Source organism: Pelmatolapia mariae, linkage group LG12, assembly GCF_036321145.2.
Source record: "Pelmatolapia mariae isolate MD_Pm_ZW linkage group LG12, Pm_UMD_F_2, whole genome shotgun sequence".
Classification (NCBI taxonomy): Eukaryota; Metazoa; Chordata; class Actinopteri; order Cichliformes; family Cichlidae; genus Pelmatolapia; species Pelmatolapia mariae.
The window spans coordinates 24,592,751-24,664,839 of record NC_086237.1 but is presented as its reverse complement, the minus strand read 5'-3'; the positions used below and the strand labels follow the sequence as shown (position 1 = coordinate 24,664,839).

The 72,089-nt window shown below is 41.0% G+C and overlaps 1 protein-coding gene and 2 pseudogenes across 1 annotated transcript; all 3 read right to left on the bottom strand.

Annotated features, from left to right (window-relative positions):
• Positions 1 to 3,100: 3,100 nt before the first annotated feature.
• On the bottom strand, positions 3,101 to 4,718 carry LOC134638292 (beta-1,3-galactosyl-O-glycosyl-glycoprotein beta-1,6-N-acetylglucosaminyltransferase-like). The gene is made up of 4 exons (XM_063488806.1): positions 4,411 to 4,718; positions 4,220 to 4,313; positions 3,710 to 4,114; positions 3,101 to 3,586 (listed from the first exon to the last, which is right to left on the bottom strand). Exons 1-4 carry the CDS (start codon positions 4,716 to 4,718, stop codon positions 3,101 to 3,103), a joined length of 1,293 nt encoding a protein of 430 aa, XP_063344876.1.
• Positions 4,719 to 17,914: 13,196 nt separating this feature from the next.
• LOC134638290 (beta-1,3-galactosyl-O-glycosyl-glycoprotein beta-1,6-N-acetylglucosaminyltransferase 3-like) lies at positions 17,915 to 54,847 on the bottom strand (annotated as a pseudogene).
• Positions 54,848 to 56,726: 1,879 nt separating this feature from the next.
• Positions 56,727 to 58,060, bottom strand: LOC134638289 (beta-1,3-galactosyl-O-glycosyl-glycoprotein beta-1,6-N-acetylglucosaminyltransferase-like; annotated as a pseudogene).
• Between the last annotated feature and the right edge of the window lie 14,029 nt (positions 58,061 to 72,089).

Here is a 72,089-nt window from a genome sequence, read left to right as displayed (position 1 = left end):
TCAATAATAACAAATGATTAAATACAAAGTCATCTATAATGCCACCCACCCATTTTTATTTCTACTGCCACACAAGAATAACCTCTTCCTGTTAATAAAAATGGGAGCATAGAACCCAATAGCTTGGGTGCTTGGTCAATAGTAGAGATGCAGTTTTGACAGAGGAGTGGGGCATAATTCCGGTGCAGCCTGAAAGAAAAGCATCCTAATCTATTTCATTTTCCACAGTGTCAAAACGTTACTAGAAACCTACAGATGTCTGGTATAATATGTAATTTTTGACCGAAAATGTGTTTAAGCATTAAGTGGTCCTTGGGACAGTGATCTTTCAAAACAGGGACCATTGTAATGGCAGAATGCCTTACAGTGCTATAAAGACGCTAATGAACCTCTCACAGTCCCTGCTGGTGTCTTACCACCGCTGCACCATTGAGAGTGTCCTGACAGGGTGTCCTTGTATGGTACGGGAGAAGTTCTGCAGCTGATAGGAAGGCTGTGCATCGAATTCTAGAAACTGCACAAGGCATCACCAACTCCCACCTACCAGCCATGAGTGACATCTTCACGTCTCGCTATTTGTAGAAGTCATGTAATGTCCTCAAAGACCCTTTCCATCCGGCCTTCAACCTTTTTGAACTCTTATCTTCTGGTAAGTGATAAAGATCCATAAAAAGTCACACCAATTGATTCCTGAACAGTTTTCGCCATACAGGCATGTCCACACTGAGCACTGAACTCAAAAACCACTAAATACAAGACTGTTTTAATGTGAATATTTATTATGTTATTATTTATCTATTTATTGTGTGTAATTTTTATCAATTCATCTTCTTATTATTACTTCTGCATACTCTTATTACCTCATAGATACTCTTGATTTACCAGTGGATCCATGTTTCTACCATCACCTGTGGTCATGAGCTCTAGGTAATAACCGAAAGAATGGTCTAAGGAGCTTGGAAAGAAAAGCGTCTAGACTTCTTTAAGTTGCTTGAAGACGTTTCACCTCTCATTCGAGAAGCTTCTTCAGTTCTAGGGTCAAATGGTGGAGAGTCCCAGATTTAAGCTCTGTGGTAGTAACCCACCGAGGGGGACAATGGACCCCCTAATGATCCTCTACCTAATCACATATGCCAAGGTGTGAAAATGGGTGTGGGCCACAATCAGCCAAGGTTTCAGGTGAGCTCATTGCGAAACCTAGCCCCACCCTATCATGTGATTTCCTGAGGTCAGATGACCCAGGGTGTGAGTGGGCATTAAGGCGTCTGGGAAGGGATCTCAAAACTGGATTATAGATGGCAGACAGTTGGTGTCGCAAACCACCGCCTCTGTTTAAAGATGGTCGCTCACAGTGGACATAAATGGCTTCTTTTACTCCTCTTTCAAACCATCTGTTCTCTCTGTCCAAAATGTGAACATTGGCATCCTCGAAAGAGTGACCTTTGTCCTTTAGATGCAGATGGACCGCCGAGTCTTGTCCCGTGGAGGTGGCTCTTCTATGTTGTGCCATACGTTTGTGAAGTGGCTGTTTGGTCTCTCCAATGTAGAGGTCTGGGCATTCCTCGCTGCACTGTACAGCATACACTACATTGTTAAGTTTGTGTTTAGGAGTTTTGTCTTTGGGATGAACCAGTTTCTGTCTGAGTGTGTTGCTGGGTCTAAAGTATACTGGGATGTCGTACTTGGAGAAGACTCTCCTGAGTTTTTCTGATACACCGGCTGCATAGGGGATGACAGGGGGTGGTGGGAGTCAAAGATGAGGTACTGGTCCGTGTGTGTGGGCTTCCGGTAAACTTCAATGTTGAGGTTCCCATTCTCTTCAATGCGCACGGTGCAGTCCAGGAAAGGCAAACAGTTATCCTTTGTGTCTTTCCTGGTGAACTTGATGTTTTTATCCACAGCATTAATGTGAGCAGTGAAGGATTCCACTTCTTGTGTTCTGGGACTTTCCACCATTTGACCCTAGAACTGAAGAAGCTTCTCGGATGAGAGGTGAAACGTCTTCAAGCAACTTAAAGAAGTCCAGACGCTTTTCTTTCCAAGCTCCTTAGACTACGATGACCTGGATGACTGAGAGCCTTCACAGACATAAACCGAAAGAATGAGATTGCGGATACAAATGTTGGAAATTGGCTTACTTCAAAGGGGAGCTGGCTTCTTCCTGTCTCCCAAGACAGGGTGAGGAGTTAAGTCATCCTAGAATGGCTCGTAGTAGAGCCACTATTCCTCCACATCCAAAGGAGCCAGCTGAGGTTATTTGAGCACCTGACAAGGATGTCTGATCTGCGCCTCTAGCGTGAGGTTTTTCCAGCATGTCCCAGGAAGAAGGCCCAGGAGAAGACCCAGGACACGCTGAAGAGATTACTCTCTCAACTGGCCTGAGTGCCTCGGTTTTCCCCCAGATTTTGTTAAAACCTGTCTTGCCTGGCAGCTTTTGCAATCAAATTTATGATTTAAATTTCAAACATATAGGCTTTTGCAAGGTGAGGTCTATAAATTCTCAATAGACTCCTCTTGTTCATGTGTGTATTTTATTTATGAATTTCTATTAGTGCTATTTCTGCTATTACAGTGTATGTGTAATATGACAATGTTTAAGATGACATGCAGGAGAGACAAAAAAGAAGGAAAAGAAAGGAACAGGGGAGAAAATAGACAAAAATATAAAAGGATGAAAAGTGTGATGGATTGTCAACTGCTGCATATTTAAGGAAAAAAAACATACAGCACCTGAAACAGAAAAAAAAATGAAAAAGCACAGATACACAAATCGACAACTTTTCGTGGTATGTGTAAGTGTTTTTGTATGTATCTTTGTTACAAAATGTACTTGATAATGTGGGCGGGAAATTAGAATAACAACCCCCAGGAGCCAGCAGCCGACGGAGATATGGGCAGCCAACCCCATTTATCCTCATCTCAGGAAAGCGCTGACACCACATTTAAAGCAAAGGACATGAAGAAACTGTTGTACATTCCTAAAATCTCCACAACACTTATAACACATCTATGACGATCATGACCCAACACTACCCAAGAATATGTTATTAATTTATTATCTATTAGTATTGTCTTTCTTTATAATTAATTAACTCTCCACCTAAACTAACTCTATCAGTGCCTTGTGTCTCAGATATTTCTCCAAGCAGTAGATAGCAATGAGATCTCTGTCTGCATCAAACTTATTGGCGAAAAGGTGATGCTGTTCAATCAACCACTGCAGGTCTCCAGCACCATACACACATATGGATCTGACATGATGGCCTTTACATTCTGGGTATACTGCTTGCAGAGAACCCTCTGACCCCTCGTGCCAATGCCACTTCACCATCCGTGCAATTGCATTCATGTCTGTCATGTCAAATTTACGGTTGGGCCATGTTGAGCCAGGAACACCAGGTATTCGTTGTATTGTTGCCCACAGAAACTCATCAGGACTGTAGGTGTCTTTGGCCCACTCAATGAGGGCCTGTATTCGCTTGTCTTCCAACACACTGCGAACGTAACCTCGGTTGACCACAATGTAGGCATTTCCTGAAAGTATGGGCAGATTGAAGGGAGCTGGATCCTTTGTTTTTCCTGTTCGCTGCGACAATTGAAGAATTAATATGATGGTAAGTAAGTCTGAAATAATGTCTTTTCTTACAATAGCAAAGTAAATTGATCAATAGCTACATGATACATTATAAAAAATATCCAAAATATGTACCTGCATTTGTCCATCTACTACTTCGTGAACATTTGTCACCCTTCCCTTCTTTCCTTGAGACATTTCCTCCGACTCCAAACTGTTACCTCCTTTCAGTGAACGCAAAGCTTGCACAATTTCTAAGTTAGTTTTTAGAGGGAAATCCTGACCACAGAGGTTGATGAAGTATTTCCATGTCGTACTGGTGTTATAGAGATCAGCCATACAGTTAAGATCAGCCTGTACACGTGTCCATCCAGCGTAGACCACATTCACAGCCTTGCTGACCATGAACACATTTGGGAAACAGGAAGTAATGGCATTGATTGCAATAAAGACTGAGGGCGGTGATTTTTTGTCCACATGGACACAATAAATATTTTGAGGTGCATAGATAGCTCGCAGTAGTCGCTCAAAGATATGAACCTATGAATAAAAAGAATTGAATTGAATGTATCAATTAGTAATTTAAACATTTTTTCCACCTACTGCTGAGCTTTTCAGTAAACTTTGAATATAGAAAATACATACCTTGTGATGGACAACCATAGAGTAAGCTAGTGGAAAGTCCTCTTCTTCCTCGCTTAATGGGAAAGTTATATATTTCCTCCTTATCTTGAATTCACTGTAAATTCAACATTTTGAAGAGGCAATGTTGCTTTTAAGGTCCATATATTTAAATCATTACTAAGCACCTGAAACCTGTGATTTAATGCACAAACCTGCAGTCTTTGGTTGCATTGATATAATACTCATCAGGGATCTGAGTACTTTTCTGGAAGTCTTTGGTGATGGTCAGTAATTTGGCTTGCTGTATTTCATCCTCCTCTCCCAGCAGGATTGCTGAGCAGTTGCAAACTTTCTCTGGGCTCTCATCATCATCGGTATACTCTAGCCATTGATACCTGAGGTTGTAGGCAGCACTTCTGCCTGTTTTCAATTGACTAAGTAGGAAAAGCATCCATAGTGATCCCAGTACAGCAATGAACTGCAATAATCGTAGCCGCCAGCCTCGTTTTGGAAACCACATTATTTACAGTAATCAAATCTCAAATATAATTAAATTAAAGTGTGTGAGAGCTGCTAAAATGTCTGACAGACACTTCTGGCACCATAAAATAATAATGAGAATAATATTTAATAATGTGTAAACAAGTTTACTTTCACGAAGGTATGCTGGTTAGTCTGTCCATTACTGCACCTGGAACATGAGAGAATATGAGGGTAGTAGGAAAGAAACATATATGTTTGTTTTGTTTTCTTTTGTTGCTTTTTTAAATGCACCTGTAATTTTATAGTTTTGGCCATTTTAAAACATTTTAAAGTAGTAACAAGAGTAAGAAATTAGCAATCGCTAACTTTTTTTTAGCTGTAGCATCCCTATCAAATTCAAACCAACATAAAGCAATAAGTAAATCAAAATATGTGAAAGAGCACTTCTAACACTTTATGCAAGGTCGATATTTTTTCTCTTTGATCTGAAATCCCCTTCTGCCAACTCTGCCTTCTAAAATTTTAAGAACTTTAGAAAAAAATAATGACATGCTGAACTGAAATATCAGGCAACACCATGTATGTGGGAATCTCTGTAGTTTTAACACCATAAAACTGTCTAGACTCATTTGTCCTATCAGTGCACAGAAAACTAGACAACTATCTTACACTTACACTTGTGCACGTTCTCTTTACATTCTCTTTATATCTGTAATGCTGAACTTTGTTTGCCTGCTTGAACATTTGTGTCGTAATAGAAATTCATAGTCATTTGTTGACCCTTTTTTGGGTTTTTGAACAAAAAATAGGAAAGACACTACCTGTCTGGAGTACTATCTACAACACATCTGCTGTTGTTGTTTAACTACATTCCATTCACTATTACCTAGCACTTCATGTACTGTAAGCACAAATGGGGCAACTGAAGATTTAGATTCATTAAAAACAAAGGCCAAGTCAGTTTTTCTTTCTAGCCCTTTTAAAGTATTTTTCTTTTATGGATAAAAGTATCATTTTCCTTCATTCACAAGATTTTTTCTTTAGTATAAGCCTGTTAAACTTCTAAAATCTATTTTATTTTAAATCTGTGAACTAACATTTAACATTTCTGTGTATTTAATCTGCCACTGCAGCAAAACATAAAAATCTGGAGTTCAGAACAAGGACCAACATAAAACTTTAAATTCAATAGATTTTTTAAGGCAGCATGCACAATAAGACAGCAGGAATTTGTGAAAATGAAGCAAAATGTTCTTTTTTTAAAATAAAAATATTCTATGAGGTAATTGAATTACACTACAAACAGGCATAAATCATGAAATGATGTTTGAACTTACCTGGGGTCTTGGCACAATAAATCTATTTTTCTGTTATTCAGTTTCTGTTGTTTCCTTGTGTGCTTTGACATTCCTTTAAGCTTTCTGGCAAATGTAACCTGCAGGGCACGTTTTCATCAATTAAGTAGGTGAGGCATTAACAAACTGAAGACATCCTGTCAGCATTTTTCAGAGTAAAAACATCTTTTCAACTGACACATTTATTTTACACTTGATGATTTGTAGCCCTTACAAGAGTTTGTTAAATATATATATATACCAAACAGATCTTGGTAAGAGCAAATAGAAATATATTTAGGAGAGAACAGGCAAGTATAGTGTTATTTCCCTGTAGACCTGACCTTGGGAGTGAAACCCATCTAGCCAGCAGGATAATACTTCTAATAGAAATGAAATGCTTTTATTCTGAAAGATAAGTTGATGTTCCAGATAGTTCTCCTCTCACCACATAATGCCACTGTTTCCACACAGCAAACGGACCTGAAAACAGTGTAAAAGAATCACATGACTCTAAACTATTTCTATTATAAATATGAAGGGAATTTCATATATTATATACATACATTTCTGATCCATTCATCAATAAATCCACTTCATTTAAAACAGCTTTTTTTTATCCATCCATCCATCCATCCATTTTCTTCTGCTTATCCGGGGCCGGGTCGCAGGGGCAGCAGCCCAAGCAGAGAAGCCCATATCTCCCTCTTCCCAGCCACCTCCTCCAGCTTATCTGGGGGAACACCAAGGCGTTCCCAGGCCAGCTGAGAGATATAATCTATCCAGCGTGTCCTGGGTCTGCCCCAGGGCCTCCTCCTGGTGGGACATGCCCAGAAAACCTCACCCAGCAGGGCTCTAGACTAACTTTTTGACATGGGCGCACCGGTGCGCCTAACTTTAAAAATTTAGGCGTACCGGCACAAAAGTTAGGCGCACTCAAATTTTTCAACTGCATCGCTTAACACCGCAGTTTTACATGTGCACTTTCTTTGGGGGGGAAGTCCATACAGACAATATTCATTTCTAAATTATTAACTAACAAACTTGTGCTTAAAGTGCTTTGTCAATATTGTAGAAAATGTTAAACTTAATCATCATCTTGGCTCCTCTGATGACCTGTTTGCTGCTGCATGCTGCTGAAAGGCAGTGGGGAGAGGGGACACTTGGGCAGTGCATTTATCACAGCATATAATGTGTTTTCTGGATACACTGCTGCTTTTTCAGCATTCAAAGATTGATGGCTTTGTGTCAGAGCTGGCTATGAATTTCAGATGGATCAGGCCTTAACTTAACAAAAAAAGTTATCAATAGTTTTTTTCATCTTTTCTTATTACCCACAGCTACATCAACTTCTGTCAGGCCTAGGCTGATCACTAGGGCTGGGTATCATCACTGATTTCTATAATCCATTCAATTCCGGTTCTCAAAGACCTGATTCGATTCAATTTAGCCTCAGACAGTCAGAAATATTATAATTCTGATCATTTATCAGTACTGATACATGTGAGACTTCATCAGAATTCTGAACATCACAGCAGATGTCTTTGTGTGAAAGTAACTGAGAATAAAACAGAAAAACATGAAGGAGATTTTCCTGGCCTGGCTTTTTATAGCAGATGACCTTAAAAATATTCTGCAATTTTGCATAATTTTAAGAAGTTTACATTTCTTCAGTATTGAACAGCAGAAACTAGGCTTTCTTGTCCGAGGTCATTTAAGTGAAAAAAAGAAAAAGACAGCGGCCGACAGCGCTGTAAACAACGGTAGACTGGTGGGTAATAAGCGAATGAATAATGCAGAAAACAGAGATTTGAGACGGGAAACTGTTCTTGAAGTACAGCGAGAGGGAGAGAGAGAGAGCTGTGCATGAAGTGTGATTTTTATCGTGATGGAAGCAAAACAGCAAAAGTCAGAGGGAATTCATGACGACATTGATCAAATGTGAAGCGTAGTTTGCTGCTTCTTTGGCTGCTGGCTCGGCGAATTTTGGTTGGAGAGACAAAACCTGCAGCTCAGAATCAGCGCAAAAACGACGGAAACACAGCGCGGACGGTGGGCTCGGTGAGCTCCGACAGCGTGTCCGTCTACGGGCCGTCGGGTGAGAAAGCCGAGAAAGACAAAGCTGATTCTGATGCGTCGGGTCCGCTCTGTGTTTACGTCTTTGTGTGGAATCCGTTAATGAATTGATATCGCCTTATTCAAGCTACTCACCTCTCTCTTCTACCTGCACTTCCAACTGGACCACGGCCAATCAGAGAGGTCCCGCCCCTGACCATCTCTGATTGGTTTAGTCCACGATAGGGCATAATGTGTGTCTGTTGTTGACCACACGGAGAGTTGCAGAGATTTTTCTTTTTTTTTTTGTTACCCAAAAATATTTCGCACCGGTGCGACCAAATATTTTTTTTTAGTCGCACCACTGAAAAATTTGGTCGCATTTGCGACCAAATTGGTCGCACTCTAGAGCCCTGCCCAGGAGGCGCCCAGGGGGCATCCTTGTCAGATGCCCGAACCACCTCTGCTGGCTCCTTTCGATGTGGAGGAGCAGCGGCTCTACTCTGAGCCCCTCCCGAATGGCCAAACTTCTCACCCTATGTCTAAGGGAGAGGCCAGCCACCCTTCGGAGGAAATCTATTTCCGCCACTTGTATCCGTGATCTCGTTCTTTCGGTCACTACCCACAGCTCGTGGCCATAGGTGAGGGTAGGGACGTAGATCGACTGGTAAATTGAGAGCTTCGCTTTTACGCTCAGCTCTCTCTTCACCACAACAGACCGGTACAGCATCCGCATCACTGCAGCCGCTGCACCAATCCGTCTGTCAATCTCCCGCTCCCTTCTCCCATCACTCGTGAACAAGACTCCGAGATACTTAAACTCCTCCACTTGGGGCAGGGTCTCGTCCCTGACCTGAGTGGGCACTCCACCCTTTTCCGGCTGAGGACCATGGCCTCAGATTTGGAGGTGCTGATTCTCATTCCCACCGCTTCACACTCTGCTGCGAACTGTTTCAAGGCGAGCTGGAGGCCATCACCTGATGAAACCAACAGGACCACATCATCTGCGAAAAGCAGAGATGAGATCCTGAGACCACCGAAGTGAAAGCCCTCCGCCACTTGGCTACGCCTAGAAATTCTGTCCATAAAAATTATGAACAGAATCAGTGACAAAGGGCAGCCCTGGCGGAGCCCATCACCCACCAGGAATGAGTCCGACTTATTGCCGGCTATGCGGACCAAGGTCGTATAAGAACTGTATGGCCCGTAGCAATGGGCCAGACACCCCATACTCCCGGAGCAACCCCCACAGGACCCCCCTGAGGGACACGGTCGAATGCCTTCTCCAAGTCCACAAAACACATGTAGACTGGTTGGGCAAACTCCCATGCGCCCTCGAGTATCCTTGAGAGGATAAAGAGCTGGTCCAGTGTTCCACAGCCAGGACGAAAACCGCATTGTTCCTCCTGTATCTGAGGTTCGACTAACGGACGAATTCTCCTCTCCAGCACCCTGGCATAGACTTTCCCAGAGGCTGAGGAGTGTGATTCCCCTGTAGTTGGAACACACCCTCCGGTCCCCTTAAAGATGGGGACCACCACCCCGGTCTGCCAGTCCAGGGGTACTGCCCCTGATCCCCCACGCAACATTGCAGAGACGTGTCAACCAAGACAGCCCTACAACATCCAGAGCCTTCAGGAACTCGGGGCGGACCTCGTCCGTTTTTAATTCAAAATCTTTTTATTGAGTAATTGTGGATACAGTTTACAAAGAAAAAAAAAGAAGAGGGAAAAACACAAAAACTGTTGAATACAAAACAGAACTTCTCATGTTAGAACATTGTTTTCCTCTCTTTTTTTTACCAAACAAGCAACAAAAAAAAAAAAAAAAAAAAGAGAAAAAATACAAAAACAAAAAAACCCCAACAAAATAACAAAAGCTACAACCTGGGAGGGATTATAATATTAACTAACTAACCCTTTCCTTAAGAACCGCACAGAAGTTAGCTGCAACATCACTGAGCTTCACGTTTCCATTAACACAGACAGACATCAGACCTCTATGAAAAAGCAAATCCGTTAGTCAGCTGGAACATCCTTAAGTTGAAGTTTAGAGAAGTTTTTGAGAAAGAGACCCCAAATATTATCAAATGTGCCCTTTTGGTTCTGGATGGAGCAGTGGATCTTTTCCAGACTGAGACACAACATGAGATCAGCAAGCCACTGAACATGGGAGGGCAGGTCAGCAGCCTTCCACCTCATCAAAATGGTACGCCTAGCCAGGAAGGAACTAAAAGACAGCACCCTACGCTTTGCTCTGGGAATATGCTTATCATCCTCTCCCACTGTACCAAAGAGAGCAAGTAGGGGAGTTTGAGAGTTAGTTTCAGGCCGGTAGCCTTGTTCAAAGTGCAGAAAACCTCCTCCCAAAAATTTGCCAGGGCAGGTCCAAAACATGTGGGTTAGATTGGCATCATCAGACCCACACCTGTTACAGCGAGGGTCTAAACTGGGATAAAGCTTAGCTAATTTGGATTTAGATAAGTGTGCCCTGTGGACTACATTGAATTGTAATAGTGAATGATGGGCGCAGAGTGATGCAGAATCTACCAGAGAAAGGACTTAGTCCCAGACATCATCTGATATAGATATACCCAACTTCTTCTCCCATGTGGACTTGAGGCCTACAATGGGAGCTGGGGTTACACTGCAGTTTCTTATAGATGCGAGACATTACACCTTTGCCTGATAGTTGCAAGGAGCTTGTCCAGTAAGTTAGCAGCTGGAGCTTCTGGAAAACTGTAGAGGTGGGATTGCAAAAAACGTCTGAGTTGTAGATATCTAAAAAAGTGAGTTTTGGGAAGACTGTATTTTTCTGACAGTTGATTAAATGATGCTAGTTTATTGTGTATAAAGAGATATTCAAAGTAAATAATACCTGCTCTAAACCAGACGTGGAACAAGTTGTCCAAAGTTGGTGGGAGGAATAGGTGGTTTGAAAGGATGGGGCTTTGAAGTGAAAAATTATTAAGACTGAAATGTCTCCTGAACTGCGCCCACACCCTGAGGGAGTGCTGAAGTATCGGATTAGATGTAAAGTTGTCAATGGATAAAGGAAGAGAAGAACCCAGAAAGGAGGCAAGAGAAATACCCTGAATTGAGTCTAATTCCATTGCCAGCCAGCTGGTGGGGCCCACGTCCTCCCCAGACTTTAACCCGTAGGTCAGGGACCGAATATTGGCAGCCCAATAGTAAAAGCAGAAGTTGGGGAGTGCCAGACCCCCTTCAGTCTTAGGTTTCTGTAAATGCGCCTTAGCTACTTGAGGTCGTTTACCCTTCTAAATATAAGAGGAGATTTTAGAATCTAGAGTTGTAAAGAAAGACTTGGGGATGAAGACTGGTAAAGATTGAAATAAGTATAAAAATTTAGGAAGGATATTCATTTTAATTGAATTAATTCGTCCGACCAGAGTTGTGTTCAGGGGTGACCACTGTAGAAGGCTTTGTTTGACATTCTTCAATAGTGTAAAAAAGTTGGCTTTGAGAGTTGTTTATACTTTCTTGTAATTGTAATACCCAGGTAGGTGAACTGCTCTTTGACCACTTTAAAGGGGAAACGCCACAAATCTATTTGAAACGCTTCTTCATTTAAAGTTCACTCTTGGACAGATTTAATATATAACCAGAGACTTGACTGAATCGCGTGAGTAGTGACAATATAGACGGTAGGGAAGTATGTGGATTTAAAATAAAAAGTAATAAATCGTCAGCATAGAGAGAGACTTTGTGTTCAGTTTGACCTCTTTGTATACCCTGAACAAGTTTACTGCTATGAAAAAGCATTACTAAGGGTTCAATATCTAGATCAAATAACAACAGGCTAAGCGGGCAACCCTGTCGTGTGCCTCATTTAAGTTGGAATGCTTTTGATTTCTGGCTATTAGTGCAAACAGACGCAACAGGGGACAAGTATAGGTACTTGATCCATGAGATGAAATTGGGACCGAACCCAAATCTTTCCAGCACAGCAAATAAATAGTTCCATTCTACACGGTCAAATGCTTTTCGGCATCAAGGGAAAGAACACATTCTGGAGTGTCATTGGATGGCGTGTGCAGGATATTAAGAAGGCGTCGGATGTTGAAAAAGGGGTGGCGTCCTTTAACAAAGCCAGACTGATCTTCAGATATGACTGCTGGCAGGACCCTTTCCAACCTATGGGCCAGCGCTTTAGCTAGGATCTTAAAGTTAACATTCAAAAGCAAAATTGGCCTGTATGACGTACATTCAGTTGGATCTTTCCCCATTTTTGCAATTAAAGTTATGGAAGCATCGTACCAGGAAGTTGGCAGTTTGCCCTGTGTGAATGATTCAGATAGAACCAAGTGGAGTAGAGGTACGAGCTTTGGGGCAAATGATTTGAAAAATTAAACCAAAAAGCCGTCTGGGCCAGGGGACTTCCCTGACTGTAAGGAGAAAATTGCAGCGCTAATCTCTTCTTTGGAAAATGGTGCATCAAACATCTCTCTGTGGGTGTCTGCCAGCCCAGGAAAATCCAAGCTTTCAAGAAAATTTGTGATAAGTGAGTGGTCAGTGTGAGATTCAGAGGAATAAAGCTTCAGATAATATTCCCTGAACACATCATTGATTCTGGCACGATCAGTAACGAGCCCGTCATCTGAGTTAATGGCGGTTATACACTGACGTGGCTTTAGACCCCTTATTTGGTTAGCTAGGAGTTTGCCCGATTTCCCCCCATGCACAAAAAATGTACTCCTACTCTTTAAGAGTTGCCTTTTAAATGCATATAGACACTGAGGGTTTTTTGGGAGGAGCCGTGCCGCTCTCTGGCAGGAAGCACCATGCCCTCCTGTGTTTTAAATGCACTTTAGAACAGCACGCAGCAACACTACATATGAGCGGGCGGAGGGGGGTTTGGGGTCTTCACTCACCCCCGTTCTGTTAACCGTCGGGGCTGGGGGGCTGGGAGGAGGTGCTGGCCGTTGGATTGGGGTCTGAGATGCGGGGCCTCCCTGCTACTGCAGATAAGGAGGCGGTCTGCTTTCCTCCACCCCAGAGAGAAGGGTTACATCTCCTGGGTCCGGGTACGGTTTGCCCCTCTGGGGGCAGGGGTACCCGGTCCTGGGATATAGAGTATGTTTGGGGAGTGTGAATGTGTGTACAGTGTCTATTTGTGTCTGTCTCCACGTCTGGTGAGTGCCGAGTATTTGTTTGTGTATATGGGGGTGGGAATGCACGTTTGTGTCTGCGTGCGCCTGTTCGTCTGTGTCTATATGTCAGCTTGGGTCTTAGACTCCACCTCTCTGGGAACATCTCAGGCTCTCCGAGGTATGGAGACCTATCTCCCCTCACCACACTCCCTGCCAGTGGCTGATGCCCTCAGACGTTGGTGTATTGGTGGTTCTTGGTGTCTGGGACTGGGCGCTCATGTATGTACCGACTCACTCCTGGTGGCCGATTGGCGGGGCCTGGCGCCTGGGGGGTGGGGTGCCCTCAGGCCCGGTTCTCTCTGGTACAGCTGTCTGCCGGCAGAGCCCGCGGGCACGTCACTGCAATCCCCTCTGGCCTCTGCTCCGTGGCTGCTGGGCTCTCCTCAGCTCTTCCCAGGAGGGTGGCACGGTTGCCCCCCTGGTGGTCCTCCTTGGGTCCTTGTATTCTGGGGCCTCTGGATGTCTGGGGCCTGGATCTCCTCCATAACTGCTTCATGCCCTGGGGGACGGGGCTATGGCTCCCCACACTCCCTAGCAGATCGTTACATGGAGAAACCTTTTGAATACAAGCGTGCTGATGCACACAGGTGTACACGGGTGTTCACAGACACAAACTACACCTTTCTTGGCTGCTACCTCAAAGCACATTGTGCGCTGTCGATCTTGTGTACTGCACAATAACATGTAATATTTAGTATCTACTGATATCTACTGTTAGCTAGTTTATTGCGATGGTGTTGTATTCATTATGTTGCTCTTTTTTGTTTTCTCTTCTGTTTTTTCTTATCTCCATACAGGTTAGTGATGTGTCGGTCGCGAACGAAATGGCTCTTAGAGCCGGATCTTTGACGTGAACGACGTGAGCCGGCTCCTTATCGCGAGCCGTGGGTTTTTTTTTTCCTTTCTCTCGCCCTCTCTCTCGCACTTTTTTCCGCTTCACTCCGCATGCGAGCCTTGTGCTTTGCGCTGGGAAGAGGGGGGAGGGGCGGTAGATACACTCTCAGTAGCACAGGAACAGAGCCGGAGGGAGAGACAGAGAAAGGGAGCCAGGTACAACAACGTCACATTAGAAAGGTATAGTAATCATCCACAACTATTTTCAGTTGCAGGTGATAAAGGACTCAGAAGGTTTATTCATGCAGGCCCATATGACAGAGAATATGCATGTTCTTTTTGTTTTCATATTGTAATTTATATTTAATTGTGTTGTGGTTTGCAGTGTTTTGTGTTGTTTCATTTTAAATTTGTTTAAAAGGAAAAAGCTGAAAATTTAAATAGTTAAAAGTTGAACTGTGACTAGTTGGTTTTTGTATTATATGATTTATTTATTACATTTTATGTGGAGTGAATAAATAAAAGTATATTTACGGTGGCCCCTAGAGACAAAGCACGTACAAACTCCAAAACACGTAAAAACTCAGAAGCACGTAAAAACTCCAAAACACGTACAAAACACAACAGAAGTGCTCCAGGATGCTAGGCGCAGTGTTGAGCTTTTGTTACCTAGTGGCTACACAAGCCAGCAAGTACCAACGACCGGATTTGGTGTGTGGTAGTAACAGGCAAATGAACATATTTTTTTTTTAATTATTTGAATATATATGAGTAATTCCTTTTGTGCATAATTTTATATTATTGTTAATAATAAATTAATTAAAGCAACAAAACAACCTGAAGAGCCGGTTGGGAGCCGAAAGAGCCAGCTCTTTTTAGTGAGCCGAGCCGAAAGAGCCGGTTCTCTAAAAAGAGCCGGAAATCCCATCACTAATACAGGTGATCCAAGTGTTTTGTTTGTTTTTCTTTTTTTTTCTTCCCCCCTTTCTCTGTCACTGCCCGGCGGCACGAAGTAACTGAGATGGACACAAGCGCAGGAACCAAACCGGAAACGAGACGGCAAGTGAACAAAGGATTTATTTCACCCATAAGTAAACAAAACAAAAACAAAACTACGCCACCACACTAGTGGCGCGCAGAAAAACCCGAGGTAACTTAAATGGCCTTGACAACCCTAGGATGCTGCAGAGCAACAGAGGCAGAGGGAGCTGAGCTAGGTAGTGGCCGGGGCACTGTAATGAGAGGAGAGCACAGTCAACGTGGTCCAGCAGATAAACAGCAATCCTCCACAGTTTGAACTGAGTTGTCTTACTTGGTCTCAGGTGGAGGAGACAGAGAGGGCAGATGGCCCGGACGTGGTCGTGACGTGGGGAGGCAGGCAGGTGTGTAGTGGCCCAGTTGGCCACGTCGTGTCAGCAGCAGGTGGCCCAGGTCCAGGACAGCAGGAATGAGGGAGGCGAGACCTCCACTCCAGGAGCCACCTCTGGAAACAAGAAGAGCAGGTAGAACGTCACACGGGTTTTGGACAGAGATAAACACACTCCACTAGACTGACATGGGATTGCAGATACTCAGGCGAGGAATGGTTGAGAGCGCAGGTCTAATATGCTGCTGGAATAATTGCCCACAGGTGGTCAGCCAGGGAGGAGCAACCATTCTCCGCCCGAAGAGGAGGAGCCACTGTGGAGGCCTGCAGGTACCCACCCAGACCATGACATTCTCACCATCTCTTCTCCCCTCTATTTTTCTTTCTCTCCCTCTCTTTCTTTCATTCTTTCTCCCTGCCCTATCCCCCAGTCATGTCTGTCCCATCTGTAACAACCGAAAATCAAATCAAATAAATACATAATTATAATAAAGGTCAATCAAATGGACCAATATGGCAAGGCCATGATGATCCAGTTGGTAAAGTAAATCCGCTTGGTATCTTTCTTGGCCTTCAGACAACAATTCTGATGGCTAAAGATCCAAACGGGACAGGCAAAAAAAAAAAAGAAAAAAAAAGTTGCCTCTCCACAGCATGAGTTGAAGGAAGTTCAAATTTGGTTTGGAGTTCAAAACGTTTCTTGTAAACCTCAGAGTCCTTATTGTGTGCATAGTGATGGTCCAAGTCTTTTATTTTATCGGCTAATTCTTGCCTTTCTTTTAAGTTTACCCTCTTCATATTAGCTGTATATGAAATGATCTGTCCTCGGAGATAGGCCTTCATTGAGTCCCAAACTAAAAAGCTAGAAATATTCGGGGAAAGGTTGGTGTCTAAAAAGAGTTTAATTTGGTTATTTATAAATTCCAGAAAGGTATTATCAGATAGTAGTGTGGGGTTAAAACGCCAACTCCTGTCTGTTCTAGGTAAGTCGGGCATAGACAAAGTCACAATTAAAGGGGCATGGTCTGATATAACTATGGCACAGTATTCACAGGCACATGCAATACTAGTCAAGTAATTATCTAAGAAAAAGTAGTCTATCCTAGAAAAAAATGTGATGGACGTTAGAGAAAAAAGAATACTCCCTGTCGGTTGGATGCAGATGTCGCCAAATATCCCTAAACCCATATGTAGAAAAAGAGGAATGAATATGCCAGGCTGACTTACTCAGACAGGCCGGTTTTAATGAGGATCGATCCAAAACAGGGTCCAACCAGCAGTTTAAATCTCCACAAGTATCAAAGAGTACGAGCCTAGGTCTGGTAAATTAGAAAAAGTGTGTTCGAAAAACTTGGGATCATCTCTGTTAGGAGCATATGCATTGACCAAAACTACCTCTGTGTTATACAACCTCCTTGAAACAATGACAAAACGACCGTGCCGATCTAATGAGGATGGATACTCCTCTGGCCTTGGCCTCAAAACAGGAATGGAACTGCTGCCCCACCCACCGAGACATAAGCCGTGAGTTATCCGAACCTCTGACATGGGTTTCTTGTAAAAAAGACAATGGAGGCATTTTCTTGCTTAATTTGTGCCAAAACCTTTCTTCTCTTAATGGGATGGTTTAAACCTTTAACTTTCCAGCTGAGCAGATTTAAGGGACTAATCATGTAAGATTATAGGAAGATAATGAAGGGATGTATAAACAGTCTGTCATACCTGGGTGAGAGAAAAGTATGGGAGAAGCCCAGAACAGAATATGGAATAACACCCCATGCGAGTTCTGTGGGTTTAAAAAAGAGACCCTCTAACAACACACACACAAAAATCACCTGAACCCCCCTCCCTCTCCCTGACCAAAGGACAGCTACTGGAGAACACAACAGCAAGCTCCCCCATACAACATGCATTTAGAACATCCCTCTGACGCGTCTCCCCTATAATGAGCTCTTTTGTCTAAAACCTGTGGAAGAGTAGAATCACTGGTCGTGGTCAGTCGCCTGGTTTCGGCTTCAGGGCTAAGGTATGGCGAGATCTGTCAATTTCTGGAGGCGGTGGCAGTATATCACCGCCAAAGATTTCACAGAGGGCAGCGGCAAAAAAGTCAGTTGGGCGGCCGCTTTTCGTGGATTCTGCTAAGCCAAGTATTCGTAGGTTTTTCCGACGGCTGCTGCCTTCTAGGTCGATGACTGGCGGCCAGTTTGGAGTTAGCCCCTGGAAGGTTACCATATGCTTCTTCGAGCTGTTTGATCCGCTGACCCGCATCTTCCGCTGCCAGCTTGAGCGAAGACAAACGCTGGCCATGTTCATCCACAGCTAGGCGAACTTGATCAAACTTTGCCTCCAGCCGAGTGAAGGAAGACTTAATTTCAGCCTTGAGTTCTGCTGCTAGCTCCTCTTTTTGTTGGGTTAACAGCCCAGCAATGGCGTCTACCATTAGGTCAGAAGATGAGTCGTCTTTTTTACCTGCCTTATTCTTCGAAGTCGATTTTGAAGCCATAAGAGTGCGCCGTGGGGGGATACAGGTATGTGCCTAACTGGTGGTTTAAGAAAGGTTAGGAAAGTAAAGTTTAAAAAAGGAATTGAGCGGAGCCAAGCAACTATGTCAAGTACATAGTTATACAAGTACAACACGCAGTGAAATGTGTCCTGACACGCTCCTCAACTGTGCAAAAATGACTGTTGGGACTGTTGGGATGATCTCCTCTACCAGCATGCTAACGAAGCTTACTGCTACATCCGTAAATACATTTCACTGTGTGTTATACTTGTATAACTATGCATGTGACAAATAAAGAACCTTGAACCTTGAACCCTTGAACCTTAAACTTGTTGATGTCGACTGCGCATGCTCTGAACATGTCCCAGTCTACGTCGTTGAGCGCGTCCTGTAGTGTATCTTCTGATTGGGCAGACCAGTGTTTCACCTCCCTCGTGGTTAATTAATCCCTCTGTATGTTTTGTTTAACTTACATACAACTGGGCTCGTCGGGCACTCTTTTTGGCTGCTGTGGTTATTATTATATTTAAATGCTTTCATCTCTCATTTCTAGTCGGTGACAACTCGTACTTTTCTATTCTTTTTTCTCCCTCCCTCACGCTCACAGACACATAACGGGTATGACAGTCCATTCTCCCTGCAGCACGGACTACACTGCCCATGAGGCTACATTCTTTAGGGCTATGCCTGTAACACTCTGCCTATTGCCCTCATATTAAATAATTATTTGAATAATAATTTTTAAAGATATTTCTTCATGTCATTATGCGGGTCACAAGTAGGGGTGACATGGGCCGCGAGATTGAGACCCAGGCATTATTTAGGCATTATTTTTTTTTAAGTAACTGTATTCTGAATATCACCTTTTTAAACTGTAACTGTAACGAAATACAGCCGCACATACATCACACCACAATCATCCACCAACCCCTGAATCCCTGTGTTTTACCAGGCGGGTGTGATTGCGGATGCCGTGCAGGTGTGTCTGCACGGCACCGCCGACCACACCTCACCACAACTGTATATATGGCATATTTGTTGCTGACCTGTGATACAAAAACCAGAGTTTTAATCTAACTTCTCATCCATCAAACTAAATACAGCAATACCACATATATGTTTACATTGTGAAAATCAGTATGACGTCAGCACTGAGTAAACAGTCTATAACTAAGTGTCACCTACCAGTCCTCTTTAGTTTAGGTAATGTTAAGTAATGTTTTCTAAACACCACATTTTCTCAGAGATAGACTGTTCCCCCAACCTCTGATTAGTCTGTTGAGGTAGTATTTCTCTCTTTATGAAAGTAACACATGTTGACTGACCCATGACAGTGACCCATGATCATTTTCCTTTAAATCTTTTATTGTAATGTGGATTTGTTCCATTCATTTCTTTTTCTTCTTATCTCCCCTCTCAGGTCAGAAAATAAAAGTAAAAGCTTTTGTAGTAAATAGCTATTGATCAAAGTAAATTGATCAATAGCTACATGATACATTATAAAAAAATATCCAAAAGGAGTACCTGAATTTGTCCATCTACTGCTTGATAAGCATTTGTCACCCTTCCCTTCTTTCCATGAGGCATTTCCTCCGACTCCATACTGTTACCTCCTTTTAGTGAATGCAAAGCTTGCACAATTTCCAAGTTCGTTTTTAGAGGGAAATCGTGACCACAGAGGTTGATGAAGTATTTCCATGTTGTACTGGTGTTATAGACATCAGCCATGCAGTTAAGATCAGCCTGAACACGTGTCCATCCAGTGTAGACCACATTCACAGCCTTGCTGAACATGAACACATTTGGGAAACAGGAAGTAATGGCATTGATTGCAATAAAGACTGAGACCGGTGATTTTTTGTCTACATGGACACAATAAATATTTTGAGGTGCATAGACAGCTCGCAGTAGCCCTTCAAAGTTCTGCACCTATGGATACAAACAATCTAATTTGCTTCCTAAATGTTTTTGCTGAAACTGTTTAAATGAAGATTTTCACGGTTATTTAACAAATTATCAAAACTAAAGTACCAATGTTCTGGTATTTTGGTAATTTTCTGGTAAAAAAGTTTTTTCGAAATATTTAGCTCACACCATGCTCCCTGTATGATATTGTTAGAGTGGATTGTTAAATGTTTGTCATTTTTATGCTTGCCATCCATTTCTACATTGTTTTAACTGTGGGATGAAAGCAATTCCACAGTCCCCCTCCTCAGATTCTTGAGTTTTTGGGTGAGGGGCTGTAGGTTTGATTACAGATACATCCTATCTGGAGGATCTACTTCTTTTGATCTAAGCTTCCTGAGTTTATGACCCTTTGATCAGCAACACACACACACACACACACACACACACATTCCTACTTACATATAGAAGTTCACACATATACATACAATGCGGGGGGCGTTGCTTTGCTGTGTTTTGTGTGAACTGTCTCTCAATAAAAGCCAGCGAGAGGAGGCCATCAGGGGGTCATTTTCGTGCTGGACACAGATGAGGCCTCCCTTGCGCAAGTAATCGATCGAACGCTGTTGCCTTGTTTTCTTTCATGATGAATAAGTCTCTAGAACTAGCGGGGTTTGTGGGAACAGACCCAACATTTATTTGGTCCTTCGAGCCGGATCCCAACACATCGCCTCCACCGCGAGGAGAGGGAGAGGACGCCACCGCAGTCTGCTAGCAGCCATCGTCTGGGACGATTGACGAAAGCCCTGGTACTTTGCTTTGTTCCAGGCCGGACAGTTTGCGCCTGAACTCCCCACGGGATGGATGGCGATTGACGGGAACCAGAGACTCTTCCCATGAACGGAAACAAAACGAACAGTGAGTACAGAAGGCCTTAGAGAGCGGCTACGTGCCCGTGCGTTAAAGCAGGTACGTGAGTGCGCAAGCTGTGCGTGTAGACGCAAGCTACCTGGCTTCTCCGCCAGTGTTTTAGTTTTTGTTTTATCTTTTTGATTTATTTAAGGAGGTTTAAAGAGGTTTCTCCACCGAATAGAAGGAGGGTAAGGACGGTTTCTCCACCGAAAGGAGGATAGAGCTCTATAAAGATAAAAAAAGGTTCTCCGCAGTTAAGGGCGTTGAGTGTATGGTTTCTCCACCAATGGTAAGGAGGAAAGAGCTCGCTGCGGTAAGGGGGATTATAGGCCTAAAAAGAGTGTGAATGAGCGTATATGTGTGTGAGTGCCAGTAAGTGAACGCAGCAGCACAGAAGTTAACCTAAGCGGTGTTAATGGAATTCGGTGACCTGTTGTGTACACGTAGCCTGGGTTTTGGTGTAAGTCGCGTTGCCAGTTGCAAACTTAAAAGAAGTCTGCCTTGAAAGAGGATGAAATACAGTGCAAAGTTTTTATTGGGCAGAACGTGGTGTGTGGATCGTTGAAGAATGAAGTGAAATTGTGCGCTAAGCAGAAGTGAGTGTGAGCGTGTCTGACGTCATGGTGTGTGTGAAGGTATCCAGCTGGGGCAGACATGATTCTGCAGGTCACCTGCCCAGCGGACAAAGAAATAAAATAGTTGTGTGGTAAATGATAGCACGAAGAGTGTTTGGTGTTTCTCAGCCTGAAACAGCTGTAATGTACTTTCTGTTTTTAAGAGAGAGAGAGATGTGTGTTGTTTTAAGCAGTGATGAGAATAATGAAAATGTGATGAGTGGAACACAAAAACATACAGGAAATGCATCAACCATACTAACCCTACATGCATATACACAATAAATGATAGTCATGAGGACCAGACAGCATCTTAAGCATGAGATTCTGTTTGTCATCTTGTCCAAGTCACTAGTAAGATGAAAGTGATACATAGACTAGTGGACTGAATATTATAGGAGGACAGATGGTTGCATCATAGACGAAAACAGAATGCTGATGAGGGGTCTTAAATGAGTGAGCTGAGTGAGCTGATTGTGAGTTTCTGGTGTGTGAAGAAGTTTTACCATGGCACACATTTGGATACATGAGAAGAAACTTATTATGTGCTGAGACAACAGGGTTATGCTGTATGTTGTGTGTGGCTGATTGGATGAATGTTTGAGATTGATCTAGTTGTTGATTTGTCTTTTGTTACTAAGTTGAGCCTGCCAAATGGGTTGTTACAATTTATCCCCCTGGCATGAAGAACATGTGTCATGACTTAACAAGGCCTTTCTTTCCTTTGCTTTCCTTTATTTTCTTTCCTTTCTTTTTATTTTGTTACTTTCATGGTGCACTGAAAGTTTCGTTTGATGATCTCTGTTTAAGCAGATATGCACGATTAGAACAGAAGCGCTATACGACTCGTCGTCAAGAAAACTGTTGCAAAAGTGAGGTTCTCCAAAAATTAAAATGGGCTCAGGAGAAAGCCACTTATTTGGGACGATCAGAAAACAAGTCCCTGGGAACTGACTGACTTAACACCATTGTGTGAAGTTAACCCCCACCTGACAAAGGTGTGGACGTATCTCTGTGTGTGTCTTCTGTTGCAGGAACAAAAGGAGACCACAAGAGGAAACTTGGGTCACATGACTATGTGAACTCTGCAAATTTAACCTTTTTTACTTTAAATTTTTCCTGTGTCTGTGAATTCACCATGAGTGTGTTATTAACTACTTTGTGTTGCTCACAGAGATTACTGTGAGAAAGAGTGTATACACCTGCGCAGCGCTAACATTTACTTCTTTTTACAGCAGAGTGTTAACTTTATGACCTTTTTACAGCATCTCTGGAATCTGGATGGCCGGCACCTGACCACCAGGATTGTTTATGTGTGTTGTTAATGTTTGTTTTTTCTAAGAGTGCATGTAGAGGATTCAGCAGAAAACAGACAAGTGACATGAGAAAACAAATAAGAGATGCAGTGTTTATGGAATAGTTTAATATGGGCTCATTAGCTGGCCACTATTGAGCTCATAGTAAGTGAAGTGACATTGCTTAAGGAAAGTCACCGATTAAATTGTGGAATAAATTGGGATGATTCATGATTTGGGACAAATTATGATAATAATAATAGTGATTTAATGACTGGACAAAACCTGCACATGATATTTGTCTTTTATGCTGAATACCTTATTACTCTCATGATCTATAGTTGGTTGAAAATGTGAAGTTTGATTTAAAGACTTTGTCTTCCAGGATACAGGCTCCAGGTGGAGCTGGGAGTTAAACAAGCTAAACATTTAATTGCCGACTAATGTTTTACACAGGGTTACAGGTTGGAGTGAAGCTGCTCCAAGGGACAAACCCTGGAGATTGTTTTAGGGAGACTGTGCAACATTCTTGTACATGTCTCGTTGGGGAGTTGACACATGGCAGAAGCCATGTGGCGAGAGGAGTGTCATTTTAATTTTGCAGATGTCGTGAGGTGCCATGACGAGAAGGAGTGACTGAGAGGATCGTCCATAAGATGGAAGCTGAGGCCTGGAGAGAGTCTTCAGGAGGCTCGGAGATCAGCACAGAGAGCTGTGCTACTGAGCTTCCAGGAGATCGTCATGAGGAGACTTTTGCGCAGCAGCAAAATCTTAAATAAGATGAAAGACTTTCGATGTTGACGTTGAGGAAGACAACTAAGGTGTACGACGTGCTCTGCCTTTAAAATCTTCAGCAGCGTTGGAATCGTGAGAACCTGAGGGGGCGTGCCAAGCTCCAAAAAGTGACAGCGCAGAGGAGGTCCAGCGATGGACTTGTGGTTCTGTGAACAGCACAAATGCCAGGTGACTGTGAAATAACTAACAGCACTTTTTCCACAAGTGAAGCCAGTAACTTCCTATCCTAACAGATTAGCTCCAGTTGCTTGTGCTTTACCTCCATGCGTGAGATCAATATGTGCAGCAGCTTAAGCTGTGCAATGTTTCAGGATATAGTTTTTCACCTTTTTGACACTGTTAGTTCCACACGAGGTAGATGTCTACTAATGCAGACTAAAATTACATTTCTGTCACCTACAAGACGCTTGTCTTTAATGTTACTGTTACGTCAACCCTTTTTGCCAACAAAAGAAGAGGGCGCTTCTCATGAGTGTGGACAGCACGTAGAGAAGGAGTGTAAGCCAGGGATGACTTAATAGATGTGCTACTTGTTGAGGGAAAGGTTTGGTTTGTTGATGGTTTGAGTTTTACAACGGCAGAGGGATAGGCTAAAACAGGTTTTACTGTAGAAGATAGTGAGAAAGTTATCTGTGCAGGACAACTAACAGGTTCTATGTCTGCTGAAGCAGCAGAGATAGTAGCTTTAACGGAAGCGTGTAAAGCTGCAGAGAACCAAGATGTGACAATATACACTGATAGCCAGTATGCATTTGCTACAGTACATTTCTTTGTAGTACAGTGGGTGAGACGAGGTGTGACAGCCTCTACAGGGAAACCTGTAGAACACGCCAAACTTTTGCAAAATCTGCTGAAGGCAGAGTTATTATCCAGTAGAATTGCCGTTTGTAAATGTGCAGCACACATGTGAGGGAAAGATCCAGTTGCATTAGGGAATGCTTTTGCAGATAGGATAGCAAGAGAGGCATCTTTAGGAGCACATGGTGTTAACATTTTAGCAATGCAACACCAACAGACGTTGCCTATTATGCGAGGTGCACTGGCAGCCATGCAGGGCCACTCACCTACTGCAGGAAAACAGTTGTGACTTATAGAAGGAGCGAGCTTGCAGGATGGTGTTTGTTATCTGTGTGATGAACCAATACTACCTTAGAATTTGTATAAGACTGTTGCTATTTTGCGCCATGGGCTTTGCCATGTCGCAACAGGAGGGAGATGATGACAGCAATAGTTTATACTTTAAGATTAAATACCTGAGCATATTAGCAGATTAGATGCTTTAAATGTTAAAAAATAAAGAAGTCTTGAGAACAAATGATCTGCCAGATGATTCTGTTTCTCCGCAGGAGCAGAGTCTGAAGTCTGGAGATTGGATGTTGATAAGGCCATGGAGAGGAAGTGCTGGTCCAGTCCATGGTGGAAAGGTTCCTATCGGATGCTGCTGACGACGACCACAGCAGTGAAGATCGCAGAAAGGAACACTTGGATACATCAAGCGCACTGCAAGAAGGTAACACACTTCCTGGCCGACTCTGGGTGATGGTGAAAAGGCCAGCGGTACAAAGGGGGGAGTATATCTCTAGGACCTCTCATCTCAATCCTGGTGAAGAAACCAACGGATCCTGAACCCAACTTAGAATGGCTGGGAATGTGCTGTTCGCCTTCTTGTGCCTGTGGACCCAGAGTGGGATGACAGGAGCGCACTGGGACAGAGCAAACCACACCCAGTACCCGCATGGGGTTTTCAACCAACTACTGGTGGCAGTTTGGGAACACAACCGCTCACATAAAGAACGAGACCAATGGTTATGCTTGTGATGCCACTAGCTACACATTCTTCTGGACTGTGGCCATATAGCATCACTGAGAGCGAGACAGTTTGTTTGGTTGCCTTAACAACACATCCAGGAGTAAACGTGGAACACTGCCAACTTTTCAACTTCTGAACCTGAATGGACGGTTGATTCACCAGTAGCTGGGAGGGTGAACTGCTCTGGTAAGACAGACCTGCTAGTCTGACTCAAAGTGTCTGACTCGCAGCAGGACATTGAAAAGCTAAATGAACTGGAAACAGGCCAATTGCCTATGTGTATGAAGGGCAATGGATTAGTCCAAGTTGGAGATTTATCATGGAATTTGTGCAACATCACGTATTCTTTGTGTCCTCTGCAAGAAGGATGTAAACAGAGAAGCTTTTGTCTACATTTACATGAACTGAGTTACATGAACACTTCGCTAAGCTGGTTGAGGCTTTGAGCCAAGAAGATCAAAACACCTTGATCCAATTTCCTTTACAAAGCTTTTTCTGTGGTGACAACAGGACAGGAGAAGAGTTGTAAATGCAGATAATTTACTAGTTGACTCTAACCCCCACAGGATGCCTACAGTGAGAAGATTTGGGGGGTTGATAGGAGTCATAAAGAAGGGTGTTGACCAGGCTACAGCTTTGAAGTTAGCTGAGAGCCACATGGACAAACGATAAAGTCAACTGATGTGTTTGAATGTCTATGTCTGTATACAGTTGTATTGTAGTGACATATGATTTTTTGAGAATGTTGATTATTCTTGTTTGACTGTTACATTCAGTTGTTTACTTGCAGGAATACATAATGAATCGCACGACAGGAGTAGATGCACCACAAGGCTGGATAGTTTGGTTAATGTCTGGTCCTTGGTGGCATCTTCTTTTGAAAATATTAATTCCTGTTTTTGGACTGTTGACATTTGATTTGCTTATGTATAGGATGAATTTTACCGTGTATAAGATCAATGCGAACTAAGATGATTCCTAATACATTTGTTAATTATGTACTTTTACAACAATATGAATTGACTGAAATGAATGACATGACAAAAGTCTGTGTATAAATGACGCCTGCGCTGAAATTGTCAAGCAAGAGGTGCTAGGCTAAGAATATACTACACAGGAATAATTTGGAGCATAAAAATCACAAAACAGGAGGGAATGTTAGAGTGGATTGTTAAATGTTTGTCATTTTTATGCTTGCCATCCATTTCTACATTGTTTTAACTGTGGGATGAAAGCAATTCCACAGTCCCCCTCCTCAGATTCTTGAGTTTTTGGGTGAGGGGCTGTAGGTTTGATTACAGATACATCCTATCTGGAGGATCTACTTCTTTTGATCTAAGCTTCCTGAGTTTATGACCCTTTGATCAGCAACACACACACACACACACACACACACACACACACACACACACACACACACACACACACACACACACACACACACATTCCTACTTACATATAGAAGTTCACACATATACATACAATGCGGGGGGCGTTGCTTTGCTGTGTTTTGTGTGAACTGTCTCTCAATAAAAGCCAGCGAGAGGAGGCCATCAGGGGGTCATTTTCGTGCTGGACACAGATGAGGCCTCCCTTGCGCAAGTAATCGATCGAACGCTGTTGCCTTGTTTTCTTTCATGATGAATAAGTCTCTAGAACTAGCGGGGTTTGTGGGAACAGACCCAACAGATATACTGTAAATTTAATCAATTAGGACGTTACGTATTTAGACCTACTGCTAAGCGTTGCAGTAAATTATAGAACATACATACCTTGTGATGTACAACCATAGAGTAAGCCTGAGGAAACACCTCTTCTTCCTTGCTTAATGGGAATGTTATGCATTTCCTGGTTATTTTGAATTTCCTGTAAATTCACAGTTTTGAAGACACAATGTTGGTTTTAAAATCCATATCTGTAAATCGTGATTAAGAGTTGAGTAATTACTAAAACCTGTGATTTAAAACTACAAACCTGCAGTCTTGGGTTGCATTGATCTAATACTCATCAGCCTACCCTACCCTACTCTTCTGGAGGTTTTTGCTGATGGTCAGTAATTTGGCTTTCTGCAATTCTTCCTTCACTCCCTGCAGGATTGCTGAGCAGTTGCAAACTTTCTCTGGGCTCTCATCATCATTAGTATACTCTAGCCATTGATACCTGAGGATGCAGGCAGCACTTCTGCCTGTTTTCAGTTGCCTAAGTTGTGAAAGCATCCATACCAATCCCAGTACAGCAATGAAATGCAATAACCATAGCTGCCAGCCTTGTTTTGGAAACTGCATTTTTTACAGTAATGGGAGAATCTCAAGTACAACAATATTAAAGTGTGTGAGAGCTGCTAAAAAGTTTTATATATAATTTGTTACTCCACCCTAAACCAAGAGATGATAAGAGGATAGTAGGGAAACACGCATACATATGTATGGAATATTTCAAAAAGAAATTTAAGTATAGGCCTGTGAAACTTCTTAAACCTATTTTTTTTAAAGTACTTTCACGTGTAAATCTGTGTACTAATCTGTGAACTAAAATCTGAAATTCAGAACAAGAACCAACATAAAACTTTAAATTCAGTAGTTTTAGGCAACATACAAAATAGGACCACAGCAATTCATGTTACCTAAAAATGAAACAAACGCCTCTGTTTTTAAATGAAACATTCTATTAGGTTAAAATAATCTAATTTAGTTATTCTATTATTTGCTTTGGCATTCCTTTTAAGGTTTCTGACACATCAAACCTGTAGGGCATGTTTTAGTCCTTCAGTTAAACTGGTTATGGAAAAGTGAACTGAAGACATTGTGTAAGCTGCAACCACCAAATACCTGCAGAGGGTGAGGCAAGTTCCTAGTCAGCTAAATGGAAAGAAGAAGGTTCAGAAAATCAAAATCAACATCAGATAACCCGTTGGACAACAGCCCACTGACATCTTATGCCTTCAGCCCCATCCTTAAAACCTTCTCCCTCACAGAGAGAATTATGACCTTGTTTTCTGCTTGGCCGTCACCTTAGAGTTTACATCCCTGATAAGCAAAAGGAGTCTCACTGTCTGTTTAACGTCTCCCATTGTAATGGCCCCACTGTCTCTTTTTTGTAGGTGTGATAAAGCATGAGGCCCATTTGTAGTGCACATGCATACAACTAAGTGAGAAAGTGATATAACTATTACTAATGACACAGTTAAAATATGTGATCAATACATGAGAAAAGAAATCTGCCACCACAGCAAGTACCTAGAAGTCATCCAAATGGAAAAATCTGGGAAATCAACATCAGAAAACCCGCTAGAATAGTAGACCACTGACATCAAGACAAGGAAGCTCCTGACCATGCAAATCCAGCACCCTGAGGAACAAGCTCTAAGTACAAGATCCATAGAGGCAGGGATCTGCCACACCAGGCAAGACCCCAGGTGCAAGCTGTGTAAAGATGCCCCTGAGATAATCCAGCACATAACAGCAGGTAGCAGTATGCTAGCAGGCAGGGTATACATGGAACACCATAGCCAAGTGTATACAGGAACATCTGTGCTTAGTATGGCCTGGAAGTCCCGAGGTCAAAATGGGAAATGCCTCTTAGGGTGTTGGAGAATGACCCAGCCAAAAGCCCGTGGGACTTCCCCATACAGACGGATATAGTGGTGATGGCTACCCAACCAGACATAGTAGTGATGGATAAACAGAGGAAGACGGCTGTAGTGATATATGTAGCTAACCGAGAGATAGCAACAGCAGGAAGAAAGAACATGAGAAGCTGGAGAAATACCAAGGGCTGAGAGTAGAACTCAAGAAAATGTGGAGGGTGAACGCAACAGTGATCCTAGGGGTAATCAGACCTCTTGGTGTAGTAACCCCCAAGCTAGGCAAGAGGCTCCAGCAGATTCATGGAACAACATCAGAGATCTCTTTCCAGAAGAACGCAGTCCTAGGAACAGCATAGATACTACACAGGACCACCCGCAAGGGCAATAGGGGATGCAGAGAGAGAGATCTACAGGGTGGGCCATTTATATGGATACACCGTAATAACATGGGAATGGTCGGTGATATTAAAGTCCTGTTTGTGGCACATTAGTATATGTGAGGGGGCAAACTCCTCAAGATGCGTGGTGACCATGGTGGCCATTTAGAAGTCGGCCATCTTGGATACAACTTTTGTTTTTCCAATAGGAAGAGGGCCATGTGACACATCAAACTTATTGGTAATGTCACAAGAAAAACAATGGTGTGCTTGGTTTCAACGTAACTTTATTCTTTCATGAGTTATTTACAAGTTTCTCTTTGTTCACAGCCATTGACATGTCCAAAAGGTTAACACGTGAGGAGCGGATCGAAATTGTGTTGATATCTGGTGAACGCAGTAACTGGGTCATCGCAGCAGATTTCAATGCAAGACACCCTACGAGACCACCCATCTCCCATGCTACAGTTAGCAAACTGCTTGCTAAGTTTCATGAAACTGGTTCAGTGTTGGATTTGCCAAAATGTGGACGCAAGAAAACTGTCACTAATGAAGAAACATCAGTGGCTGTCCTAGCTTCATTCAGCAAGAGCCCACAGCGTAGCACTCGCCGCATGTCACTGGAGAGTGGCATTAGTCGAACATCCCTTCGGCAGATATTAGCTACTCACAAATGGCACCCTTACAAACTCCAGCCACTGCAGCATCTCAACGAGGATGACCCAGATCGGCGCACAGAATTTGCAGAATGGGCAAAACAAAAATTGGAACAGGACCCTCAGTTCACGGAGAAGATTTTGTTCAGTGATGAGGCAAACTTTTATGTGAATGGTGAAGTTAACAAACAAAACCACCGCTATTGGTCTGACACTAACCCACATTGGATGGATCCCTTCAAGACTGTTGGAACAACAAAAGTGATGGTTTGGTGTGGTATATGGGGTACAACAATAGTGGGTCCATTCTTCATCAATGGAAACCTCAAGGCCACTGGATATTTGAAATTGCTACATGATGATGATGTGTCCCGCTTTATGCACTGAAGCTGGCACGTTCCCTGAGTTTTTCCAGCAAGATGGTACACCACCACATTATGGGTGCCAGGTCCGAGCATTCCTAGATGAACAGTTTCCTGGAAAGTGGATTGGTCGTCGTGGGCCAGTTGAATGGCCCCCAAGGTCTCCCGATCTGACCGCCTTAGACTTTTATCTTTGGGGTCATCTGAAGGCAATTGTCTATAGTGTGAAGATACGAGATGTGCAGCACCTGAAACTACGGATACTGGATGCCTGTGCTGGCATTTCTCCTGCGGTGTTGCTATCAGTGTGTGAAGAGTGGGAGAAGAGGGTTGCATTGACAATCCAACACAATGGGCAGCGCATTGGACACATTTTATAAGTGGTCAGAAACTTGTAAGTAACTCACGAAAGAATAAAGTTACGTTGAAACCAAGCACACCATTGTTTTTCTTGTGACATTACCAATAAGTTTGATGTGTCACATGGCCCTCTTCCTATTGAAAAAACAAAAGTTGTATCCAAGATGGCCGACTTCTAAATGGCCACCATGGTCACCACCCATCTTGAGGAGTTTGCCCCCTCACATATACTAATGTGCCACAAACAGGACTTTAATATCACCAACCATTCCCATTTTATTACGGTGTATCCATATAAATGGCCCACCCTGTATATATCTCTATTCTGTATATCACAGCACAGAGCATACGAACAAAAATACTAAATGAAATATATTTCAGCATTTGTTTTTCCATTATGTATATTTTATTAATAATTAAATTTCATTATCTGCATCTTTACCACACATTCGACTAAGTGTACAGACTGTAGGTACAGTGAATGCTTAAATTACACACATGTGCCTGTATTTGTATAGCGTTTTACTTAGTCCCTAAGGACCCCAAAGCGCTTTACACTACATTCAGTCATCCACCCATTCACACACACATTCACATACTGGTGATGGCAAGCTACATTGTAGCTACAGCTGCCCTGGGGCGCACTGACAGAGTCGAGGCTGCCGGACACTGGCGCCACCGGGCCCTCTGACCACCACCAGTAGGCAACGGGTGAAGTGTCTTGCCCAAGGACACAACGACTGAGACTGTCCGAGCCGGGCTCGAACCGGCAACCTTCCGATTACAAGACGAACTGCCAACTTTTGAGCCATGATCGCCCCCAGAAATAATGTGTGATATTAAAGGTAATTAATATTAATTACATAGCAAAGAAACGTATCAACTGCTTCAAATTGGGGTTTTTTGGCATTTTTCAGCTTTATTTGATAGACTCAGTGAAGAAAGGACAGGAAAGCAGGGGCAGGGAGAGAAGAGGGAAAAAATGTGGCAAAGGGCCACATGCTGCTCTCAGCCTTATGGCATGCGCACTGAGCTAAACTGGTGCCTGGCTTCAAGTTGTTTAACAGCAGTACTGAATCTCTGTAGAAAGCTCTACCAACTTCTCGATCTCGATCTTTCTTCCTTTTAAAAGGAAGTATTGCCTTTCCACTGCCAAGCAGAGATGGGCATTAATGCATTACAAGTAACGCGTTACTGTAATCCAATTACTTTTTTCAAGTAACGAGTAAAGTAAGGGATTACTATTGCAAAAAAGGTAATTAGTTTACTAAGCAAGCTGCGTTGCTGCGTTACTAAACCGTGATTTTGTTTGCGAGGGTGTCTCATGACAATGACGTAAGCGAGTGCGACGTTTGTGGCAACAGCTGTGTGCAAATCAAAAATGGATAATATAATGAGTGCGGGAGAGAGTATGACCGTGCAGCTTTTGAAGCGTGGAAGTACTGACCTTACTTTGACTTTGATTCCGTAAAAAGTGACAAAAACATTAGCGTCCACTGTTCACTGCGTGGGAAGAAAACTTCTTTTTACAGCGAAAAAACCCCTAAACTTCCGAGCAAGCACTGAGTATGCTGCCACGGGAATGTAGAATTCACAGAAAAACTCCCGGATCCTTCCACTGACATGACTGCTGCGGCACACCTGCACCAGGGCAAATCATGTTTTCAAAAAGTAACTAAGTAATTAATTACTTTAAAAAAAAATAAGTAATCAGTAAAGTAACGGGATTACTTTTGGGGGGAAGTAATCAGTAATTAGTTACTGATTACTTTTTCCAAGTAACTTGGCACTTGGCAGCAGTGTTGGTCAAGTGCTTGGTGCTATATAAATACAGTTCTCAAAAAAATTAAGGGAACACTAAAAACAACACAATGTAACTCACAATCACACTTCTTTGAAATCAAACTGTCCACTTAGGAAGTAACACTGATTGACAATCAATTTCACATGCTGTTTTGCAAATAGCATGGAATACACAACAGGCAGAAATTATAGGCAATTAGCAAGACATCCCTAATAAAGGAGTGGTTCTGCAGGTGGTGACCACAGACCACTTCTCAGTATCTATGCTTTCTGTCTGATATTTTAATCACTTTTGAATGCTGGTGGTGATTTCACTAGTGGTAGCATGAGACAGAGTCTACAACCCACACAAGTGGCTCAGGTAGTGCAGCTCATCCAGGATGGCACATTAATGCGAGCTGTGGCAAGTATGTTTGCTGTGTCTGTCAGCGTAGTGTTCAGAGCATGGAGGCGCTACCAGGATACAGGCCAGTACATCAGGAGACGTGGGAGAGGGCAACAAAACAGCAGAGATGGAGATGCTGTGGAGAACATTCTGCTGCCTGCAACATCCTCCAACATGACCGGTTTGGCAGTGGTTTAGTAATGGTGTGGGGTGACATTTCTGCCCTCCATGTGCTCGCCAGAGGTAGCCTGACTGCCATTAGGTACAGAGATGAGCTCCTCAACCCCCTTGTGAGACCATATGCTGGTGCAGTTGGCCCTGGGTTCCTCCTAATGCAAGACGGTGCTAGACCTCATGTGGTTGGAGTGTGTCAGCAGTTCCTGCAAGACGAAGGCATTGATGCTATGGATTGGGCCGCCCATTCCCCATACCTGAATCCAATTGAGCACATCTGGCACTTCATGTCTTGCTCCATCCACCAACACCACATTGCATGACAGACTGTCCAGGAGTTGGTGGATGTTTTAGTCCAGGTCTGCGAGGACATCCCTCAGGAGACCATCTGCCACCTCATCAAGAGCATGCCTAGGTGTTGTAGGGTGATCATACAGGCACGTGGAGGCCGCACACACTACTGAGCCTCATTTTGACTTGTTTTAAGGACATGGCATCAAAGTTGGATCAGCCTGTAGTGTGTTTTTTACAGTAATGGGAGAATCTCAAGTACAATAATATTAAAATGTGAGAGAGCTGCTAAAAATGTTCTATATTTATTTTATGGTAACCTCTGGCACCATAAAATAATAATGATTAATGTTTTATGATATGTAGACAATTTCCTTTCATGGAGTTATGCTGATCAGTACATCTGTTACTGCACCTGGAACCAAGAGATGACATGAGGACAGTAGCGAAAAAACATGATTACATATATATGGAATATTTCAAAAAGAAATTTAAGTATAGGCCCGTGAAACTTCTTGATCATTGTAATAATAAAAACTAAAATTAGTATTTTTTTTATTAATAAAAAATACAATTTAATGAAGTAAGTCATATGTTACAACACATTAGTACCATGCAAGCCACTAACAACGATGTACAAATAAATAAAGATGATACTGTCTAACTTTTCAAAGACAAAGAGGTTTTAATACATGCTGAAACAATGAAATAACATGATAAATTCATGTTTTCTACTCATTTACATGTATAAAGACAAATACTTTATGTATACTGAATGTTGATTAGTCAGTGGGATCATGTTGGAAGTGTTGCGTTAGCCATGGGTTTACCTACAGTGACATAATTTAATTTTAAAATATTTCAATAAATGTCTATCATGAGTCTTTATCATGATGTAAATATCTTTACATCATGAGAAAGACGTGTGGCACGCAGAACGTGCTACACGTCTTTTTACCTCTTTTTTTCCCCCTCTTACTAATTACCTCTTCACTTACAAATGTGTTGTCCCTTCGTGTGTCTAATAAAGTGTACACGAGCTGCTTTTTAGATGGACTCTGGGCAGTAGATACCCACACAGGAACAATCATGGACTTACTACCTGATTGACCCACCTTTGTGACATTCAGAGCTGTGGCTGCCATAGTATGATTTTCTGGGGTTAGATTGACGTTTGTAGAGCTCTGAGGTCTTTAATTTGCCATGTGATTCTCATTGTGCAAACAAGTGGGGTGTTGTCCTTTGCTGTCATGTGTAGGCTGTGTGCAGGCAGGATAGAAGGAATGATGGATCCAAAAGTGCAGACTGAAAACAAAGATTTATTACTGAGTGACAAAAACAGAAAACTGGTCAAACTGGATAGGCGGGCAGAACACGCATGGGATGATGGTAGATCACAACACAGACAAAGGAAAACACAGGGCTTAAATACAGAGAGGGAGCAATCAGTGAATGAGAGACAGAAGGGAAACACAGCTGGGGCCAATCAGGGCTAACGAGACAGAGGAAGCAAAACCTGATACAATAACCTGAGACATGGACTTCAAAGTAAAACAGGACACATAACACAGAGACACGGACTTGACAAGGGGATACAGCAGACAGGAGAGACAGAGCAACTAAGGACAGAAACCAGAACACAGAACACTAACAAAGAAACCAAAAGACTAGTAATGATAAATAATATCAAAATCAAAGTTCAATAATAATGCAAAACTGAAAGCTCTGGGTCGATGACACTGGCACCCTAGCATTTGCATGTGTCACATGTGTGGCGATGACGACAGTCTCTGGCATTGTGGCCCACCTTTAAGCACCTGTAGTTTATTGTCCTTCACAAATGTTCATTTGTGGTCTAGTGACTTTTCTGAGAAGCTTGGGCACTTTGACAACTGATGCCTTTCATCTTTGCAGAACTTGTAGGCCACCTTTAACCTTGTGTCATTTGACGTTTTTTCTCCTTGTACTGTGGGAATAAAACTGACGCTTTTCTTTCCAAGCTCCTTAGGTTACCTTTTAAAAGGTGGTCAGGCTGAGTCCACCGGTGCACACTCGGAGGTTCAGCTCTCCATTTCACTGCAGAGTCCCTTCATTCTTCACATATCCGTGTTGAAAAGAGTGTAAATCCTGACGCTGGCCTTTGGGCAAGCACACACACTTCTTAGCAGTGCAAAGCTATGAGCCCAAACAGCAATATATCAAGACAGCCCAAACAGCAAAAATCCAAGCAGCCAGCCTGTGTCTGTCCAACCAATCCTTAAATTGCGGCGCATGGGAAATTTGCATTCCTTTGGGATTTTGGAAATGAGATAGCTAATCCAATAGTTAATGTGTTAGCTATCCCAGTTAATCCCAAAACTAATCAATTTGTTAATATAATAGCTAATCTGTGAGCTAACAGGAAAGGGAAATGGATTTTCATATGAGGAGTGGAATTGCCATTTTCACTGTCACCACTTTGTTGTATTGATTTTTTTCTTAAGGAAGTACAGGAGAACGTCTGTTGTTTAAAATGTTTAATTCACTTCAGCAGTTGAAATTACAAGTTAAAGCGCTGGACCTCGATGTGAAATCAGCAGTCTGCTTCGCAAAAAGGATGACTCTCAGAGTGAGTGATACAGACTATGAAAAAAACAAGTATTATTATGACTATCTTTCTTCTGAGAAGCGACGTGGCGGTCCTGGCGTCTCCCTGTTGATCTTCTCTTCTTTCCGTTCACGTCTGACCTTGTCTCATATGTGCTCCTCTTTCTGGAAAAGGCAGGAAAAAACACCTCCCTCACCTAGCCTTGATTATTAATATTATCTAGCAATTCTAAGCCTGTTATTTTCTACTTATATTCCAAGTTCGGGACATTCTGTTTGGACTCGCTCGGCTCAGAAAATAACATCCTGACTTTAATCAGTTATTATATGTTAGCATGTTTACAAAACCCTCTGCACTTCTACATGTCAATCACGATAATTCAATTCAGTCATAGTGCTGAATTGAAGCTTTTGACCCCTATTACATGGAGTGCCAACTCTTTAATTAGCACATAGCAATGTGTATGCAAAAAATCATTAAAAAACAGCTTTGTTTCATAATTTTATTCTTAACAATGTCAAAAAAAATCTTTGATTTTTGAATCTATTTACTTATTTCTCTCTCTTTTTTTTTTAAAAATCGTGTATTAAAAAAGATTTATAAAATCAGATTTTTAGTTTGGAATTCAAAAATGGTTTGTGAAATCTTTATTGACAGTTTCATTCTTTTTTTGTGAAATTCATTTTTGATTATTTATTAAGGGATAATAATTCATTTTTGAAATATCAATTTTAAAATAGTGTTTTTGTTTAAATTAAATTATTAAATAATAATTTACTTTAATAATGTTTGAATAAATAAAATAATTCAAAAATAAATTCGTAAATGAATTTACAAATGCATATTTTACCTTTCAATTCATTATTTAAGCACACAATTATGTATTTCAATGCGTGTGACTCTTGTGGTCCTCCATAGCCAAGTGCTTGGTGCTATATACAGTAAATACATAAATAACATTTAACTGAGTTGAACAGAATATCTTTAAACTGTACACATTTCCTGTTTATATCTATGCAAGCCACAGGAGGAAAGAGTTCAGAAAACATTTGGTTAAGTTAATGTAATAAGGTAGGTTAAGCTTTATGTTTGGGGCCATAGAGTTGCTGGAAATTGAATCATTTTCCCTGCCTGCTGTTTCCACAATCAATTTCTCTGTAAAACTAAACTTTTGCAGTTTTTTACCTTTGGGTTATGAAACTATCACCATGTTATGCTGGATTAGCAATGGTAGTCTGCTTATATATTAATGTAGTTTTTTTAATTTGAAATAATCATTTAAATACGAGCTAAAAAGCAAGAAAACTACTAGTTAACGATCAAATGGAACAAAAGAGAAGAAGAACTTTAAAACAATCCCAAAGGTTTGGTTTGACCTTTGTCCTAGATATTATTTAACATTGTATGTCATAAGTTGATAAACACTTAATAAATATAAATGATAACATGAGACATAATAATAATGATCATGATAATATTAATATTCACCAACATCTTCACAAATGAAAGTAAAAAAAGGCTAACTAAATTTTTAATTTGGAATCAAAAAATGTCCATGGTTTCCCACTTACAGGTAGGAGGTCAGTCAACTTCATCTCACCAAAGAACCAGCACAACACTTAAAAGCAGTCTGTGAAACTTCTTAAATCTATTTTTTTCCCAGTTGTTTTTTATGTGAACCTGTGAACAAATATTTAAGATCTCTGTGTTTTTTATCTATAAATTTGGTAGCTGCTACTGCAGCAAAATATGAAAATCTGGAATCTAAAACAGGAACCACCTTTTACTGGCTTAATTGAAAGAAAAAGTGATCATCTCTTATCTGGGATGTTTCATGCTCTGGCATTTCTTTTATGCTATCTGATGCATCAAACCAGCAGGACAACTTCTTAGTCCTTCAGTTAAACTGATAAGCAATGGTATCTCTTTTAAAAGACAGATTTGTTTCATACTTCAGGATTTGTAGCCATCACAAGAATGTGTTAAGCAAATATATACCAAAGTGGTCTTACAGCAAACAGAAATGCATTTAACGTACTCAGGCAATTACAGTGTTATTTCCCCACATCCTTGACACCAAGAGTAAAACTTATCTAGCCGGCATTAGTGATGGGATTTCTGGCTCTTTTTAGAGAACCGGATCTTTCGGCTCGGCTCACTAAAAAGAGCCGGCTCTTTCGGCTCCCAACCGGCTCTTCAGGTTGTTTTGTTGCTTTAATTAATTTATTATTAACAACACTATAAAATTATGCACGAAAGGAATTACTAATGTAAAAAAAAGAGGTTTTATTTATATATGTTTATATATAAATATATACAGTGGCCCCTAGAGACAAAGCACGTACAAACTCCAAAAAGTACGTACAAATTCCAAAGGATGTACAAACTCCAAAACACATTTCTAGCATTAACTGAACTTCCAAAACAGAACTACCTAGATCACTTAAATTACACAATTGAAAGTAGAGCTGGGCGATAGAACGATAACGATATGTATTGCGAAATAACTTTTTCTCGATAGAAAAATTTAACTATTGCGATAGGCCTCATCTCTCTTGTCCTCTTAAAAAAAAAAAAAGAACAGCCAATCCACATTAAGTAGCGCAGAGCCTAACCAATCACAGCCGCAGCGTCACGTCACGTGACTTGTTACGTACAGCACAAGTGCCAAGGCGCACATGTGTATTTGTTTTTGCAGCCGGGCCGCCCGGGTAATGAAGGAAATGAGTTTGCCGACTAGAGAAAAATCAACCGAGAGCGTGAGCGAAGGTTACCGAAGAAAAAACCGATGATGGTTCCAATGCCGGAGAGATTGTCGAACGGAAGGGCCATAGAAGTTCCGTAGTGTGAAGGTATTTCGGCTATTTCAAGTCTGACAAAAAACAGAGTAGCGTGCACTGTAAATTGTGCCGAAAGCAAGTCTGGAAATACAATAAACCGGTGCATGCTCAATCTCTGGCTGAAAGCGCTAATTCGTCATTCGGCTTTTGTCAGACTAAAGTAACTGTTAAAACTGTTTGAAAAGCTAAGCTATACAACAAGGAGAGATTGAGAATTTCCTTTTAGTTCTCAGTTTATTTGATATTGACAAAAGTTAGTCAATTTTGTCTGTTCTTCTGTAAAACTAAGATTTATTTTTAGAATTAAAATTTTGTTTCTAAGTGGAATTGACAATTTAGTAGTCTGTTTTGTTTGTTCTATTTTGAAACTTAAACGCTTTAGCGGCTGCATTTTGTGTAGTTTGCAATATTTGCCTTTATTTATCTGAAACTGAAGTCTCATGTTCCTTAAGTACATCTACCCTGTTAAACTTATTATGGGAAATAAATATTTAAATTAAAACAAGCTGCTAATTATTTCACATTTTACTTGTGAGCAACGGCACATTTAAATCTTACAAATATAGTTATTTGGCTTATATCGTGATATATATCGTTATCGCCAGAAATGAAAAAAACATATCGTGATATGAAAAAATCTTATATCGCCCAGCTCTAATTGAAAGCATATGTGTATTGTTTGTGTATTTATACACAAGCACTCATATATATTCAAATAATTTTTAAAAAAGTGTTCATTTACCTGTTACTACCACACACCAAATCCAGTCGTTGGTAATTCCTGGCTTGTGTAGCCACTAGGTAACAAAAGCTCAACACTGCCCCTAGCATCCTGGAGCACTTCTGTTGTGTTTTGTACGTGTTTTGGAGTTTGTACGTGCTTCTGAGTTTGTAGTGCTATGGAGTTTGTACGTGTTTTGGAGTTTGTACGTGTTTTGGAGTTCGTACATGTTTTGGAGCCTGTACGTGCTGTCTCTAGGGGCCACCGTAAATATACTTTTATTTATTCACTCCACATAAAATGTAATAAATAAATCATATAATACAAAGACCAACTATTTACATTTCAACTTTTAACTATTTAAATTTTCAGCTTTTTCCGAGAGAGAGGGTGAGAGAAAGAAAAAAAAAAAACACGACTCCCAATAAGGAGCTGGCTCACCTCGTTCACTTCAAAGATCCGGCTCTAAGAGCCGTTTCGTTCACGACCGACACATCACTAGCCGGCATAGCAGGTATAAGTATGCTGCGCCTAATAGAAATCACATGCTCTTACTTTAAAAGATACGTTGGGGGGGGGGGGTCCTTTTATTAACTCCACAAGTAGTGCAGGTCATTAGTATGAAATTGTGAAAAATTATGAATTATGAAAAAATACTGTATTTATACATTAAAGAAACAGATTTTATTGGATTTATATTTCAAATTTGACAAAATGCTGATTTTAGAGCAGCAAAATGATTGTATCTCTACAATTCAAAAATTCAATAAGCGTTCTGCCTTGCACAGAGTGGATAGTCAAACAAATTCAATCATCATAAATACATTATTTTATATTTATTACTTTATTTTTAAATTCGTATTACTTTATTATTATAGCACTAGGAATAAATAATAAGGAAAGGAGTCTGGATCAGCACCATGATGAAAACTTGCGGCCATAGTATATATAACACCAGACTGGTTGGACTAGTTTAGATTTCTCGTGTGAATGCACTGAAAACCAGTTAACGATGACTCAGTAGTGACACATAATTTGCTCCAGTTTCTCTAGCTGAACCTAAAAAAAATGCCAACAATGCCACCATTTGACAGGCATGTCTTGGCATGATGAGTCTTTAAAAAAGGTATAAAAATGTCTACAGCAGATGAATAGTATCTGAAAATTATACACTCATTCTCCTTAGATATTGAAAATAATCAGTGCAGACTTTGGTTATGTCTAAATCTCTCTGAAAAGCCTTCATTAATTATCTTATGCTTTTTAACCTTTCACTGACATTTAACTGTCTTATCATTGACCTTAAAGTAAAGCGATCTCTTTCCTTTCTTCTCAGACAGCGCTGTCATAAATCTCCTCCCGTCAATTAACATGTGGATCCATCCTTTACATTGCTGCCATCTTGTGGTCGTAGTTGGATGGCGCTGAAAGCTGAGTTTATTTCTTTATGTTTTGAGGGTGTGTCCATCTCCCTTTTAACAGTGACTGGAGCTGGGCAAAGCTAGTTTTTTTTTTTTTTAGTTTTTCTTACTTCTGTAATTGCACTTCGGAGACAAACTGTTTTTTGCAAATCTACTCAGGAAACTCTCTAAATTTCCTTAAAAATTGAAACCAACCAGTGCAGATTGTCATCTTAAGTGCTTTAGGCATGTTTACAAATTTTTCTGCCCAAAGGTATGACCAGGAGAGGAGTTTGAACAAATTTGCATGCACGAGGTAAACCACTTAATCTGCCTCTTTCTATGAGTTGGTTATGTCTAATTCTCCCTGAAAATCCTTCATTAATTTTCACATGCTGGGACTAACCTTTGACTATCCTTTGACTGTCTTCTTATCCAATACAAAGGCACATTTAAAAAAGCATTTTGATGAGTGAAATATTGACTCATTTGAGGCAAACTGTTACACCCCATGCATTGCAGTACATTGCTTGAATACTCTCACCTTTGAGCACCAGTGCTTGTTTTTCTTTTCATCAATTCATTTGTCAGTGCAAGTATCAATATAGGCTACTGATCCCCAGCTTTTGCATGTCTACTGACAGTATAGTTGCTCAGTTAACATCCCTCACTTACTTTTGCTTTCTGACTTTCAACCTAATGCTAAACCAGACTGGACACAGAACTGCAGGACACAGCAGCAGAGTAAGTGGTAAGTACTCTGCTGCTCCCGTTTAACAGGAAATGTTTGAAAAAACCCCACCCCAGTTCACTCCATTCACAAACATTCCAGTCAAACAGGATGCCAACACTCTTGAGAAGTAGTTCCTCTGTAATAGCAGAGCCAGTCTTGCAGATCCTTCCCAGAATGATCAACTAGGCTGTTAGCTTCTAAACCTGCTCAGGTCCTTTTGAGAAAGTACTGATTTGTCTCTAACTACTGTCTCTAACTACTTGTTTGTCTCTAACTACTGTTAGAGACAAACAAGGGGAAATTTATTGAAATATTCCAATTCTAGTATATTCAGAAGCTCAAGTATGGTAGAAATGTGGTAGAACATCCAAACACAACGGGTTAGGCTTCTGTATTTTGATTAAATATCATGGTTGTTTCTGACCTGTGTTATAAAACCTAGTTTTTGCAAAATCTGCAATTTTGGGGTGGTGAATTTTTTAAAACACCACATTTTCTCAGAGATAAACTGTTCCTCCCACCTCTGGTTAGTCTGAGGTAGTACGTCTCTACACTACTGACCTGTGACATGGAAGTTGGATGTAGTTTTTGTGCTATTATTTTATTAATAATAATAATAATAATGGATTGCATTTTTATAACGCTTTTCGAGACCCTCAAAGCACTTTACAATTCCACTATTCATTCACTCTCACATTCACACACTGGTGGAGGCAAGCTACAGTTGTAGCCACAGCTGCCCTGGGGCAGACTGACAGAAGCAAGGCTGCCATATTGCGCCATCGGCCCCTCTGGCCATCACCAGTAGGCGGTAGGTGAAGTGTCTTGCCCAAGGACACAACGACCGAAACTGTCCGAGCCGGGGCTCCAACCGGCAACCTTCCAATTAAAAGACGAACTGCCAACTCTTGAGCCACGATCGCCCTGTAAATGTTTTACTGTAAAGTGGATATGTTGCAGTCATATCTTTTCCTTCTTATCTGTCCCTTTAGAGTCAACAAAGGGAACTCTGCTGTGTGACGAGATAATTGGCTGCTGCCCTTCTTCTCCTCCACGTGTTATGCTGTACTTGAGCACAGCATCTCTGAATTTGAAGCCAGCCTGTAGTATGACACATGCTGAGCTGTTACAACAACATGTAACTCAGAGAGGATGATGCTGTGGTACAATACATCAGGAAAAATCTAATTCAGATCTGAGGGTGCCGAATATACAGTAATACTGTGGTTGTGGTGCAGAGACTGTACTGTGGTGTGCTGAAGGGAAATGCTTTATACTATAATACAGTACTCTCAGCACTTGATTATGTTCCCCGGTTGTTTTCTTCTACTTCAACTTTTTTTTGTTTTTTTACCATGCAACTTATATTATAGATTGCCTTTAAGGGTACTTGTTATTGGCTTGTAACATACATGTATTAACAGCAATCATGTATTGATAATTAACTCTGGGTTATTATAGTAGCGTATTTTCAAAAGCCACAGTGATGTTTTTGAGTAGTACTAGCATCCCATCTAAAAAAGCCACAAAATGAGGCGAAGGCACAGTAAGCTTACAGGAGATGTAATTTAGTTTAAAGACATTTATTGAAGTATTTTCAAATTAAATTATGTCACAGTAGGTAAAACGAAGCTAACGCAGCAGTCTGTGTTAGACACTGGATCTGCGATCTGGCACGGGATGCCACTTACTAATCAACATTCAGTATACATGAAGTATTTGTCTTTATACATGTAGTCCTAAAATGAGTAGAAAACATGAATTCTGCATGTTATTTCAATTAATGCTTCAAAATCCCGTCTGTTTGCTAACATTTTTGTTTGCACACATAAATCCCTTCTGTCCACACTGACAGGAAATAGAACAGCCAACCCGATTTGAAATGGTTTTCAAAGGTCTGGGCCACTCCTTTTAAAGCAAGGATTGACATTATGTCAACATCTCATTTAGCACCTCAGTCAATCTTTGAAATGTTGATATGAAATGTTTACAAGGCTTTCACCCTTTGTGTCACTGTGAGAATAGAGTACAAGAGCTGTTCTGTAGCAGAAGTTGTGTGTTGCATGCTTTTAGTTTGAAATTACTCTGACACACGCACACACACCCAAAAGCAGAGCACTGTGCTGGTACAGTACATTTCTATTTGTGTGTGTGTGTGTGAGATAGATATTCTTGGGTGCTGGTGAGGAAATACCGTGTATATTATTTAATGAGATACTTTGTAGAAAGTGTCCACTGTGCAAGTTAGGCCATATCGCTTTATTTATTGTACATGTTTGTTTATTTGTGGCTTGCATGGTACTCATGTGTTGTAAAATATGTAAAATTACTTAGTCCATTAAAAATCTGTTCCTCTCAAACACTATTTTCTCTAATTTTTCTATTAATTTACAAATAATTACAATGATCAATAAAAGAAAACAATGTGTGATATTAAAGGAAATTGGTATTAATTACATATAAAAGAATTTGCTGGCTGCTTTAACTTATTTAGCAGGAGCATTTCTCCCTGGAATGTTCTACCACCACCTCTTCTCAGAAATTTCTTCCTGTTAAAAAGACATGTTTTCTTCCCACTATTTTTATCTATGCAAGCCACGTGGGCACAGAGTTCTGAGTATTTTTGGTAAGATTCATTCAATGAGGTAGGTTTGGCTTTATATTTTTATTTTATATTGTTTAATCGAAAATAGAATCATTCACCCAACCTGCTGTTTCCACAATATATTTCTCTGTAGGTTCTCTGTGTATTTTGCCCAGAGCACATGATCCTACCCCAAAACTAAACTAAAATAAATACATTTTTCAGGTTCAAAGCTAAAATGAGTTTGTGTTCAAGTAGGAGGTGCAAATTATTAGATATGATAAAAAATTACCCTATGCCATGCTAGATTAATAATGGTATTGTGCCAATATATTTAAATTAGTACTGTCAATAGATTAAATAAAATTAACTAATTAATCTCACAATTTTCTGTCATTAATCGTAATTACCTGATCAATAGCCTGGCTGCAATTACACTTTTTCAACTTTATATTTAACTTGTAACTGACATTTATGCAATACAAATGAAGTAAATGGAGAATAAACACAAAGAATATGTGCTTAAATTCAAAGAGAATTTGAATAGTTTTCTTCAATGTTTTAGCACAGGTTCTCTCCTGTGAATTATAACTTTTAAAAAAGATTCATCACAGGGTTACTGTGGATTAATTTTGATTAATCATGATTAAATATCATTCATTTTTATTCTATATTAATCGCATGTCATTTTGCATGAGCAAACAGAAAATGGGAGAATATACGCACTTAACATTTTTATTGAACTTCTTGAACATTCATGTTAACAAAAAACTCTGTAAACATTTATCCACTTTCTCTGTCACGCATGGGGAGGCACTTCAAGTCCTTGAAACGAGGAACCAAAGCTATGTGAAGCGCGTGTTCTCAACGATATTAACAGGTCTGCAGTTTGTTGCAATCCACTTGGCAACTGTGTCAGTCAATATGTCCGAGGTAGACTTACTGAGCCCCTGATGCTCCGTGAGTGGTTTGTCACCAGAGATGGGCAGTAACGCCAATTACTTTTTTCAAGTAACGAGTAAAGTAAGGTTTTACTATTCACAGCTGTTTACTTCTGGCCTACCCGACCTTCTGAGGACCTGAACCCACGTAGACCGCGAAGGCCGGGTCCTCAGGAGGATGCAGCCAATGTTCCCTCTAATTTTTCATGTGTCTGAGCGAACACACAAACTCCCTGAGCGATCCCTTGGACCACTGTGAGCAACAGCAGACGTGTGCACTGTGGTCACGCCAGCATCGAATCCATCCAAGTTACATGGTTTATTAAAATAATCAAATTACAGCATTTACATTTATGTTAGACTACTTTTAATTAACTGCTTTAGCCCACTTACAATGAAAAAAAAAAAATCTAGCCATTGGCCTGTGTAGTATGTTAACACTATTGGAAGTAAAAATAACGTGAACTCCAATTTTGAAAACACAACTTTCTTTCTTTTCTTTTTTTTTCTTTTTTTTTATAAAGTTCTGACTTGTATTATGAGTATGAGTCTGTGGTCTGGGAGAAAGTCCTGTAACTCTCTGTCTGCAAAATATAGTATATAATGACCAATGCTGGGCAATTAATTATATAGTTACTCCTCAAAAAAGTAACTCAGTTTGGCAAACAAAGTTTTTTGTAGCTATTTTTTTAAATGCACCCAAGGCATTTTTAAATAAACATTTCAAACTATTTACAGAACAATCAGCTGTTCTGCATCAAATTTGATGCCACACAAATTATTTGTGCCACTCCAAAAAATAATTTCTGTCCACTATGAGATAAAGGAGAACAACAGCCTGATACCTGCAGGCCTGACAACAGGAGATGTATCACTCCTGTAACACCTGTAACATTCAGTAGTCGCCTCATTGTTCTGACACACACAACAAAGCTATTGACTACACTACACACTAACTACACAAGATTTGTGCTAAACGTCTCAAATCTCTCTGTCGCTTGCTGTCATAGCCTCACAGGCGGAGAGTGCTTTCGAGCGTTTTCATTATAAAACGCCGTTTTTACCGTTTCTTCCGGCAGTAAATATAAACAACGATAGTATTCAGGAAGGAAACCAAACATTGCATATTTTTTTAATCACAACTCTGGTTTCACACAATTTAAAAACTGGTATAAAGTCCACACCTTTTCCGTCAATTGTTCCGTCTGTCCTGCTCACATCTCCAATGGTTGTACACGTTGTCATTAACGTGGCTTCACTCCACATCAGCCACGCCGCTTTGCCAGCTAAAACACCGGTGTCTGCACATAAGGACGCTGTCATAGCCTGTCAAAGACGTTGATTGGCTGCGTATACGAATGTGAATCGCGTTATTGACCGAACTATGGGATAAGGTGGCATCGTTCTAATCCCGTACTGGAGCAGCCAGTCACTTACTGACTAACACTGCAAAACAGAATTGTTAAAGTTTTAATTTTAATTTCAATTCAGGTTAGATTTTTTTTTTGTGCGCAACGCAGATTTTCTGTGCGCAGAGACCGTGCCAGCAGTGCGCAATTGCGCACGTGCGCAGCTTAGAGGGAACATTGGATGCAGCCCATGAATTTGGACACGACTTTTGATTCCGTAAAAAGTGACAAAAACAGTAGCATCTGCTGTTCACTACGTGGGAAGAAAACTTCTTTTTACAGCGAAAAAACCCCTAAACTTCCGAGCAAGCACCGAATATGCTGCCACGGGAATGTGAAATTCACAAAGAAACTCATCCCATCGAGAGGGCAAATGTGCGTTTATCATCTTCCAAATTGAATTGATTGGTTCAGCTGCCTGTCACTACCAGATCTACTGCCCATTTGCGAAGGTAACTCTACTTGGACAAACTGTCTGAAATGCGCTGACAGAAGCATTTCAGGGATTTTGAGTCATTCTGCACTCCAGATGCGTTAATAGCGTAAAAAAAATTTTTATTACACAAATACATTTACTGAATTTAATCAATTCGATTAAATGTATTTATAAAGCAGCAAATAACAACAGTCACCTCAAGGTGTTACACCCTTTGAAGAACAAGAGATAAATGTCCTTTTTTTTCCTGCTTTCCGTGCAGGCCGTTTGGCGTAAGACGTGTGACGGAGCGCTCCAGAGCAGAGCGCCCCGAGTTTGACTCCCTCACGGACTCGCTCCCACGGCCCTGCTTGGGGGGCGGGAGACGCCAAGTCGCGTCTCCTTTTTCCTGCTCTCCACAACTCCTCCGCCCGCTCTACATCTCTCTTATTACCTTTTATTCATGCAAAATACCCATGCTTGTCAGCTCTTCATTCCTCAACTATTTGCTCGCTTATTACTCCACCTTGGACAACTTGCACTTTCTCTCTCTGGCTTCATTTTTTCATACTGTCTGTGACACTTTTACATCAAACTATTAGCACCTAATAAGCACAGTCTTGTGCTCAATATTCATCTCATTAATATAAAGTACATGCAGACACTGAAGCTTTTTTTAAAATAAGTTAACCTGAATAGCTTGTTTTTATCTGCATTTTTTTAGTTGCTTCTACTTGGCTTGCTCTATAATCATAATTTCAGGATGTATTTTGCATCATATAACACGAGCAATGTTCCCTCTAAACTGCGCACATGCGCAATTGCGCACTGCTGGCACGGTCTCTGCGCACAGAAAATCTGCGTTGCGCACAAAAAAAAAAAAAAAAAAAATCTAACCTGAATTGAAATTAAAATTAAAACTTTAACAATTCTGTTTTGCAGTGTTAGTCAGTAAGTGACTGGCTGCTCCCGTATGGGATTAGAACGATGCCACCTTATCCCATAGTCCAGCCAATGATGCGATTCACATTCGTATATACGCAGCTAATCAGCGTGGTTGACAGGCTATGACAGCGTCCTTATGTGCAGACACCGGTGTTTCAGCTAGCAAAGCGGCGTGGCTGATGTGGACTGAAGCCACGTTAATGACAACGTGTACAACCATTGGAGATGTGAGCAGGACAGACGGAACAACTGACGGAAAAAGTGTGGACTTTATACCAGTTTTTAAATTGTGTTGATAGGCCACGTAAAACCAGAGTTATGATAAAAATATCTGCAATGTTTGGTTTTCTTCCTGAATACTGTCGTTGTTTATATTTACTGCGGGAAGAAACGGTAAAAAACGGCGTTTTATAAGGAAAACGCTCGAAAGCACTCTCCGCCTGTGAGCAAAAACAAAAACACCCCCAGCCTTCCCTATTGGTGGAAAAATGTACCATATCGACCAATCAAAAAAATGATATGGCAACGTGGCATTTAATTGTTTAGGAAGGGGGAAGTTTTAAGAGTTGTTTAGCGCAAATCTTGTGTAGTTAGTGTGTAGTGTAGTCAATAGTTTTGTTGTGTGTGTCAGAACAATGAGGCGACTGCTGAATGTTACAGGTGTTACAGGAGTGATACATCTCCTGTTGTCAGGCCTGCAGGTATCAGGCTGTTGTTCTCCTTTATCTCATAGTGGACAGAAATTATTTTTTGGAGTGGCACAAATAATTTGTGTGGCATCAGATTTGATACATAACAGCTGATTGTTCTGCAAATAGTTTGAAATGTTTATTTAAAAAAACCGACTTGGCTGCATTTTTAGGTAAACAGCTACAAAAAACTTTGTTGTTTGCAAAACTCAGTTACTTTTTTTGAAGAAGTAACTAAGTTATGCATAATTATATATATAATTATTTACCCAACATTGTTCATTATATACTGTATTTTGCAGACAGAGTTACAGGACTCTCTCCCAGACCACAGACTCGTATTATGAGTATAAGTCAGAGCTTTATATATATTTAAAAAAAAAAAAAAAAAGAAAGAAAGAAAGTTTTGTTTTCAAAATTGGAGTTCAAGTTATTTTACTTCCAATAGTGTTAACATACTACACAGGTCATGAACAGTATTTTTTTAAATTTTCATTGTAAGTGAGCTAAAGCAGTTAATTAAAAGTAGTCTAACATAAATGTAAATGCTGTAATTTGATTATTTTAATAAACCATGTAACTTGGATGGATTCGATGCTGGCGTGACCACAGTGCACACGTCTGCTGTTGCTCACAGTGGTCCAAGGGACCGCTCAGGGAGTTTGTGCGTTCGCTCAGACACATGAAAAATTAGAGGGAAAATTGAACACGAGGCTGTTCAATTGGGCTAAAACCTCATCTTTACAGCTTTGACTGGCAGCTGCAGTCACGGAGAAACTTGATTATCTCTGCTCGGGAATGGCAGATAGAGCGGGACGCTGAGAGGAGGTCCGGCGAGCTTTTGCTTGCAGCAAGACCACCCCACAGAGGGACAAACAGCCCAGCCCGATTTATGGGACCTCCTTGTTGTCATGGCTCATCTTTACACAACTACTCTTAGATTTCTTGCAAGATCTGCTGTCCTTTTGCCCACATTACTCTTAAAAAAAACAACACACATTTTTAATGTCAACCACATTTTGGAACTAGATAAATAAAGCATATATAAAAGTCACTACCAAAAACTCATTGCGGCTTCTGCCTTCTTATAGGAATGTTGTTTGTGGCTCCAGATGACTTGATTTCCAACCCTGTGTCACAGACTGCCGGGGCAGACCGTGTGAAGTGAGTAGAGGACCCAAGAGCAGACAGAGCTGAGGACACAAAACTGGACTTGACAAAAAGCGAGCCTTTATTATGGCTGATAACAGAAGGCAAAAACAAAAGCTAAGACGAGTGCAGGCAAGACAACTAAACTGAAAAACAGACTAAGAAAAACCCATGAAACTGTGATAAAGCTATGAAACTTTGAGACTTAATTCTATGACTGTGACTATGAGAACTGTGACGACTATGACGAGACATAACTGGGAAGGTTACACAGACAACGCGACCCAGACTGAATGAAACACGGAGACTAAATACACATAGGCGATGATGAAGGGAAGTGGCCACACATGGGAGCACAGCTGACACACATAACCTAATGACAGGACAGGGGAAGTGAAACTAAATGCAATGAACAAAGAACAGAGGACTCTTACAAAATAAAACAGGAAACATGATGAGACAGACCAAACAACATGGGCTGGACAACATGAGACGTGGAACACAAAGGGCAAATGAGACTAAGATCCAGGGGAAGGGCAAATGAGGAGATCCAATAAACAGAACTAAGGCTGAACAACTTAGGGGTTTAAGAGAGCTAGATGAATGATGAACAATAAATGATGAACAATAAATGACAAAACACAAAGACTCAAGTTTTAACTAATAATGCAAAAACAAGAACTTAACATATTCCCATACTAAAAACAGAAATACACAATATATAATGAACTCAAAATGCTGGGTCACAGACAGGTTTCCGAGCAGGGATTCCGGGTAGCAGGAAGGCTTTGGCTTGGTAAGCCGTCCAACATTGGCAGTGGCATTTAGTGAAAGGCAATGGAAAAATATCTGGGTTTCCATGTGTAATTTGTGTGGAAGACTATTGCAGAAGAAAGTTAATAGGTAATTTAGAGAGCCCGCCCAAAAAACAAGTGTTGAACAACAAAAGATAAATGTCCTTTTTTGTCCTGCTTTCCGCGGGCGGTTGTTTGGCGTAAGACGTGTGACGGAGCGCTCCGGAGCAAAGCGCCCCGAGTTCGACTCCCTCACGGACTCGCCGCCACGGCCCTGCTTGGGGGGCGGGAGACGCCAAGTTGCGTCTCCTTTTTCCTTTTTCCTGCTCTCCACAACTCCTCCGCCCGCTCTACATCTCTCTTATTACCTTTTATTCACGCAAAATACCCATGCTTGTCAGCTCTTCATTCCTCAACTATTTGCTCGCTTATTACTCCACCTTGGACAACTTGCACTTTCTCTCTCTGGCTTCATTTTTTCATACTGTCTGCGACACTTTTACATCAAACTATTAGCACCTAATAAGCACAGTCTTGTGCTCAATATTCATCTCATTAATATAAAGTACATGCAGACAAGTTAGTTTATCCTTTTGGTCGGGCTCACCAATCTGACCTGATATTTTGAATTCTCTCTCCCACGGCAATGTCAGAAAAGGTGGAGTGGTTTGTTTAGCACTATTGTCCCCCACACTCATCGACAGTTTGGCTGTACTAGGTTGCTTTGCCTTGTTCTGTCGTGATAATGCAAGAGCCAACTGAAGTGTCTCTATTTCCTTTATCAGCTGTGCTTCTTCTGAGGCCTCACCAACCTGTTCCTGCACCTCATCTGTGTGGTTAGCATCTGGGGTTTTGTGTCCCGATGTACCATACTGAGCAGCCTGTTGCAACTCAAATATTTTATCTTTCAAAATCAGTAGCTCTGACATACCCTCATCTTCAAGCTCACCCAGCTCCTCTCTTTCTAAGTGCTGTATTATATAGGAAATGAGAGAGGAACGACTTTTACCTGATACCTTTTCAAGTTTTGAACCAGCAATATTTAGGAAATCACAAACTTCGATCAAAATGTCTCTTGTCACTGTATACAATGTACCAGCAACTTCTAACTTCAGGTCCTCTAGCCCTGAAGACTCCATCTCAGTCTGTGGTTTGTGGAAAAGATCAGTGTGATGTAAGACCTCTTTGCAGAAGACTCAGTGCAGCTTCCCTGGCACCAGTAGTTAACCTCAGGTTGCATGCAGGTCCCTCTGCATAACTGTCGAAACCAGCACACTGTATCTCCCACCGTGGTATTTGATGTGAGGGGTTGAATGATGACTGGGGCGTCTATCTGGGACAGCGGGCCCTCATCACATTCATCCCAGCGGTGCCTCCAAAATGTTACACCCTGAAAAGGGGCTGAAAAGGGGATAAGTCAATGACAACGCTCAGACACGATGCTTCTCTTTCAGCAGCTTCATTGCGAATGATTCAGAAATATAAACATACATACAAAAGTATTAAACATCTTAACAACGATGTACAGTCTCTGTTAGTTGTAAGAGAATATATCTCAAGACTGTTTTCTTTCCTTTCCTTTAAGTTACAGATTAAATTGAATGTAAGAATTTACAAAAACAGCTTATGGATCAATAAACAAACTTAGATCATTAAACTTAAATGTACAGAAAATAAACCAAATATTCATATAAAAATACTAATAGGCATTTTGTCCCTTCACACAAAATAAACATGTTCTTTGGCCAGATCAAATGCAAAATGCACACAATGCTGTATGCTTCATACACAGTCTGGCACGATAATGCTCCATGCTAGCCACCAACAGAGCGCTTAGCTTAGCTAGCTGCTTATAGCTTATCCTAACAACACAGTTAACATAAATCATCTAAATATTCCTAGTATCCTCTTGGTACATTTAGAAACACGGTCAGTACAGCTCAACATACATATTTGTAAAGTTCAAAAGCAGAATTGCTCAATTATTACCTGAAAAGGGGATAAGTCAATGACAACGCTCAGACACGATGCTTCTCTTTCAGCAGCTTCATTGCGAATGAGGCATCGTGGCCAGAGCTCCCCCTTCCGGCAACGGCTGACATAACGAATCAATCATGATCACTAAATCACATGGATTATTCCCCAGGCTCGACAAGTAGATCACAGATTGAATTTTACACAGGTTGTAGTCACATTAAGGATTGTTATCCGGTTGAACAAAGTCATGAACTCTTTTAACTGTTTTGTGTTACATTACATCTCTTTGATGGGACTTCTTTTACCCTTGTTTATACATTTACATATTTGAAACAAATTGAATAATAAATTGAGTAACTTTTAACCACAACTGTTTACTCCATTATGAACTTCGACAAATAATCAATCTATCACAAAGGCGCTTTATATTTGAATGTAAAAACTTTCGTCACAGTGGAAAGGAAGAAATCACTTTTAACAGGAAGAAACCTCTGGCAGGACCAAGCTCAGGGATGAGCCATCTACCACACCAGTTGGGTGTGAAGGGAGAAAGACAAGGCAAAAAACATGCTGTGGAAGAGAGCCAGAGATCAATAATAACAAATGATTAAATATAAAGTCATCTATAATGCCGCCCACCCATTTTTATTTCTACTGCCACACAAGGATAACCTCTTCCTGTTAATAAAAATGGGAGCATAGAACCCAATAGCTTGGGCGCTTGGTCAATAGTAGAGATGCAGTTTTGACAGAGGAGTGGGGCATAATTCCGGTGCAGCCTGAAAGAAAAGCATCCTAATCTATTTCATTTTCCACAGTGTCAAAACGTTACTAGAAACCTACAGATGTCTGGTATAATATGTAATTTTTGACCGAAAATGTGTTTAAGCATTAAGTGGTCCTTGGGACAGTGATCTTTCAAAACAGGAACCATTGTAATGGCGGAATGCCTTACAGTGCTATAAAGACGCTAATGAACCTCTCACAGTCCCTGCTGGTGTCTTACCACCGCTGCACCATTGAGAGTGTCCTGACAGGGTGTCCTTGTATGGTATGGGAGAAGTTCTGCAGCTGACAGGAAGGCTGTGCATCGAATTCTAGAAACTGCACAAGGCATCACCAACTCCCACCTACCAGTCATGAGTGACATCTTCACGTCTCGCTACTTGTAGAAGTCATGTAATGTCCTCAAAGACCCTTTCCATCCGGCCTTCAACCTTTTTGAACTCTTATCTTCTGGTAAGTGATAAAGATCCATAAAAAGTCACACCAATTGATTCCTGAACAGTTTTCGCCATACAGGCATGTCCACACTGAGCACTGAACTCAAAAACCACTAAATACAAGACTGTTTTAATGTGAATATTTATTATGTTATTATTTATCTATTTATTGTGTGTAATTTTTATCAATTCATCTTCTTATTATTACTTCTGCATACTCTTATTACCTCATAGATACTCTTGATTTACCAGTGGATCCATGTTTCTACCATCACCTGTGGTCATGAGCTCTAGGTAATAACCGAAAGAATGGTCTAAGGAGCTTGGAAAGAAAAACGTCTGGACTTCTTTAAGTTGCTTGAAGACATTTCACCCCTCATTCGAGAAGCTTCTTCAGTTCTAGGGTCAAATGGTGGAGAGTCCCAGATTTAAGCTCTGTGGGAGTAACCCATCGGGGGGGACAATGGACTCCCTAATGATCCTCTACCTAATCACATGAGCCAAGGTGTGAAAATGGGTGTAGGTCACAATCAGCCAAGGTTTCGGGTGAGCTCATTGCGAAACCTAGCCCCACCCTATCATGTGATTTCCTGAGGTCAGATGACCCAGGGTGTGAGTGGGCGTTATGTCAACATTGGCATCCTCGAAAGAGTGACCTTTGTCCTTTAGATGCAGATGGACCGCCGAGTCTTGTCCCGTGGAGGTGGCTCTTCTATGTTGTGCCATACGTTTGTGAAGTGGCTGTTTGGTCTCTCCAATGTAGAGGTCTGGGCATTCCTCGCTGCACTGTACAGCATACACCACATTGTTAAGTTTGTGTTTAGGAGTTTTGTCTTTGGGATGAACCAGTTTCTGTCTGAGTGTGTTGCTGGGTCTAAAGTATACTGGGATGTCGTGCTTGGAGAAGACTCTCCTGAGTTTTTCTGATACACCGGCTACATAGGGGATGACAGGGGGTGGTGGGAGTCAAAGAGGAGGTACTGGTCCGTGTGTGTGGGCTTCCGGTAAACTTCAATGTTGAGGTTCCCATTCTCTTCAATGCGCACAGTGCAGTCCAGGAAAGGCAAACAGTTATCCTTTGTGTCTTTCCTGGTGAACTTGATGTTTTTATCCACAGCATTAATGTGAGCAGTGAAGGATTCCACTTCTTGTGTTCTGGGACTTTCCACCATTTGACCCTAGAACTGAAGAAGCTTCTCGGATGAGAGGTGAAACGTCTTCAAGCAAGTTAAAGAAGTCCAGACGCTTTCCTTTCCGAGCTCCTTAGACTACGATGACCTGGATGACTGAGAGCCTTCACAGACATAAACTGAAAGAATGAGATTGCGGATACAAATGTTGGAAATTGGCTTACTTCAAAGGGGAGCTGGCTTCTTCCTGTCTCCCAAGACAGGGTGAGGAGTTAAGTCATCCTAGAATGGCTCGTAGTAGAGCCACTATTCCTCCACATCCAAAGGAGCCAGCTGAGGTTGTTTGAGCACCTGACAAGGATGTCTGATCTGCGCCTCTAGTGTGAGGTTTTTCCAGCATGTCCCAGGAAGAAGGCCCAGGAGAAGACCCAGGACACGCTGAAGAGATTACTCTCTCAACTGGCCTGAGTGCCTCGGTTTTCCCCCAGATTTTGTTAAAACCTGTCTTGCCTGGCAGCTTTTGCAATCAAAATTATGATTTGAATTTCAAACATATAGGCTTTTGCAAGGTGAGGTCTATAAATTCTCAATAGACTCCTCTTGTTCATGTGTGTATTTTATTTATGAATTTCTATTAGTGCTATTTCTGCTATTACAGTGTATGTGTAATATGACAATGTTTAAGATGACATGCAGGAGAGACAAAAAAGAAGGAAAAGAAAGGAACAGGGGAAAAAATAGACAAAAATATAAAAGGATGAAAAGTGTGATGGATTGTCAACTGCTGCACATTTAAGGAAAAAAACATACAGCACCTGAAACAGAAAAAAAAAAAGAAAAAGCACAGATACACAAATCGACAACTTTTTGTGGTATGTGTAAGTGTTTTTGTATGTATCTTTGTTACAAAATGTACTTGATAATGTGGGTGAGAAATTACAATAACAACCCCCAGGAGCCAGCAGCCGACTGAGATATGGGCAGCCAACCCCATTTATCCTCATCTCAGGAAAGCGCTGACACCACATTTAAAGCAAAGGACATGAAGAAACTGTTGTACATTCCTAAAATCTCCACAACACTTATAACACATCTATGGCTACATTCACACTGCAGGTCTTAATGCTCAATTCCGATTTTTTGATCAAATCCGATTTTTTTGTCTGCTTGTTCACACTACAAATAAAATGTGACAGCAAACGCGCTCTAGTGTGAACGCTCAAAGCTGCCCGCATGCGCAAAAGAAGACGTCACACACAACGCGCTCTGTTTAGACTCAGAGCAAACAATATTGTTTGACTGATGGCCCTTAATATAAAGACTTCGGACTTTACGTTTCCCAATTTTTGCTTTAAGTTATTTTGTTATTTACATAATAATTTAAATAACCTAATAATTATCCTTATTGCTGTTTTAGAGAGGAGCGGTGCTTCAAAGGATAGTTGCAGATTTCTGTCAGAATCTGCAGATTATACAGTACAAATAAAATGTTCACGTTGTCTTCCCAACAGTTTCACTAACATCTACACTGGATGGCCAGGAAGCGTTCACGATGTCTTCTCGGGCGCTTCTCGAGAAGACATTGGCGTCTGTCTTGTGTCAGTGACGTAAAAGACGGATTTAATGCGACATGACCATTCAAACAGCAGTCGCTTTCTAAAACATCAGATATGTATCGGATTCAGTACCACATACGAAAGTGACCCAGATCGGATTTGAAAATATCGGATTTGTGCCGTTCACACTGTCATACCATGATCGGATATGGGTCACATAGGGTCAAAAAAATCGGATGTGATGCGCTTTCGCCTGCAGTGTGAACGTAGCCTATGACAATCATGACCCAACACTACCCAAGAATGTGTTTATAATTTTATTATCTATTAGTATTGTTTTTCATAATAATTAATTAACTCTCCACCTAAACTAACTCTATCAATGCCTTGTGTCTCAGATATTTCTCCAAGCAGTAGATAGCAATGAGATCTCTGTCTGCATCAAACTTATTGGCGAAAAGGTGATGCTGTTCAATCAACCACTGCAGGTCTCCAGCACCATACACACATATGGATCTGACATGATGGCCTTTACATTCTGGGTATACTGATTGCAGAGAACCCTCTGACCCCTCGTGCCAATGCCACTTCACCATCCGTGCAATTGCATTCATGTCTGTCATGTCAAATTTACGGTTGGGCCATGTTGAGCCAGGAACACCAGGTATTCGTTGTATTGTTGCCCACAGAAACTCATCAGGACTGTAGGTGTCTTTGGCCCACTCAATGAGGGCCTGTATTCGCTTGTCTTCCAACACACTGCGAACGTAACCTCGGTTGACCACAATGTAGGCATTTCCTGAAAGTATGGGCAGATTGAAGGGAGCTGGATCCTTTGTTTTTCCTGTTCGCTGCGACAATTGAAGAATTAATATGATGGTAAGTAAGTCTGAAATAATGTCTTTTCTTACAATAGCAAAGTAAATTGATCAATAGCTACATGATACATTATAAAAAATATCCAAAATATGTACCTGCATTTGTCCATCTATTACTTTGTGAACATTTGTCACCCTTCCCTTCTTTCCTTGAGACATTTCCTCCGACTCCAAACTGTTACCTCCTTTTAGTGAACGCAAAGCTTGCACAATTTCCAAGTTAGTTTTTAGAGGGAAATCCTGACCACAGAGGTTGATGAAGTATTTCCATGTCGTACTGGTGTTATAGAGATCAGCCATACAGTTAAGATCAGCCTGTACACGTGTCCATCCAGCGTAGACCACATTCACAGCCTTGCTGACCATGAACACATTTGGGAAACAGGAAGTAATGGCATTGATGGCAATAAAGACTGAGGGCGGTGTCCACATGGACACAATAAATATTTTGAGGTGCATAGATAGCTCGCAGTAGTCGCTCAAAGCTGTGAACCTATGAATAAAAAGAATTGAATTGAATGTATCAATTAGTAATTTAAACATTTTTTCCACCTACTGCTGAGCTTTTCAGTAAACTTTGAATATAGAAAATACATACCTTGTGATGGACAACCATAGAGTAAGCTAGTGGAAAGTCCTTTTCTTCCTCGCTTAATGGGAAAGTTATATATTTCCTCCTTATCTTGAATTCACTGTAAATTCAACATTTTGAAGAGGCAATGTTGCTTTTAAATTCCATATATTTAAATCATTACTAAGCACCTGAAACCTGTGATTTAATGCACAAACCTGCAGTCTTTGGTTGCATTGATATAATACTCATCAGGGATCTGAGCAGGATACTACTTCTAATAGAAATTAAATGCTTTTATTCTGAAAGATAAGTTGATCTTCCAGAGAGTTCTCCTCTCCATGCATAATGCCACTGTTTCCACACAGCAAATGGACCTGAAAACAGTGTAAAAGAACACATGAGTCTAATCTATTTCTATTATAAATATGGAGGGAATTTCATATATTATATACATGCATTTCTGATCCATTCATCAATCCATCCACATTTTTAACCTCCAGGCTGCGGGCCAGAAGCCCAGAGATGAAGACGGAGCATCTCAGGACGGTGAAAAGTCAGTCCGCGGCAGTGAAGATGGAGTACCTAAGGATGTTTGGCTGGCGGGTGGTGACAAAGAAGATGATCAGTTGGCTCCTGCTGTTGAAGTTAATTTTCAGCAGGCTGACTAAGAAGGAAATGGGACCCCACATGAGGACAGACAGGAGGAGGCTGAAGTCGCTGGAGGTGGTGTAACACCACTGGTGGCTTGACTAAGAGCAGACGACAGTGATGAGGATGCTCAGATGACAGAACACCTCTGGAGTCTTGATGTAGAGGAGCTGGAGACCCATTAGTGACCTAGGACCCTCAGGCTGGCACAAGACGCCACACCCTCCTGTCCCTGAGGGTGCAGAACCTTCTGCCTAATTGCAGAAGTTGGAACGGTTTATTGCTGGGGGGGGGACAGGTCCTTCAATATCTGAACTGCTCTGGACCAGCATCTCCTGGTATGAATGTCCTGTAGGGAGGGGAGAGCAGTCCTGCATCAGTGTTCTGCTGTATGGATCACTCTCTGAAGAGCTTTTTTGTCCTTGGCACAGCTATTCCAATACCAGGATGTGATGTTCTGTGTGAGGATGCGCTCCACAGTGCCTGTAAAGAAAATTCTTAGGATCCCTGGAGAGACCCTGAACTTCCTCAGTTGTCTTAGGTCAGGGGTGTCCAAACTTTTTTCGCTGAGGGCCACATACATAAAAATATAGGAGGGGCTGGGCCACTTACTAGAAATTAGGTATATAACCTTAACTTTACTGTATTAAAAATCACTTAAAAGTGGTCAAATGTGTTATATTGTTGAATATAATTAAAGACAAAACTGCCTTCATCACAGTTTTCCATAAATGGATCTTTATTGATTTATTCAGAAAAAGCTTTGGTAGCTCATTCTCAGAACAGTAGCCTCAGATTTCTTCTTGGACAGAAGATTTACAGTACAGAGAAAAAAAACAATAAAGGGGAAAATGGGACGGGTAAATTTCAAGTTTGTTATTTAAGTTATTAGGCTTAGCAAAACATCTATTAACGTTCGTTTGAAACTGTTATCAACATTAACAGACTGCACTGGACTTAATAACAGGAGTCCATATAATTTTAGTAAATTATTCTGGTGAGTATCAGCTGCGCTGGGTATGTAAATCGGGCCATCCGGCTGAGGTGCTGATCGCCACTCGTGGCAAAAATCCAGACAAATGTCACTTGACCAAGGAGCAGATCCTGCATCAGATGAGATCAGCTGACTTTGCGTGTGCGAGCGGTGTGTACTCTGTGTGTTAACAAGAAAAACGCATATAAGAAAGTGGTGCGCAAAAGCAGGGTAGTGACAGAATTGATATTTGAAGCATGTGTACCTGCACATTAACACACGGGTACTGTGGAATACATTTTTTTACTCACCTAAAGTGCTCGTGCTCTCGTCCACTCCCCGCAAAGAAATTAGCAGCTGTGTGGTGTCTGTGGCATCGGTACTCTAATCGCATGCGATGGAGTAAAAATCAAAAGCACAGCATTTGCAGTTTAATGTTGGCTGACGAGTCTTCAATGCATCGCACAACTGTATTTCTGGACATGCTGACGTTGTTGAAGTCCTGCACTGTTTCCGGGCACATTATTTCGGTGACTTTAACGAGGCAGTGTTTTATGAGGTCTCCATCTGAAAAAGGCTTGCCATGTCTTGCGATGAGTTGGGCGACCTCATAGCTGGCTATTGGAGCCTTTTTCTGGACAATTTGAGCACGAAAAAAATACTGTTGCTGACCCCGCAGGAGAGCTAGCATTTGCTTGTGCTCTCGCTCAGCACCAGTGTAGGATGCATAGGCCTGATGTTTGGTTTCATAATGACGTCGTACATTATACTCTTTCATAACTGCCACAGTTTCAGTGCAAATCAAACAGACACACTTCCCCTTGAATTCTTTGAAGAAATATTCACTCTCCCACCTTGTCTGAAATTTTCTGCATTCACTTTCTATCTTTCGCTTCTTTGGTTCTGCCATGTTTAGTAACTTGGGGGTAAATTTCTTCTGTGATTGTCCTTTTTGGTGGAGCAACTGCCTTGATCAACAGTAGCTCCCCCTGGTGTTAAAACTAAGAAGTGCAATACACTCAGGCAAAAGTTGAAGTGCGGGCCATATTCTATTCAATTTATAAAATTACTTGCGGGCCAATTAAAACTGGACCGCGGGCCGCAATTGGCCCGCGGGCCGGACTTTGGACATGCCTGTCTTAGGTGGTACAGGCACTGCCTAGCCTTTTTGGACTGGGCCTGAATGTGGGCAGACCATGTCAGATCTGAGGAGATGTGGACACCGAGGTACTTGAAGGACTGCACCCTCTCCACTGGAGCTCCATTGATGATAATGGGCTTGTAGTCTCTGTGCTGACTCCTTCTGAAGTCAACCACGAGCTCCTTGGTCTTGCAGACGTTCAGCTGGAGGTGGTTATCCTTGCTCCACGATGCCAGATTCTTCACTTCATCCATGTAGGCCACCTCATCATTGTTGGAGATGGCGCCCGACACCACTGTGTCGTCAGCAAACTTCACACGTATTGGAGCCATGGATGGCCAGCCTTGGATAACTTTGCATATCGTTAAACTAGGCTGCTAATTTCTTAAACTGGTCTCTTTAGAAAAAGTACTGGTTTTCCAAGACACAGATAAACGTGACTATTTGACTATTTGTACTGTCCCTACACACTGCTCCCCGGGTGCCCAGTGGCTGCCCACTGCTTCACAGAGTCAATAGGTTAAATGCAGAGAGGAATTTCCCCACGGGGATCAATAAAGTATAAAGTATACATTGTTAGAAACAAACTAATTTATTGAAATATTCCAATTCTTGTATAAAACAAAACTTTAACCACAGAACAGGTTAGCATTCTGTATTTCTATATTGTAATTATATATACAGTGTTTTGAAGGTTATTGTATTCCACTAAATGTATTCCACTACAGATTACAGAATACATGTCCCAAAATGTATTTTGTAACGTATTCCGTTACATTACTCAGTAAGAGTAACGTATTCCGAATACTTTGGATTACTTAATATATTGTCATGCTTTTTACAACTACATGAATGTGCTATTGCTGTGTGATTTATTACTATTACTGAAGGGTACTCACCATACCAATACCAACTAGATTTTTAAATCTTAATCTAAAATGAGTAACAGTAGGGTGGACATTAGGTAAGGCTGCACTTTTTGCAGCAATCTCGTATAGAAAACTATTCCGCGCGTATATAAAACAGGTTGGGATCCGAACCATAGTAAAGGAACCTCTGGCTAATACGTCGGGTTCATGTCGGGCTCGTAGCCGAAAACTAGCTTTACTTTGTTGTCTGGGTCAACTTTGCCAGTGAGAGACAGAGAGAGGCGTTGAAAGGCTGCTCCAACCGAACTTATTGTTTCGGAGGAAAACACGAACACAGTGTACAGTCGAGTCTTAATAGCTTACTTACAACTGGGCTCGTCAGGCACTCTTTTTGGCTTCCGTGGTTATTTTTATTTTTACATGCTTTCATCTCCCGTTTCTAGTCGGTGACAACTCTTTTCGACTCTCTTTTATTCTCCCTCCCTCACGCTGACAGACACATAACAGGACAGTCCATTCTCCCTGCAGCATGAAACATGAAACTTGACACTGCTCATGAGGCTACATTCTTTAGGGCTATGCCTGTAACACTCTCCCTATTGGATTCATATTAAATAATTTTTTGAATAATAATTTTTAAAGATATTTCTTCACATCATTATGCAGGCCACAATTAGGGGTGACATGGGCCCAGGATTGAGACCCAGGCATTAGATTGGTATTAGTTAGGCATTATTTTTTTTAAAAAGTAACTGTATTATGAATATCACCTTTTTAAACGGTAACTGTAACATAATACAGTTACTCATATTTTGTATTTTAAATACGTAACGCCGGTACATGTATTCCGTTACTCCCAAACACTGTATATATGGCATATATATACAGTGTTTGGGTTTTAATTTAACTTTTCATCCATCAAACTAAATACAGCAATACCAAATTTATCTTTACATTGTGAAAATCAGCATGACGTCAACACTGAGTAAACAGTCTGTAACTAAGTGTCACCTACCAGTCCTCTTTAGTTTAGGTAATGTTAAGTAATGTTTTCTAAACACCACATTTTCTCAGAGATAGACTGTTCCCCCAACCTCTGATTAGTCTGTTTAGGTAGTATTTCTCTCTTTATAAAAGTAACACATGTTGACTGACCCATGATCATTTTCCTTTAAATGTTTTATTGAAATGTGGATTTGTTCCACTCATTTCTTTTTCTTCTTATCTCCCCTCTCAGGTCAGAAAATAAAAGTAAAAGCTATTGTAGTAAATAGCTATTGATCAATGTAAATTGATCAATAGCTACATGATACATTATAAAAATATCCAAAAGATGTACCTGCATTTGTCCATCTATTACTTTGTGAACATTTGTCACCCTTCCCTTCTTTCCATGAGGCATTTCCGCCAAATCCAAACTGTTACCTCCTTTTAGTGAACGCAAAGCTTGCACAATTTCTAAGTTAGTTTTTAGAGGGAAATCCTGACCACAGAGGTTGATGAAGTATTTCCATGTTGTACTGGTGTTATAGAGATCAGCCATATAGTTAAGATCAGCCTGTACACGTGTCCAGCCAGTGTAGACCGCATTCACAGCCTTGCTGACCATGAACACATTTGGGAAACAGGAAGTAATGGCATTGATGGCAGCATAGACTGAGGTCTGTGCTTTTTTGTCCACATGGACACAATAAATATTTTGAGGTGCGTAGACAGCTCGCAGTAGTCCCTTCAAAGTTCTGCACCTATGAATAAAAACAATCTAATTTGCTTCCTAAATGTTTTTGCTGAAACTGTTTAAATGAACACTTTCATGGTTATTTAACAAATGGTCAAAACCAAAGTGCCAGTGTGAGATATCCATCATACCTATAACACCAATTTTCTGGTAAAATTTTTTTTCCAAAGATCATGCTCCCTGTATGATATACTGTAAATTTAATCAATTAGAACGTTACGTATTTAGACCTACTGCTAAGCGTTGCAGTAAATTATAGAACATACATACCTTGTGATGTACAACCATAGAGTAAGCCTGAGATACCTGAGGATGTAGGCAGGACGTTTTCAGTGACCATGTAGGGAAAGCATCCAGTACAGGAATCAACTGCAATAATCGTAACCGCCAGCCTGGTTTTAGAAACCACCTTATTTTTCAGTAATCAGATCTCAAATATAATACAATTAAAATGTGTTAGAGCTGCTAAAAAGTTTTATATTTAATCTGTTACTCCCCCCTGAACCAAGAGATGATATGAGGATAGTAGGGAAGCACACATACATATAAGATAAGATAAGATAACCTTTATTAGTCCCACACGTGGGACTAATAATATGTATGGAAAATAATATGTATGGAATATTTCAAAAAGAAATTTAAGTATAGGCCTGTGAAAAATCTTAAACCTATTTTTTAAAGTACTTTCACATGTAAAACTGTGTACTAATCTGTGAACTAAAATCTGAAGTTCAGGACAAGAACCAACATAAAACTTTAAATTCAATAGTTTTAGGCAACATAAAAAATAGGAGCACAGCAATTCATGTTACCTAAAAATGAAACAAACGCCTCTGTTTTTAAATGAAACATTCTATTAGGTTAAAATAATCTAATTTAGTTATTCTACAGGCATAAATTGCATAATCATTGCTTTGCCACTGTGTTTTGTAGTATATATGATAATAAGCTTCTTGATCTTGATGAAAGTCATTTTAAACTTTTGCTGACTTAATCAAGAGAAAAAATGATCTTTCTTTGGCACAGGAAATCCTTTTTTCTATTGTAATTATTTGCTTTGGCAATCCTTTTAAGGTTTCTGACATATGAAACCTGCAGGCACGATTTAGTCCTTCAGTTAAACTGGTTATGGAAAAGTGAACTGAAGACATTGTGCAAGCTGCAACCACCAAATACCTGCAGGGGGTAAGGCAATGTTGTGGAAATTTTAAATAACCCACAAACACCCCCAGCGAGTGTTTTGAAGTGGTTTAATAACATATTGCAATATGGAGAGAAACACCCCAGCCAAACACTAGGATTATCTCTGCCAATGGCCGCCGCCTTCACATCTTATATACACAGACAGACAAAGATCATTCCGCAACTCTTACATGTTGGCCCATCTCATCCTTAAAACCTTCTCCCTCACAGAGAGAATTATGACCTTGTTTTCTGCTTGGCCGTCACCTAAAGGTTTACATCCCTAATAAGCAGAAGGAGTCTCACTGTCTGTTTAACGTCTCCAATTGCAACGGCCCCACTGTCTCTTTTTTGTAGGTGTGATAGAGCATACGGCCCATTTCTAGTGCACACTTTCTCACACAACTAAGTGAGAAAGTGATATTACTATTAGTAATGACATGGTTAAAATGTGTAATTAATATATGAGAAAAGAAATCTGCCACCACAGCAAGTACCTAGAAGTCAGCCAGATGGAAAGATCCAGGAAATCAGCATCAGATGATCCACTAGGACAATAGACCACTGACTTCAAGACAAGGAAGCGCCTGACCATGCAAATCCAGCACACTGAGAGGCAGGGGTCTGCCACACCAGGCAAGACCCCACGTGCAAGCTGTGTAAAGATGGCCCTGAGATAATCCAGCACATAACAGCAGGGTGCAGTATGCTAGCAGGCAGGGTATACATGGAGGGCTAAATGTGAAGGGTGAATGCAACAGTGATCCTAGGGGTAATCAGACCTCTTGGTGCAGTGACCCTCCAGCAGATTCATGGACAACATCAGAGATCTCTTTCCAGAAGAGCGCAGTCCTCGGAACAGCAAAGATACTACACAGGACCACCCGCAAGGGCAATAGGGGATGCAGAGAGAGATCTATATATCTCTATATTTATATATACATACACACATTCAGTCACCTGGTCTGTAAAGTTCAGTATGACTGTAGTAATCTGTACAACATAATACAAAATAATAAAAACGTTGTGAATAACTTTACTCGTCTTAAATATAACTCATAAATCAAGTAAAAGTACAAATGTGTACAAGTTACAGACTTCCTTCATAGTAAATATACGCCATGCTTTCGAGGTTCTTTAATGTGTTAAAGGAAAGAGATTAGGAGGCAGTCTCTCCTACATGAAGTGCAGGGGCTGTTTTTTCTGTGTGGGTGTCTAATGCCACAAAGCTGACTCAGAGCCGTAACACCGTTCATGACTATGGTATGGAACAGATATGATGTGTCCTCATCTCCCAGAGGAGTCCAAATTGTCATCAAACAGACCTACAGATACAACAATATTTGAAAATATAAACAAACAAACTATCAGCAATGAATTAATAACTTTATGAACACCGAAAACTATTTCTGCTTCATTTACTGTATATATCACAGCACAGAGCATACAGAGAAAAATACTAAACAAAATATATTTCAGCTTTTGTTTTTCATTATGTATATTTTATTAATAATTAAATGTCATTATCTGCATCTTTACCACACATTTGACTAGGTGTACAGACTGTAGGTGCAGTGAATGCTTAAATTACACACATTGGCATATACTGGACATGCAGTGCTAAGATTCAGCATACTGTGTTAAAGGCTGGGATTTGATGAATTCATCATACAGGCAACTTTTGAGTATTAATTTTCAAATTGTATTAATAAAGACAGCCACAGTGTAAAAAATAAAACTACACATTGTCTATGATCATCTATGTCCAGTTGAGAATGAATCTGTGCACTCACATATTAAAATAAATGAACTCAAATCAGTAGTGTCATCTCCAGTCTTAGCAGAGAGCAATGATATAAGGAATGAGAAAACTGACAGCTATTATTTTAATCACCCTGTCTCAGTTCTTTTAACTCTAAGGATCAGAAAGTAATTTGGCAACATCTGGACTGATTTGTTTACAGACAGCATTTTAATCAGGAATTTAATAGCTGTATGTTGCAGCCATTGCTCTAACACTGTATAACTGTAACAGGGCTCCGTGTTGGTTCTAATAGTCTGACCAGTCTATCCAGCCAACCTGGATGCCAACAACCATAAGAGAAGTGTGCAATAGTTACTTAAACAAAATGAGGCAGGTGCATAAATTTGGGCACCCCAACAGAAAAATAACATCAATATTTAGTAGTTCCTCCTTTTGCAGAAATAACAGCCTCTAAACGCTTCTTATAGCTTCCAATGAGAGTCTGGATTCTGGTTAAAGGTATTTTAGACCATTCGTCTTTACAAAACATCTTCAGTTCAGTCAGGTTTGATGGTTTCTGAGCATGGACTTTAAGTCACACCATAGATTTTCAATAATATTCAGTACTTGGGACTGGGATGGCCATTTCAGAACGTTGTACTTGTTCCTCAGCGTGAATGCTTTAGTCGATTTTGAGCAGTTTTTAGGGTCGTTGTCTTGTTGAAATATCTAGCCCTGGTGCAACTTCAACTTTGTCACTGATTCTTGAACATTGTTTTTTTAAAGAATCTGCTGATATTGAATGGAATCCATGCGACTCAACTTTAACAAGATTCCCAGTACGTGCACTGGCCACACAGCCCCACAGCATGATGGAATCAGCATCAAATTTTACTGCAGGTACAAGTTTTCCTCTCCTGTGTTCTGTCTCCTCCATGCATAACACCTCTTTTTATGTCCAAATAACTCAATTTTAGTTTCATCAGTCCACAGTACCTTATTCCAAAATGAAGCTGGTTTGTCCAAATGTGCTTTAGCATACCTCAAGCGACTCTGTTTGTGGCGTGTGCGCAGAAAAGGCTTCTTCTGCATTACTCTCCCATGCAGCACCTCCTTGTGCGAAGTGCGCTGAATAGTTGAACGATGCACAGTGACACCATCTGCCGCAAGATGATGTTGCAGGTCTTTGGAGCTGGTCTGTGAGTTGACTATGACTGTTCTCACCATCCTTCGCCTGTGCTTATCTAAGATTTTTCTTGACCTGCCACTTCGGGCCTTAACTAGAACTGTGCCTTTGGTCTTCCATATCCTCCCTATGTTCCTCACAGTGGAAACTGACAGCTGAAATCTCTGAGATAGCTTTTTGTATCCTTCCCCTAAACCATCATGTTAAACAATCTTTGTTTTCAGGTCATTTGAGAGTTTTTTTTGAGGCCCTCATGTTGCCATTCTTCAGAAAAGATACAAAGAGGGGAAAAACTTGAAATTGGCCACCTTTTATACCCTTTCTCATGATTGGATTCACCTGTGTATGTAGGTCAAGGGTCAATGAGCTTACCAAAAAATTTTTGTGTTCCAATAATTAGTGCTAAAGGTATTCAAATCAATAAAACGACAATCATGCCCAAATTTTGTTTAAGTAGCTATTGCACACTTTCTGTAAATCCTATAAACTTTATGTCACTTCTCAGATATAACTGTGTTTGTCTGCTATATGATATATTTAAATGAAACTGCTCATCCAAACAACCAATGATTCATAAAGAAAAATCCTGAAAATTATCAGGGGTGCCCAAACTTTTGCATACCACTGTAGAGAGACAAATGGTACAAAAACGCCCACTGTACAAGTCAGACAATATGACTTTTATTTATTTGTACATGTTTGTTTATTTCTTGCATGGTACTAATGTGTCTAACGTATGTAACATTATTTACTTAATTAAAAATGTGTTCCTCTCAAACTGTTTTCCCTAATTTTTCTATTACAGTTCATTAAAATGATCAGTAGAATCAAATAATGTGTGATATTAAAAAATGGGTATTAATTGCATAGAAAAGAAGCATATTGTCATGATCCTGGGACATTTGACCCAGCGGTTTGAGTTTTCTTGTGTTTTTGTCATTTTATATTATGTTTAAGTCCACTTTTTTATTCTAAGGGTTTATTCTATAATACCTACGTTATTCTGTTTAGCGTTTTATTATTAGATTCCCCCTTGTGTCTTTGCACTCTGTATGGCTGTGTTTATCTTTGTTGTGAGTTCTTGTGTCTTGCTTTCCTCCTCGTGTTTCATTCTGTTCCCCCTGCCTGTCATGTTATCCCCATAAAATGTTTCCCCAGTCATGTCTCTGTGTGTCTGTCTGTGTCTCTGTGCGTGAGTTCCAGTTACTTCCTGTTTGACTTTGGTAGTCTCCGGTCTGTGTGTGCCATGTTTTGTTTTGTGTTTCCTGTTCCCTCATCATTCCCTGTGTATTTAAGCCCTTTGTTTTCTTCTGTCCAGCATTGCGATCTCCCTCATAGTTGTGATTCTCCGTGTGTTTCCCAGTGTGTTCAGTTCTTTAGATTTCCCAGTTTAGTTTTGCGCTGTTAAATTGTTCAGCATATAAAGCTGTGTTTTTTTTTAGTTCAAGTTTGGGTCCTATTCTACCTGCACACAGCCATTTTGATAAAATGGCTATGGACCCAGCAGCTCATAATGCCTCCACTGGGCTCTGGGCGTACCTTATCTACAAGGTGGAGTTTGTCAGCAATGAGTGGGTAAAGCTGCCTGTTATGGAATACCAAGAGGAGTTAGCTCTCCGGTTACAAAGGTTGATTTCCATACTCCCTTAGCTATTCAGCTTGCTGCACCCACTTATTCAGGATTTCCTCGTCACCACCGTGAAAATCCGCCCAGAACAGCAGCTTCAGTTCATCCTGCTGGAGGATTTCCAGTCGGTCTCCTCCTTCTTCCCGGAGGAAGTGTTGCTCATGCTGCCGTCACTCCATGGCTACTGAGCTAACTCCATTCGTGAGTGAAAGTGACTCCTTATTGCACGTTCCACTTGAGTATTCAAACTCCACACCCTCTGACACCTCGGCCACTGTGAGTAGAACTGTTTTTCCCTCTGTGGATTCCGTTCTGCCTAAATCGGCTAACTCAGAGACTGTATGCTTGGACTACAAACATATTACTCAGAGTGACACCTCCATTTCTAGTTTTTCACCTGTTGTTTTCACTAATGGTCTTAGTGTTCCTGGGCTAGCCAACTTAAATAACACATCCTTTCAAGCTTTTGAAATAGCTGAAAATAAGATTGTTAAGGAAAATCACCCTGCCTCAGACACTCCAAAGACAGAGTTTTCTGTTTCCGAGCCTGCCACGACTCAGATTTTGTTTTTTGCTCTGCCAGCTAAGATTCCGATTCTTAATGTTGTCTGAATCTCAAGCTGATGAGACTGAGCTCAATGTAGCTACTAAGCTGGAAGGTTTAAAGACTGACTTTTCTGCTCAGCTGTACAGTACAAGACTGAAACTGTATCTTGGTCTGAGTGTTCAAAAACTGTTCTGTTGCCTCCAGAAACTCCCAGTGTTTCCAACACTGTTCAGGATACAAACCTGCTGGTTGTAACGCAGCGGTCCCTCTCAATGACTGCTTAACCTCCCAGCCAGCTTATTTAGAGACAATCAGCCATCCTGCTTCGCCTAGTGACTGTCTTACATTTCATCCTGCTCTGTCAATTGAAATTTGTTACTCAAATGATTCCCCAACAAGCTAAGGTTAAGAGCAAAAAGGTCCCATCCTCTATACGTAAGCTGGCAAAAGAACTGGGATTGAGTATTCCAGAGCTAGCCAATCAAGTTAAGTTTAGCATTCATGCTTGACCCCGCACCCGTACCTGCTCCTCGGATGGTAGAGCAGATCAGCTACTGACTGGAAGGTTGGTGGTTCGATCCTTTGCTTCCCCAGTCTGCATGCCAAGTATCCTCGGGCAAGATACTAACCCCAAGTTGCTCTCCGATGCATCCATCGGAGTGTGAATATGTGTAAATGTTGGTTAGACTGCACTTAAGTATAGAAGGAAGTGCTTGTATAAGTGGGTGTGAATCGGTGAATGAGGCATGTTGTATACAGCGCTTTGAGTACTCCGGGAGAGGAGAAAAGCACTATATAACAATCAGTCCATTTACCATGCCATGCAGGTGAGTCCATCTCACCTGCAGCAGACCACGCCCTGCCACATACCCCCATCTCTCGACTGAGGCCGGGGAGCCATCTGGCCGAACCTACTCCCCTCCACGAGCAGGCAAGGAAATCGGCCCGGACCATCGGCGCCCCAGACGAGCCCCAGCCCAGCAACAGGGAAGTGAAAAAATTAAAACGTACAGCTCTGCTATCACTTCCAACATAAATGAAGACAGAAAACTAAACAGCAGTGACTTTTGTAGGGTTATTGAAGTTGGACTAGCTGGTATTTAATGATGTGCTACATGATCGCTAGCGACACAGCTATGTTAGCATAACATAAACACAGTAAAGCTGGAGGATGAACGCTAACTTTTCCTACTCAATAAAAGTTAACCTTAGGGTTCCCGATGGTTAGGGACAAATGCAATCGCATGGCAGGATGCTTTAAACGGACCAAACTTCAGTCAGGAGAACAACTGAGATAATCCATCCACAATACGAGGTTAGTCATTAATATACTGCAACAACATGGAAATAAAGTAGCTGCGAGAGAATTCAACATTAATGAATCAATGGTACGGAAGTGGAGGAAGCAAGAAGTTGAGTAAAGTTTGACTCATCTGATTGTTTTGTTTCGTTACTTTACTGATTAGTTTTATGCTAACCTTTTAATCCGGTTCGCCTTATGTATGAAAACAGGCCCGTTCATTGACAGTGCGCCCTATAATCCAGTGTGCCTTATGGGCCGAAAAATACAGTAAGCTGTCCCAGCTGTGTTCTCCATGTGTTTCCTGTTCCCTCGTCATTCCCTGTGTATTTAAGCCCTTTGTTTTTCTTTTCTGTCCAGCGTCGCGATCCCCCTTATAGTTGTGTGTGTGTGCACTAAGTCGGGAATTTCTCCTGCACACATATAAACTAAGTTTGATGCATATAAACTATAGCACCAAACTTATGTCACCTGATTCACTATATTACCTCACTAGCTTACAACTACAAATAAACTCTATTAAACAACATTTGATTGCACATAACTTATTACATTAAAGGAAACATTAACAAACCTTGTGCCACTGTCAGCCAGGTACTAATTAATACATACAATGTACATATTTTTCTCCTTAAGGTACACCGTAATGTAAACTGATGTTACTAACAACATGAGTTGTATTGGACTTCAAAATCAAACTGAAGTATTTATAAAACACATATATGCGAAAATATTACATAATAACATTAAATTATGTCTGACCATTTAAAGGTCATTTACAGTAAGTACTCTGCTGCCCCCATTTAACAGACAGGTACCGTATATTGTCACACTAGTCGGCTAGTTTTAGATCCAGGTCCTGTATCTAAACAAACTACACGTGAAGTTACACTAACTTTCCCTTAAGGTATCTCAAACATATTTCTCCAATACTGACTTCTCTTCATTGGCTTCCTGTTAAATCCAGAATTGAATTTAGAATCCTGCTTCTCAAATACAAGGTCTTCAATAATTAGGCCCCATCTTATCTTAATGACCTCATAGTACTATATTACCCCTTCAGAGCACTTCGCTCTCAGACTGTGGGTTTACTTGTGGTTCCTATGTCACAGTGTGCGGCAGCACACTGTATGAATTTGCAAAGAGGACCCAAAATGCAGACACCAAGGAACAGGGAACAAAACTTGAGTGTTAACAAAAAGCAAGCCGTTTAATATGGCTGATAAAAAGGTACAAAAACAAAAGGCAGATGCACACAGGAGAGAACCTAACTAGAACTAAACTGGGAAAATTAAATGCTGAACAAAAAACAAAGAACAAA

Coding starts and splice junctions, on each gene's coding strand:
- LOC134638292 (XM_063488806.1), bottom strand. CDS start 4,718: ATGTGGTTTCCAAAACGAGGCTGGCGGCTACGATTATTGCAGTTCATT. Junction 4,314..4,410: donor AATGCAACCAAAGACTGCAG/GTTTGTGCATTA, acceptor TTGAATTTACAG/TGAATTCAAGATAAGGAGGA. Junction 4,115..4,219: donor CTATGGTTGTCCATCACAAG/GTATGTATTTTC, acceptor TTTTATTCATAG/GTTCATATCTTTGAGCGACT.